Genomic DNA, 72,089 nt, shown 5'->3' on the forward strand with positions numbered 1-72,089 from the left:
CTCCGATATATGAAGATATGTAAAAGATAATGGCAATATTTAATGAATCCAAGATTTGATATGATTTATGGGTTGGTGTTAGAGTCCTACTTGGTCAAAGCTCTTACCCGAGTAGAGTCCTACTCTAACACACATTCTACTTCATCAAGGTAACTTACTCCTCCAGCCCTTATAAATATAGGTATGGTTCATGTTGTACACATTCATCTCTTCTATTCACTTCTTGGTCAAACACTCACGCACACATATTCTCTTTTTCTTACTTTTAGTCAAGATCTTTCACTTTCGAGCACTGACTTAGGCATCGGAGGGGTCACGCCAAAACACCTTCGGCGCCCCCTAATTTTATCTTATGTCTGTGCAGAGCTCTGTCGTGACCGAACCGACCCAGTTTTGTGAAGATTTGGAGATCCGCTCTACCAGACCGAACCCGGAGGAAAATTTTGACATCATCAAATTTAATTTTTTTTTGAAATAACAGGCCCAGTACATGTGGGAGCCGCAACACGCAAATGAAATTAGAGGCATTTGGAAAAACCTGAGTGCTGACACGTACCGCCGCACATTGCATCGCTAGAGGAAGTTTGGCAGCGTGCCTCGTACGATAGATCTTGCGATCTGGGCTACCTATCTTGCCCATTAGGAGTGAGGAAACGTGGAAGAAGATCGCGGCGGCGTACGGGAATAACAGGCGTAGAGAGTCTGCTGGTCTAGGGACTGGTCTCTCCAAACACATTGCCGGCTCGAGACCCTATGCGGTGCACGCTTCGAGTCTGGTAAGAAATATTTTGAGTGCATAATATAGAAAATTATTATGTAAGAAATATTATTTTCATATTCATTGTTCGTTAATTGTAATTATCTCTGTATGTACGTGCAATGAGCGTCAGGAGCTGAACAGAGATCCGAACAGTTACAAGCTTCATTTGAAGACGCATAGGCGGCCGAACGGGACCTTTGCCGATGGCAAGTCCCAGCATATCAACGTACGTCGAAATTAAATTATGTTTTATTTTTAAAGAAATTCTACATTTTGAGTCATATTTATACATATATATCTGCCATTTGGGAAAACAGGAGGACGCCGAGCGTCGCATCGACGAGAAGTTCCAACTGAGGCATATTGGAGATGCCTAGCACTATCCGACGCTTGAGGATGTGAATGCGATTTGTTTCGACGTCTTCGGTGGTGTAAGTCATCGACAGGTATATGGTATCGGATCTATTGCACATACCATATACCCGGATGAGATGACACCTCATCCTAGCGTGTCCAGCCAGATGAAGTCAACGATGGCGGCACAGAATGAGGCGATACAGGCTGTCAGAAATGAGGCGGAGGCTCCGAGACAGGAGACCCAGGCAGCCAGACTGGAGACGCAGTAGCTTCGAGCAGAGCACGAGCAGACAGACTCAGTCGCACCTGAGTAAGATGGAGCAGATGATGGCTAAGATCTTATCTGCGGTCAACAAGAAGAAGAAACAATCCGCAGAAGACACACGTGCTGCTTCTTAGGCGTCATATCCATCTTACTCGTTGCGTATTCAGGAGCCCACTCAGCATGACAGTGATGGCGGCGGCGATGACGACGACGATGATGGGGGCAGCGACGACGACGATGACGGGGGCAATAACGACGAGACACAGTAGGCGTCGGATTGGTCACAACTCATGTTTCCATAGACTACTGCTTTTATCAAAATTTGGATAATTTGTGTGCACTTTGGTTTAATATTTGAATTAGTTAAATTATTTGACAAATTTGTTATTTTATTAGTTATAATATTTTAGTAATATTAATAATTTAGAGGGTGTTTGGCTAAGCTTATTAAAAAGAGCTTATAAGCTCCTAGAGCTTAAAAGCTGTTTTACGAGCTTATAAGTTGTTAGAACTTATTTTAAAAACGAGTTGTTAAAGTGTTTGGATAAACTTATTTTAAATAACTTAAAGATGTTGATGTGTTTGATATTATAAGATCTTTTTATTGTCGAAATTACCAAAAAGGGTATAATTATATGAAAATAATTTTTCGAGTTATACATATATAAAAATAGTTTTAGAATAAACATATATTAAAAAATAAAATTGTTATAATATTTTATTTTAGAAAAAATTATGTGATTTGAAATTTTTTTTAAAAATAATATTTAATATTTAATGGATGGAGGATATGATAGAGATTTAGTAAAATATTTAAGGATATTTTAGAGAGATAAAATGTTAAAATAAGATCTTTTTGAAAAAAGTACCTCCCCCCTTACTTTTTTAAAAAAAGCTTATAAGCTGTCAAACATCTTATTTTGACAACTTATAAGCTGTTTCTAAAAAAAATTATCAAACAGATCCGGAGAGCTTTTAAGCTCTAAAATAGCTTAAAAGCTGTTTTTAAGAGCTTAAAAGCTCTCCCAAACACTCTCTTGGTATTGATTAATAAAATATATAAATTAACGTTTTTTATATAATACATTAAATTATTTGCAACGGTTTATGTTCAACCGTTGCAAAATGTGCGACGGTTAGAAACAACCATGGCAAATATTTGCCAATGTTTGCCATGGTTGAAGTAAAACTGTCGCATTTTTTGCAAGGTTAAATGTAACCGTGGAAAATTATTGCCACGGTTGTTGTTAAAGCGTCACAATATTTTTTCACGATTTTTTTTTAAACCGTTGCAAATTTTGCCACGTTTTTTTTAAACTTTCACAAAATTTACCATGGTTAACAAAAACCGTCGCAAACGAATGCGACGATGGGTTTTGCAACGGTAGAAAACAACCATTGCAAATTTAATTTTGCAACGGTTTGTGCGATGCTTTAACCGTCGCAAATCTCAGAATGTTTTAGTAGTATTGATCAATTTGTTTAACTTTTGATTTTTTCCGCTGTTAATTTCTGATTATGTTTTTATTAAAAATATTGCATGCTTAAGCTTTTGATTAGTAGGTGATCATGGTGCGGGTCACTACAGAAACACTCTGTGCTGCCGTGGCTTGTTGACAACATCTGTTTAGCATTTTTGTTGTTATATATGTTAGTAAAGTTTTATCTTGGTGTATTTGGTTTGCATTTAATATTTTGAAATGTAAGAACTAATTTCATTATCAGTCATATCCTAATTGCTGATTTTTTTAGTACCAGGTCTTTTGTTATTGTTTTTTTTTTATTATAGAATTTTTGTTATTGAATTTTTATTTGTTAACAATGTTGGTATAATTGGCTCTGGGGTGTGGTTCACTCAAACACAATTGAAGTTTAAAACCCACTTTCTGATCAACTCATAAATCCATGTCAATTTACAAACCCACTTTCTCAACTCATTTTTTTTCAATCGTCCCATATCTAATTTTTTCACTTTTGCTTTTTTACTTATAATTTTTCCAAATAATTCTTATCTCTTAACTCTCTTTCTCTCTTAAATATGCAATATGTAATTAAGTTTTTTTTTTAATATGAAAATCAATTTGACTTTCACTTTCACGTGTTTCTTTGTGCTCGGAGGCAATTGATTGAAATTATTGCACAGGTGGCTTAGTATAAATGGCTTGTAATAAAGTTATTGTTACCAATTAATGTTATCCAATTAATGTTATCCAGATACATGTTAATTTGCCAAACACCACAACTAAAAAACCGTGCACAAATAAAATAATTCAAAACAAATTAAAATACACCAAATCAAGTTCCCCAAACAAGATCAATCTCAATCTTGTGCTGCTAAAACATTCTAGCAATAGGATCCCAAATACATTCCAACTCCTTTCTTTTACTCTCAAATGTTTTTGCTTTCACAAATTGGTGTTCATCCAACCACTCCACAACAGACTTGATCTCATCTTCTATTTTCTCTAGAACAAGTTTTTTGGTCATATATAACAGTAGCTCTAGTGTTGTAAACATAATCTTCCAGAGAACTCTTTGCCTCGAATTTCCTTTTAAGTTCGTCGTCTTCTCCCCTAAATCTTTCTGCATCTTCCAGCATTCTCTCAATCTCATCCCTTGACAGCATCCCCTCAACATTGCTAATAGTCATGCTGTTTTTCTTATGGCTCGATTCGTCTTCAGCAAATACAGTTAAGATTCCATTGACGTCGATTTCAAAGTGTTGGGATTTATGCCCATAAACAAATATTTTGTTTTATGTGAGGAATATTTCAATATTATTTTTGCATGCATATTTTGATGTTTTAATAAATATCAAAAAAAAAAAAATTCCAAGATTATTGTTATGTGAATTTAAATATTTGTATATAAGTGTTATATACATGAGGATAATATTTAAATTATAATAACCTAAATATGTCCGCAATTAGAAATTAAAGTTGGGATCTTTAATTTAAATTGCTAGTGTGGTTCATTATATTATGAATAAAACAATCTTATCCGGATTGTTGATAATGAGATTATTGGAATGAAAACACTTTATATAATTTGATTATATAGGACTGGAACACGATTAATTTTGAATCTCTATAAATTTCCATATCATGATGAGAATTCAATATTAATCAATGATGGTCATATATGAGTCAATCTTAATTCTGAGTGATTAATAAACTCCTATTTATGATTTTGTATTTTTTGACATATCAAGTAATGACACAAATTACATAGTGTCAAAATTCTTGATACATTGGAAATACAATAAAATAAATAGCTGGGAATATTAATACCCAAGACGAAATCCATTCCTTCGTAAAGAAGTCAGATAAGTTGTTTTCTTAAGTATTGATTCAGGACTTGAATAATAAGAGCGCTCAAATTTATGATTAGATCATAAATATATTATTCATTAGAGAATCAATGGAACTTAAGGAAAAAAAGATATAATTGAAGAGGTTAAGTGGAAATTACCTAGCTTTAATTATGAACGATTTATGGAGGATTAATTTATTTATAGTGACTATATCAATGGACTATTCATTTTTTTGAATAATTTTATATCTATTTTTTCAAGAGTGCAATTCCAAGTTTATAGTGGAATAACTTTGGAATTAATAAAATTAATATATAAATTAAAGAGTTTAATTTATTATCAATTTTATTGGAGCTTGAACTTATAGGTTCATAGTTCCCCATGCCATCTCCGGATTTAAGAACACTTATGATATAAGTATTAAATTTGTTAACTTGAAATTATTGAATTTTAAGTTATTGAGCACTCTTATTTTTTTATGAATAAAATTACAAGGAAAAATGTTTTCTTTGTAATTTTAATTACAAAATTATATTTTATCTCAGTTAATTAATTTTGAATTAATAATGTTTATAATTTTCTCTATTTATTTATTAGATAAATATATATGAGAAATGGATTTTCATGCGTGTATATATATACATATATGTATATATATTTATGAATATAAGTAAATGATTATATAAAGATATAATCAAAAATTGAGTATAAGATATATAATCCCTATCCAACGTGTATCACTTCTATCTCATTTTAAATATTTAAACAAAATTATTTTGTTTAAAAGATAGTCTTGAGATCAGATTGTTGAGAATATATCTCAACCAATTGTGATAATATATATGAAAAGATATGTATTTTCTTTTGAAAAATTTCAAAAAGAAAATAGTAAAATATCTATATATATGTGGTGATAGGAGAAGGAACGATACAGACTTCGTACTCCACAGTGCATTTATAATACTAATATATATTAAGAAAAGTTGGTGACGCCCACACGTCAGTGTTCGGTTGATCTGGAGAATAGGCTTGGAAGGACTGCGGAATCAGCATTCAATTTTTATAAATTTCGTTCAACATAGGTATATTTTCTATCCTTAGTTGATTCTATGTTGAATTAATATAGATATTGATCGTTAAACATTTTTAACAAGAAAAATGTTTTTATTCGATTCGATCTATACCAAGCTTCCGCTACGAAATTTTTGAAATTCGGTTTATGAAACCAACAATTGGTATCAGAGCCAGGTTAATACTCTATATTGATTTATTATATTTTATTCAAGACTATTACAGTCATGTTCCAAATTTTATTTATAATGGTAAATATGTGGTTGGGGTATGAAGTACGGTTTTGAGATTGTCTTAATCTCCAGTAATTTCCCTAAAACTTTTGTACGTTGCCACTTGTTTTGTATATTCATGTCGATGAATGTTTATGTGTTTGTCTTGCTTAATGATTAAGTTTAAGAGTTTTAAACTTATATATATTTTTTTATTTTCATAATCTAATTATACACAATATCTTTTATGATTTAATTTTCTCATGTGAGATGATGAAATAAAAATCATATCAGTTATTAATTCGGATTTCAAATCGGATTTTGTTTCTTGTTATTCGGTTTAGACACTGAATTAGATTAGTTTGTATATTTATCAAGTTTTTTTTATTTTAGGATTTAATGAGATTAAATTGAGAAATTATAATATGTTTTTGCATTGGATTTGCAAAAAGGATCGGAGCTTTATGAATGTATTTAAATGTTAAATTTCATTCATTGCCATCATCGATTTATAATTTTAAACTGTTTAAAATTATAAAAACTTTGTGGTTTAAAATGTTTAAATCCAGGATTATAATCTAATGGTTATTTTATAATATTGGATTTTATAATAACATTGTTTTTGTCCAGTTATAATTCCATACTGCATTTCTAAAAGCTTTCTGTTCAATTATTTCGTGGTTCTAGTAACTCGTGTGCAGTATACTATATTTCATGATGATTGATTTATTATCAACATAGGCATGGTACATGTGTATTATTCTTTATTATTTTTTTTTTCAATGCTTGTCTTGTCGCTTGTATGTTGTTGCATTCCTGTATAAATTGTTTAAAATATTACGTGATTTGAAAATTTACAAAATAACAGTTATTTTGTTATAAGTGGTTTAAAATGTTTAAATTCACTGCATATTATAAAATAAAAGTTATTTTATAAATAAAATACATTTTTTTAAAAATAGTGAGTGGGAGTGGTTAATATGACAATATTAACTTTTGGTCTCCACCGTTTGAACAACATCGTGAGTTTTTAGTAGCGCCTTGAGATGCTTTGATTATGTCCTCCCTACGGAGGGTGTCTACTAATTACAATAGCAAGGTTGTTTTCTATGAGATAGGATTTTAAAATGTATTTTAGTATTGACCTACCCTACGGAGGCAATTACTAAATTAAGTTTTAAAATCTAATATGGTGGGTTACACTCATAAAGAAATAATTAAATTTGTTAATTATTTTCTTGACTAAATTTTGTAGGATATTAAGAAATGCTAGAAATATGAGATATTTTCGATAGCATTATTAATTGAGAAAGTCTCATTATAATTAACAATTTTTGACCTACCCTACGGCGGCATTTAATTGTGGTGATTATAATTCCTTAGACTACGAGTAAACATGTTTTGTGTATTATCATGTGCTCTTATGTATTATATTTACTCATGTCTTTAATGGTTAATGATATTTATGCATTCATATATATATTGAAAATATTTTTCATTTTTTTCCAGCAAGTATGACAAATCCTATCCTTCTACTTCTTTCATCTGAAATTTTGAGTGGTGAAAATTTTGTTAAATGGAAAAGCAATATGAATATCCTCTTGATCAATGAGAGTTACCACTTTGTCCTCAAGGAGGATTGTCCTCCAGCACCTCCAGCTAATGCTTCAAGGACTGTCTCACAAGCTTACAACAATTGGATTGTTGCAAACAATAAGGCACGTTGCTATCTGTTAGCAGCAATGAATGAAGTGCTTAGAGCTAAGCATGAAGCCTTAGAGACTGCTAAAGGGATTATGGAATCTCTACAGCAAATGTTTGGACGTCCATCTGAACAAGCACGTCATGAAGCTGTGAAAGCAGTTATGAACTGCAAGATGAAGAATGGTTCTTCAGTCCGTGATCATGTGTTGAAACTGATTAATCATTTCAATGATGCTGAAATCAATGGTGCGAACATTGATGAAAAGACTCAAGTTGGCATGATCTTGGAGACACTTTCTCCTGCTTTTCTCCAATTCAGGATGAACTATGTGATGAATCATAGGGTCTATAACATGACACAACTCTTGAATGAGCTACAAAGTTATGAATCTCTGATTGATGACAAAAATGGCAAGGCAAATGTTGTTGAAGCCAATGTGGCTGTGGGAAAGACTTCTTCTTCTAAGAATACAAAGAAGAAAAATGTGGGAAAGTTCAAGGGCAAGAAAAAGATCCAAAAGAAGAAAGGGAAGGGTGTTGAACCTAAACCAAAAGGAAAATGTTTCCATTGGAATGTGGATGACCATTGGAAAAGGAACTGTAAGAAGTACCTTGATGAGCTAAAACAAAAGAAGAAACAAGGTAAATTAGATTTACTAGTCATGGAAACATGCTTTGTTGAGAATGATTTCTCAAGATGGATAATTGATTCGGATGCATCTAACCATGTTTGTGTTTCTTTGCAGATGTTGGAGTCGTCCAAGGATCTTGAGGAGGGAGCTTTCATGATGAGAGTGGGCAGTGGGGAAAGATTGTCAGCAACGGCAGTTGGGACAGTGCGACTGTCATTCAAGAATAATAAATTTTTGCTTTTGAACAATGTTTACTTTATTCCTGGTTTCCAACGCAATTTGATTTCAGTTTCCAAGTTGCATGAACAATTTATTTCTGTTTCTTTTGAGATTGATTCTGTTTCAATTAATAAGAATGGTATGAATATTTGTTCTGGTTATGTTGAGAATGGTTTATTTTTTATTAAGCCAACTTCACATAATTTACTTCAAACTGAAATGTTCAAAGTCGCTGAACCAACCCCTAAAAGAAGAAAGATTTCTGATGAAAATAATGACACATTTTTGTGGCATTTAAGGCTTGGTCATATTAACGTAGAGAGGATAGAAAGACTAGTAAAGGATGGTCCTTTGAAGGAGCTAAAAGTTGGCTCTTTACCAGTCTGTGAATCCTGTCTTGAAGGAAAGATGACCAAAAGACAATTTTTGGCAAAAGGTGAAAGAGCTAAAGCACCTCTAGAAATTATACATTCTGATGTATGTGGACCTTTGAATGTCAAAGCAAGAGGAGGCTACGAATATTTCATCACTTTCATTGATGATTATTCTAGATATGGATATGCATTTCTAATGCAAAGAAAGTCCAAATCTTTTGAAAAGTTCAAACAATTCCGCGCTGAAGTAGAAAATCAACTAAGCAATTCAATCAAAATTCTTCGATCAGATCGAGGAGGAGAGTATATGGATTATGAATTCAAAAACCACTTGATTGAAAATGAAAAACTATCACAGCTCACGGCACCTGGGACACCACAACAAAATGGTGTGGCCGAAAGAAGAAATCGAACATTGCTTGACATGATGAGATCAATGTTGAGTTATTCTTCTTTGCCTAACTCATTTTGGGGTTATGCACTGCAAACAGCTGTATACATTTTGAATATTGTTCCATCTAAGTCAGTTCCTAAAACTCCTCTAGAGTTGTGGAATGGTCACAAACCTAGTTTGAGACACATCCGCATATGGGGGTGTCCAGCACATGTGCTAAAAGGAAAGACTGGAAAATTGGATCCTCGTTCAGAAGTGTGTATTTTTGTAGGCTATCCCAAGGGAACAAGAGGAGGTCTATTTTATAGTGCTGTCGAAAATAAAGTATTTGTATCGACAAATGCTACATTTCTTGAGCATAACAATATAAAAGACTTCAAACCCAGAAGTAAAGTAGTTCTGGAAGAGTTGCTGGCTGATGAGATTAGCCCCATTCCAACAAGAGTTGTTGAACAAGAAAGAGAGAAGAGCAATACTCAAGATCCAACACCACCACCTCCACCACGACGTAGTGAAAGGGAAATAAGATTGCCTATTCGCTATCGTGAAGAAGGAGAAGCACAAGTTGCAGTCACTGATGGAGGTGATGATGATCCATTGACATATAAGATGGCAATGATTGATGTTGATCAAGAAAAATGGCAAGAAGCCATGAAACTCGAAATGGAGTCTATGTACTCGAATTCAGTCTGGACACTTGTAGATCAACCTGAAGGTGTTAAGCCGATTGGTTGTAAATGGATCTACAAGAAAAAGAGAGGACCCGATGGGAAAGTTGAAACTTTCAAAGCTAGGTTAGTGGCAAAGGGTTTTACCCAAAAGGAAGGAGTAGACTATGAGGATACTTTCTCCCCAGATGTCATGCTGAAATCTATCCGGATTCTCTTATCCATTGCTGCTCATTATGATTATGAGATATGGCAGATGGATGTTAACACGGCATTCTTGAACGGCCATCTTGAGGAAACCATTTATATGGCACAACCAGAGGGTTTCATTGTCAAAGGCCAGGAGCAGAAAGTCTGCAAACTCCAAAGATCCATTTATGGACTTAAGCAGGCTTCTAGATCATGGAACATCAAATTTGATGAAGCTATAAAGTCTTATGGTTTTCATCAAAATGTGGGTGAACCTTGTGTATACAAGAAAATAAAAAATGATAAAGTGGTCTTCTTAGTTCTTTATGTAGATGGCATTCTTCTCATTGGGAATGATGTTGAATTTTTATCTAGCGTAAAGAATTGGCTAGCCAGCAAATTCCAAATGAAAGATTTGGGAGAAGCAAGCTACATTCTTGGGATCAAGATTTTTTGAGATCGCAAAAATAAGCTTCTGGCATTGTCTCAAGCATCCTACATTGACAAAGTGCTTGTCAGATTTTCGATGCAGAACTCCAAGAAAGGTAATTTACCTTCTAGACATGGAGTTCATCTCTCAAAAGAGCAGTGTCCTAAAACACCGCAAGAAGAAGAGACAATGAGACGAATTCCCTATGCATCAGCAGTTGGTAGTCTTATGTATGCAATGTTGTGTACAAGACCCGACATATGCTTTGAAGTGGGAGTGGTTAGTCGATATCAGTCAAATCCAGGATTAGATCATTGGGTAGCAGTGAAGCATATACTCAAATATCTGAGAAGAACTAGAAACTATATGCTAGTATATTCTGGTGGGGATTTGATTCCTATTGGATATACAGATTCTGATTTCCAATCAGATAGAGACTATAGAAAGTCTACTTCCGGTGCGGTGTTTACTTTTGGGAATGGAGCCATCATATGGAGGAGTGTCAAGCAAACTTGTGTTGCTGATTCAACTATGGAGGCTGAGTATGTGGCAGCTTGTGAAGCGTCAAAAGAGGCTGTTTGGCTTCGTGAGTTCTTGAAAGATTTGGAAGTTGTTCCAAACTTGAACGAACCAATCAAGCTCTATTGTGATAATAGTGGAGCGGTGGCAAATGCCAAAGAACCTAGAAACCACCGCAAAGGAAAACATATAGAGCGAAAGTTCCACTTGATAAGAGAAATTGTCAGTAGAGGAGATGTTTCAGTTCAAAAGATCGCTCCGGCGAATAATGTAGCTGATCCATTTACTAAGACATTACCTGCTCGAAGTTTTGAGCAACATCTCGAAGGGATGGGACTGAAAAACATGTCTTATTTGTTTTAAGGACAAGTGGGAAATTGTTGGGATTTATGCCCATAAACAAATATTTTGTTTTATGTGAGGAATATTTCAATATTATTTTTGCATGCATATTTTGATGTTTTAATAAATATCAAAAAAAAAAAAAATTTCCAAGATTATTGTTATGTGAATTTAAATATTTGTATATAAGTGTTATATACATGAGGATAATATTTAAATTATAATAATATAAATATGTTCGCAATTAGAAATTAAAGTTGGGATCTTTAATTTAAATTGCTAGTGTGGTTCATTATATTATGAATAAAACAATCTTATCCGGATTGTTGATAATGAGATTATTGGAATGAAAACACTTTATATAATTTGATTATATAGGACTGGAACACGATTAATTTTGAATCTCTATAAATTTCCATATCATGATGAGAATTCAATATTAATCAATGATGGTCATATATGAGTCAATCTTAATTCTGAGTGATTAATAAACTCCTATTTATGATTTTGTATTTTTTGACATATCAAGTAATGACACAAATTACATAGTGTCAAAATTCTTGATACATTGGAAATACAATAAAATAAATAGCTGGAAATATTAATACGCAAGACGAAATCCATTCCTTCGTAAAGAAGTCAGATAAGTTGTTCTCTTAAGTATTGATTCAGGACTTGAATAATAAGAGCGCTCAAATTTATGATTAGATCATAAATATATTATTCATTAGAGAATCAATGGAACTTAAGGAAAAAAAGATATAATTGAAGAGGTTAAGTGGAAATTACCTAGCTTTAATTATGAACGATTTATGGAGGATTAATTTATATGTAGTGACTATATCAATGGACTATTCATTTTGTTGAATAATTTTATATCTATTTTTTCAAGAGTGCAATTCCAAGTTTATAGTGGAATAACTTTGGAATTAATAAAATTAATATATAAATTAAAGAGTTTAATTTATTATCAATTTTATTGGAGCTTGAAATTATAGGTCCATAGTTCCCCATGCCATCTCCGGATTTAAGAACACTTATGATATAAGTATTAAATTTGTTAACTTGAAATTATTGAATTTTAAGTTATTGAGCACTCTTATTTTTTTATGAATAAAATTACAAGGAAAAATGTTTTCTTTGTAATTTTAATTACAAAATTATATTTTATCTCAGTTAATTAATTTTGAATTAATAATGTTTATAATTTTCTCTATTTATTTATTAGATAAATATATATGAGAAATGGATTTTCATGCGTGTATATATATACATATATGTATATATATTTATGAATATAAGTAAATGATTATATAAAGATATAATCAAAAATTGAGTATAAGATATATAATCCCTATCCAACGTGTATCACTTTTATCTCATTTTAAATATTTAAACAAAATTATTTTGTTTAAAAGATAGTCTTGAGATCAGATTGTTGAGAATATATCTCAACCAATTGTGATAATATATATGAAAAGATATGTATTTTCTTTTGAAAAATTTCAAAAAGAAAATAGTAAAATATCTATATATATGTGGTGATAGGAGAAGGAACGATACAGACGTCGTACTCCACAGTGCATTTATAATACTAATATATATTAAGAAAAGTTGGTGACGCCCACACGTCAGTGTTCGGTTGATCTGGAGAATAGGCTTGGAAGGACTGCGGAATCAGCATTCAAGTTTTATAAATTTCGTTCAACATAGGTATATTTTCTATACTTAGTTGATTCTATGTTGAATTAATATAGATATTGATCGTTAAACATTTTTAACAAGAAAAATGTTTTTATTCGATTCGATCTATACCAAGCTTCCGCTACGTGAAAGAGTGGGTGCCCGGTGAGCCAACTTGTGGCTAAGGGCTTTGATGACTCTTTTTATAAACAATCTTTTGTTTAATATAATTTACACTTTTATTAATGGCAATGACTTTATCTTTCTTCATATTGTTATATTGTGATATACTATTGTTGTTTTGATAAAGACCTTGAATATACTATAGTGTATGTAAGATGTGGTAGAACATGGGGATTTCTATCATGAAACACATCTTATAATCACTGTATATTCTAAACTGTTCCTAGTCGATTGAGCCGTCCGATAATAAGGATAAGGATCGCTCGGGTTTGAGACTAGCATTTGCGATGCAGAGTACCACGTTTCATTGGTAAGGAACATAGAGATGTTCGAAGCATGCAAATGGATATTCATACGATGAATGATCGAACTACCCTATTCGGACTTTCCAAGTGGTTATCACTTATCGAGTGGATAAAGTCTGCGGTTTTGGTTGTACACCATTAGTCCTTACTACTTGAAACATCATTGAGACTTTATATGCTAGTACTGTGCTTTGACTCGTTTAACGACTCTATTGGGGTCATCAGGTGTCGGATTGGGTACAGTTACAACACATATAGGAGTCGATGCTTTGTTGTCAAGAATTCACCACATACTTGCGAGTGTTGATATCCTATGCGATCTGAGGAGATATTAGTGTGACGAATCTCTGGCCAGAGTACATGATGTGTTTTAAGAAATGGTTTCTTAGTAGCACATGCGATGTCACTATTTGATCTTCAAGATGTATTTCATAGTTATCGAATCTCGAGCGACTCTCGATATACCAATGGTTGTTGATTCGATCGGGATATATGGATGAAGGGACCGTACTGTACGCTAACCAAAATCTATTGGTTCTTGCAGGCACTATCAGTGATACCTAGGGAATCATGGGGCGATGTTGCTAGGCGCTCTTACCATGATTCGATGGGCAAGTCGGAAATCATTGTTCCGAGTCACAAGGAGTTGTGAGCCCACGGCTAGCTGTATCCCTGAACCATTGAGGGTCACATAGAGTAATGGATTTTTAATCCCCGTTGAGATAGTTAAATTTAAAGAGTTAAATTTAATGAACAAAGAAGTTGGACTTCTTAATTATGAGTAGAGGAGTAAGATTTCCTAAAATGACATAGGGATGGACATTTTTGGAAACCACTGAATTCGGATTCAGGAAAATTTATCTTGACTTTAAAAGGTGCAGAAATGGTTTCTGTGCACATTGGTGAAATCGGTTTATCAATCGGAGTCACGATGAATTTTATATTAATTTCTGAACATGCGGGCTTTGCTTGTCGGGCTTGAACTTATGACTAATGGGCCCTAAGCTGTTAGTGGCCTACATTATAAATAAGTTATTGCAGTACAGAAATTAACACAACAAGGCCACAATTTACGAAAACCTAGCTGATTTTCTCTCTAAGTGGCCGTCCCCCTCCCCTCTGCTCTCGGAAAAATCCAGCCTGTGAATTTTGAATTTACAGTCTGGTTTAACGGATCAAATTCGTTAATCTCTTCGTAGAAACTTCTGATAGATTTTCTAGTGCAATCTATCAGAGAGATTAAATATCCGTTCATGGACCTGATTGAAGAACAGTTCGTCCATCAGTTCCAGGGATATACAACAAGAGGAAAAATCTGTTGGTGTCCAAAATCTCGATTCGAGATTGAAGGTAAAAATTTCATAATCGTTATTTAATTTTTACACACACAATTTAATCGTAAGGTTGATACCCATTATGGAATCGTTCCATATAAAAATTTTTAAACTTCCGCTGCACCGGGTATCAATCCTGATTGATCTGATCGCCGCGTTCTCCAACAGTGGTATCAGAGCCAGGTTGCTCAGATCAAGAGATTAAATTAATCGATTGTACAAAATTTTTTTTTAAGCCTCGGTTTTTGAAACAAAATAAATATTTAAAAATAAAATTTTTTTTATCCGGGCAAAACCCGGGCAGCGCACGGCGCTGCCCTGCGCAGGGCTAGGCGCTGCCCAGGGCGGCGCACGGCGCTGCCCAGGGCAGCGCACGGCGCTTCCCAGCGCTGCCCATGGCCGCGCTCGGCGCTGCCCATGGGCAGCGATGTGATCGCTGCCCGGCCCGACCCCATTGGGGCGCGGGCAGCCCGGGAATGTCCCGGGCGGCCCGCGGGAAAAATTAATTTTTTAATTTTTAAATTAAATTTTAATATGTTAAAATTCTATTTTTGGTCCGATCGAAAATTATTTTTGATTGGTCCACGAGGATCGGATCGAATTGTTCGAGTCCGAAAATTTTAAAATTGATTTTTGGATAAATTTGAATTTTTGGAAAATTTTAATATTTTATCCTTAAATTGAATTTTGAAATTAATTATTTTTGGTACAATTGATGATAAGATATGATCTTATGGATATATTGAATAAAATATGATTTTATGTATAAAATTGGATTTTATAGATAAAATATGATTTTATTTGATAAAAAGATAAAATATGATTTTGTATGTAAAATAAGATTTTATATATAAAATATGATTTTATCCTTTTAAATTTAAATTGCCATTGCATGTTATCCAATAAATTAATTTTAAATTAAATGTTATTGGATAAGGATGATCGATTGCCATGACCAATTTTGTAGGTGTATGTTAGGAATTTACATTTGTTTTTATTGTTGTTGGTTTTATTAATGGGCCTGGTTTATGGCCCAATATGAATTGTCATATGTAATAAAAGTGGGCTTGGTTTATGGCCCGTTCCCACCCCTTAAAAATGTATCCCCTACTTGTCATTGTTATTTATTGTAAATACATTAGATTTAGTGGGAGATCAAGATTTGAAGATGGAGGTGGGCCCAGCAGACAATAAAGACAGAAGAAATGTAAATTGGAAGCTCAATGTAATAGGATTGCATTGCATACAGCATATTACCTAGGATTGGACTAAGACTCGTGATTGGCAACCACGAGTCAATTAGAAATGGAATCGATCATCCTATATAATATGTGATATTATTGTTGTATGCATGTTTTAGACAAATTGTGTGAATCCGGCAAGCATACAAAATTTTAAAAATGATGAGACAAATTTTCATAATTAAAATCCCTCATTTTAAATATGATTTAAAATTGATATCAAGATAAATAAAGGAAATTTAAATTTGTTTAAATGTTCCTACCTTCCATCAACGATCAATGTATGAGATGCTACCCGCGGATACGGTCCGGCTCATATTATTGGGGGGGCCCGTTCGTCGGAAAGCTGTACATTGGATCGACACATGTTGTAAGTTGGGTGAAACTCCCATGGGATCGGCTCATATTATTGGGGGATCCACATGGCGACCGTCCATCACAACTTAATATTGATGGGTCATTTTGACATGTCACAATAAACGGCGTCATATTATTGGGCCCTTATTGGACATGAGGTAAAAAAGTGGAGGTTGCTTTGGAAGCAATTGGGCTCTACCTTTTGAAAAATTATGGTTGGCTGATATTATTCGGGACCATAGTCTGTCAATTGGACTCCATGTTCTCACTAAGGAAAAAGTTTTCCGTTTTCACTAGAGGATAGTGAAATCGTTAAAATAGTGGGAGTGAGATTCATAAAATAAATTTCGCCTATTTTATGTCTTAGTAAATTGCTTAAACAATCACTGATATTTGTCTGTTTCTTTTCAGTATTTCATAAGATGAATTCGCGTAATCCACTTTTCTCAATCCTCGAACAAAATAAGTTGACTGGCGCAAACTATACGGAATGGTTCCGTAAGTTGAAGATTGTCTTGACTTCGGAGAAGATACTCTATGTGTTAGAAAAATCTCCTCTGAAGGAAGCACCAGCTGACGTAAGTCCGGAAGAGTTGGCCAAACTTGATACATGGTGGGACCATGATATCAAGGCCAAATGCTATATGCAAGCCTCGATGTCTGATGAACTCCAGAGGCGATTTGAGGACACCGTGAATGCTGCTGACATTCACGTACAACTCAAGGAACTTTTTGGGGCTCAATCGAGGGCTGAAAGGCTACTGTAAAGGAGCTAATGACGTGTCGCATGCGTGAAGGGACTTCGGTCCGTGATCATGGGGTACGAGTGATTTGGCTCATACAGAAGTTGGTAACCCTTGATTTGGTGTTGGAGCATGAACTCAACGTGGACTTACTACTTCTGTCTCTTCCTTCTTCGTTTGACGGATTTGTGGTGAATTTCAATATGAACAAGATAGAGGCCTCCCTTGAAGAGATGGTCAATATGCTTGTGACATATGAATCCACATTAAAAAAGGATAAACCGGCTTTCTTGGTGGGCTCCTCTTCTTCTGCTAAGAAGGGGCCAAGTACAAAGGGTAAGAAACGTTCTGCCCCACCCAAGAAAATCGAACCCGAAAAGAAGTACAAGACAAAGGCTTCAAACATGGAAAAATCCAAGGATGTTTGCCATTACTGCAAGAAGCCCGGTCATTGGAAGCGAAACTGCAAGGAATATCTAGAGCAGTTGCGAACTGCGAAGGGTATGTTCTATATTGAAATAAACGTTTTAATACTACTTCTTGGGTATTGGATACCGGATGTGGATCTCACATTTGCAATGATTTGCAGGTGATGACAAGAAGTCGCAGGCTTAGAATGGGTGAGACCCAGCTGAGGCTCGGAAATGGTTCCAGAGTTGAAGCCAAAGCCGTGGGAGATGTTTATTTAATTTTGCAGAACGGTTTTAAGTTACTTTTAAGAGATGTTTTATTTGTTCCGAATTTGATTAAAAACATTATTTCTGTTTCTATGCTAGATAGAGATGGTTATTCTTGCAATTTTGTTAATGAGATTTTCAATATTTACAAGAATGAATGTTTGATTGGAAATGGACAACTTGAAAACGATCTATATAACTTAAAACTAAAAGACGTTCCAATAAATTATGTTGATAAACCGGCAACAACAAACAAAAGGAAAATCGATAGTCAAAACCCGGCAAACCTTTGGCACGCTAGGCTAGGTCATATTTCCTCAAGGAGGATGAACAAGCTAGTGGGAGAGGGCATGTTTGATATGTCTGATATTAACTCTCTACCTACTTGTGAATCCTGCCTAAAAGGGAAAATGACTAAATCTCCCTTTAAGGGGAAACCTGAGCGTAGTCAAAATCTGTTGGATTTGATCCATACAGATGTTTGTGGTCCATTTAGAGTTGGTACTCAATTTGGCCACACCTACTTCATTACCTTTACTGATGATTATTCATGGTATGGGTATTTATATTTAATGAAATATAAGTCTGAAGCATTTGAAAAGTTCAAAGAGTTCAAGGCTGAAGTAGAAAACAAGCTAGGTAAAAGTATTAAAGCACTTCGATCGGATCGAGGTGGAGAATACTTAAGTACCGAGTTTTTGGACTATCTAAAAGAGAATGTGATTCTCCCTCAGTGGACTCCTCCTATGACACCATAGCTGAATGGTGTATCGGAGCGTCGTAATCAAACTTTGTTGGACATGGTTCGATCCATGATGAGCTTCACTGAGCTTCCACCTTCGTTTTGGGGCTATGCGCTTGAAACGGCGGTATTGTTGTTGAACAACGTCCACACTAAAGCAGTGGACAAAACACCATACGAGTTATAGAATGGCAAAGCTCCTAAGTATTCGTACTTGAGGATTTGGGGATGTCCTGCTTACGTGAAGCGGACAGTGGGAGATAAGTTGGATAGTCGATCCAGCTTATGTTATTTTGTAGGGTATCCGAAGAATTCAATCGGATATTATTTCTATTATCCAGCTGAAACAAAGGTGTTTGTTTCAAGGAATGCCACCTTCTTGGAGAAGGAGTTCTTATTGGATAAGAAAGGCGAGATGATGGAACTCGAAGAAATTCGAGAAGAACCCGAAATACAAAATAACGATCCTACACCTCAGGAACCATTGATAGACACGCCTGTACCTAGAAGATCCGAGAGGACTTCTAGACCTCCTATTCGATATGGTCTTCTTCTTGAAGGGGATCAAGATGAACCCGATGTTGGATGTGATCAAAGAAACTTCAAGGAAGCAATTTCTGATGCGGATTCAAATTTATGGCTTGAAGCTATGCAGTCGGAAATAGATTCGATGCATACAAACCAAGTTTGGTCTTTAGTAGATCCTCCCGATGGAATTGTTCCAATAGGGTGTAAATGGATCTACAAGATAAAGCTTGGGCCTGATGGTAAGGTATTGACCTACAAGGCGCAATTGGTGGCGAAAGGTTATACTCAAAGACAAGGAGTTGACTATGATGAAACCTTTTCACCAGTTGCAATGTTCAAGTCCATAAGAATCCTTATTGCCATAGCTGCTTGGTATGACTATGAGATATGGCAAATGGATGTGAAGACTGCTTTTCTTAATGGAGACATTAAGGAAGAAATCTATATGAAGCAGCCTGAGGGGTACACATCCATGGGAAGCGAGCATAAGGTATGCAAGCTTCAGAGATCAATTTATGGTCTAAAACAAGCATCAAGAAGTAGAAACCAGAAATTTGATGAAACAATAAAGGATTTTTGTTTCATCAAGAACCCGGAGGAACCATGCGTGTACAAGAAAGTAGTTAAGGATGCTGTGACATTCTTAGTACTTTATGTTGATGACATCCTACTCATTGGGAATGACGTAGGGATGTTGCAGTCAACAAAGATATGGTTATCAGGTAGATTCTCGATGAAGGATTTGGGTGAGGCATCCTATATTCTAGGAATACAGATCTATAGAGATAGATCTAAGAGAATGATAGGACTCACTCAATCAACCTACATCGACACCATATTGAAACGGTTTTCAATGGATGGGTCCAAGAAAGGACATCTACCCATGTGTCATGGAGTTTCTCTATCCAAGTCTATGTGTCCCAAGACTGATGAAGAGATAGAGAAAATGACACATGTACCATATGCGTCAGCTATAGGTAGTATCATGTATGGGATGATATCTACCAGACCGGATGTAGCATTTGCTCTGAGTGTCACGAGCAGATATCAAGCTAATCCCGGTCAAATGCATTGGAAAGCCGTGAAGGACATTCTTAAGTACTTACGAAGGACTAAGAATATGTTCATGGTATATGGAGGAAGAGAACTAAAATTGGAAGGCTATACCGACTCTAGCTTCCAAAGTGACGTGGATGACTCGAAGTCAACCTCTGGATTTGTGTTCATGCTCAATGGCGGTGCTGTCTCTTGGAAGAGTTCCAAGCAGGACACCACAGCGGATTCCACCACTGAGGCAGAATACATTGCAGCATCAGCTGCTGCTAAAGAGGCCGTTTGGATGAGGAATTTCGTCCAAGAGTTGGGCGTCATTCCTAAAGTTGTTGGTCCAGTCCCGGTGTACTGTGACAACACGGGTGCCGTTGCTCAGGCAAAGGAACCAAGGTCTCATCAAAGATCCAAACACGTACTGAGGAAATACCACATCATCCGGGAGATTGTGGAAAGAGGAGACATCACTGTCGAAAGAGTGGCCTCTGCAGACAATATCGCTGATCCACTTACTAAGCCCTTGCCAGGACCATTATTTGACAAACATCGCGAAGCAATGGGTCTACGTAGTATGACTAGTTGGCTTTAGGGCAAGTGGGAGATTGAAAGAGTGGGTGCCCGGTGAGCCAACTTGTGGCTAAGGGCTTTGATGACTCTTTGTATAAACAATCTTTTGTTTAATATAATTTACACTTTTATTAATGGCAATGACTTTATCTTTCTTCATATTGTTATATTGTGATATACTATTGTGTTTTGATAAAGACCTTGAATATACTATAGTGTATGTAAGATGTGGTAGAACATGGAGATGTCTATCATGAAACACATCTTATAATCACTGTATATTCTAAACTGTTCCTAGTCGATTGAGCCGTCCGATAATAAGGATAAGGATCGCTCGAGTTTGAGACTAGCATTTGCGATGCAGAGTACCACGTTTCATTGGTAAGGTACATAGAGATGTTCGAAGCATGCAAATGGATATTCATACGATGAATGATTGAACTACCCTATACGGACTTTCCAAGTGGTTATCACTTATCGAGTGGATAAAGTCCGCGGTTTTGGTTGTACACCATTAGTCCTTACTACTTGAAACATCATTAAGACTTTATATGCTAGTACTGTGCTTTGACTCGTTTACCGACTCTATTGGGGTCATCAGGTGTCGCGATTGGGTACAGTTACAACACATATAGGAGTCGATGCTTTGTTGTCAAGGATTCACCACATACTTGCGAGTGTGGATATCCTATGCGATCTGAGGAGATATTAGTGTGACGAATCTCTGGCCAGAGTACATGATGTGTTTTAAGAAATGGTTTCTTAGTAGCACATGCGATGTCACTATTTGATCTTCAAGATGTATTGCATAGTTATCGAATCTCGAGCAACTCTCGATATACCAATGGTTGTTGATTCGATCGGGATATATGGATGAAGGGACCGTACTGTACGTAACCAAAATCTATTGGTTCTTGCAGGCACTATCAGTGATACCTAAGGAATCATGGGGCGATGTTGCTAGGCGCTCTTACCATGATTCGATGGGCAAGTCGGAAATCGTTGTTCCGAGTCACAAGGAGTTGTGAGCCCACGGCTAGCTGTATCCCTAAACCATTGAGGGTCACAGAGTAATGGATTTTTAATCCCCGTTGAGATAGTTAAATTTAAAGAGTTAAATTTAATGAACAAAGAAGTTGGACTTCTTAATTATGAGTAGAGGAGTAAGATTTTCTAAAATGACATAGGGATGGACATTTTTGGAAACCACTGAATTCGGATTCAGGAAAATTTATCTTGACTTTAAAAGGTGCAGAAATGGTTTCTGTGCACATTGGTGAAATCGGTTTATCAATCGGAGTCACGATGAATTTTATATTAATTTCTGAACATGCGGGCTTTGCTTGTCGGGCTTGAACTTATGACTAATGGGCCCTAAGCTGTTAGTGGCCTACATTATAAATAAGTTATTGCAGTACAAAAATTAACACAACAGAGCCACAATTTACGAAAACCTAGCTGATTTTCTCTCTAAGTGGCCATCCCCCTCCCCTCTGCTCTAGGAAAAATCCAGCCTGTGAATTTTGAATTTACAGTCTGGTTTAACGGATCAAATTTGTTAATCTCTTCGTAGAAACTTTTGATAGATTTTCTAGTGCAATCTATCAGAGGGATTAAATATCCGTTCGTGGACCTGATTGAAGAACAGTTCGTCCATCAGTTTCAGGGATATACAACAAGAGCAGAGAAATCTGTTGGTGTCCAAAATCTCGATTCGAGATTGAAGGAAAAAATTTCATAATCGTTATTTAATTTTTACACACACAATTTAATCGTAAGGTTGATACCCATTATGGAATCGTTCCATATAAAAATTTTTAAACTTCCTCTGCACCGGGTATCAATCCTGATTGATCTGATCGCCGCGTTCTCCAACAGTACGAAATTTTTGAAATTCGGTTTACGAAACCAACACAAAGCACACCTTTATCTTAGGGACACCCCTCGGAGCAGGAAGGATTCCACACAGAGCAAATGAGCATACAAAAATGTTGTCACTTGTTGTAGGCCTTTTGCCCATGTACACTTGGATCAACACGCTAGTTTGGTTATCACGATCAGTGGTTCTATGTGTTTCTTTCTTAGTAGGAACTTGGGTATTTCTGTGGACTATTTCACGCATCTCATCCTTGTTAACACGTATACCAAGAGACAGATGAGAGACAATATTCGGCCACCACACCTGGTCTCTGGCCTTTTCAATTTCACCACTTAAATTTGCTGCATGAATCGCAACACCGTAAGCTACAACTTCTACAGGCTGAATGTTCATCCACAACTCCTTACCGTCGAAGAACTCTCGAAGCATTTGTTGCAACTTGGGTATTCTAGTGGATCCACCAACAAGCACCACATCCCGAAAGCTTTTCTTGTCCATCCTGGTTTCTTTCAAACACCTTTCAACACAGTGAATGCATTTCTCGAACAAGTCCATGTTGAGCTCCTCGAATTTTGCCTTGGTTAGTTCATGTTTGAAATCAATTCCGTCATACAAACAATCAATTCCAGTAGTTGTCTTTTCTGAATAAGATAGACACTCCTTTGCTGTTTCACAATTTGACCTCAACCTTCTCAATGCTCGGGGGTTGTCTCTTAAGTCCTTTTTGTTCCGTCTTTTGAACTCTTGAACGAAATAGTCCACCATTCTATTGTCAAAATATTCTCCGCCAATGTTATCACTGGCGACAGCCTTCACCTGGAAGATACCATCCTCCATGGTGAGAAGAGTCACGTCCAAGCAGCCACCGCCAAGGTCGAAAACAACAACATTATTTCTGTATTTTTTGTCGACGCCATAGCCATAGGCAATGGCTGCAGCAATTGGTTCGGCTATTATGTGCAAGACATTGAGCCCAGACATGATTCCGGCATCCTCGGTCGCCTGCCTCTGGGAATTGTTGAAGTAGATAGGCACAGTAATAACTGCATCTTTGACTGTAGATCCAAGAAAAGCTTGTGCAATCTCCTTCATTTTGGTGAGTACCATTGAAGAAATTTCTTCCCCATTGAATTGTTTCTCCTCACCTTTGTGGGTGACCACAATCATAGGCTTATCATTTGCACCGCGAATCACCTTGAATGGCCAGAGTTCCTTGTTACTCTGGACTACTGAATTTCCGACCAATCAACTTTTTAGCATCTGAGATTGAGTTTAGCGGAAAAAAATAAAAATAAATAAATAACACAGAAACAACTTTGAAGAATTATTACCTTTTTTTAAAAAAATATATATATATAAAGAAATAGCATATATTAATCTAGCTGAAACTTATATGAATCATAATGTCTCACCAAAGATAGTGTTGTTGGGGTTACTGGGGGATAGATTCTTGGCCGCATGGCCAATGAGACATTTTTTTTTTAATGAAGAATTCATTAAAATGTAAATAGAACAAGTACAACTACGTCGGACATTCCAGGGATATTTACAATCGAAAATAAAGTGAAGCTCCAAAGGCTAAATATCAAAAACCAAATACATAAATCATACTTCGAAAACATACAACGCAAAATAAGAATCTTAATACGTCTAACCAATTCTTCAACACATGGTTCTTCATTCTCGAAGTGAGCTCGGTTACGTGCATTCCAAAGAAAATATACGCAAGCCGCCAACCCCATAACTCTCATGCAAGCCAACTTTCCGGCTCCTCTGTACACTCCCCGGAAAGCCTTCAGTATCATGGTTGGTGATCTCATGAGTTTCTTCAAACCTAGCCAATCCCGTATACCATCCCAAATCTCGCTCGAAATACGGCATTGGAAGAATAAGTGTTGGATCGATTCATCACCATCCTTACATAATCCACATCTCTTATCCTCCACAAAGCCAAGCCTATCTTTCATAAGCAACTTCCCATGAGCAAAGAGCCACAAGATAACTCTATGCTTAGGTAAGATACAAGATTTCCAAACAATAGGCTTCCACGGCCAAACACCTCTAGTATCCAAGAAGAATCCATTAGCTCTCTTCAAGTCACCACCACCCCTAAGCCAAACCTCCAACTTACGTCTCGCAAGCTCAATCGATCCAAGCCTCTCCACCAATAAGTCTCGTATACACATCAAATTTTTTATCAACGGTGACTCCTCCATATGCCATCTCCAAAGCCACACATCCCCAAATGATCGGTATTTATGATTCACCCATTTTATCCACAAGGCTTCCTTTCTCATGTGAATCTTCCAAAGAGTTTTAGCAAGCAATGCCTTGTTCCAAGCCGATAAATCTTTCAACCCCAATCCCCCATCTTCTATCGGTTTACAAACCTCCCTCCAAGCAATCGGTGGGTGTTTGGTATTCCAAATAAAGTTCCGGCAAATAGCATAAATTTTATCAATAATGTTGGATGGTAAAGGCAATATAGATAACCAAAAGCACTCCACCCCTTGTAGAACGGACCTCACCAATTCAATCTTTCCCGCATATGATAAAGAATGCTTTGGCCATCTCGACACCCTTTTTCCAATGGCATCTACAAGTAAGCTATAATCAGATGTGCGTAGTCTAGCCGAAGATATCGGAATACCAAGATATCTAAATGGTAGCACCCCTTCTTTGAATCCCAACAACTCCAAGATAGCACTTTTATCCTCCATACACACACCGGCCATGAACACATTCGACTTCAACAAGTTGATCTTGACACCGAACATATCACTAAACCGACTCAAACGCTCAAAAACCGCCTCAATGCTCATCACATCACCTCTAGAGAATAGAAACAAGTCGTCCGCAACCGCACACCTCGGGTAAAAATTGAAGTGTGAAGATCGGGGCATATCCTTCAATGCTCTCGTGAGAGGTTCAAGACAGAGAGTAAATAACAATGGTGAAAGCGGATCCCCTTGTCTCAAACCCCTCCTCCATTCAAAAAAACCATTCAATTCTCCATTAACGCACACCGAGTAAGATGTCGTCGAAACACACTCCATAATCCACTCAACAAAAATCCTAGGGAAGTTCAATGCAACAAGAGTCTCCCTAAGATAATTCCAATCCACGATGTCATAAGCCTTTTGTAAATCCACCTTCAAAGTACAACGTGCCGAAATATTTTTCCGAGCATATCTTCTCAAGAGCTCTTGTGCAAGATGAATATTATCGACAATAGATCTCCTCTTCAAAAATGCCGCTTGAGCATCATCAACCAAATCACCAATCACCTCCTTCAACCTCATGACCAAAATTTTGGATATAACTTTGTAGAACACCGTGCAACAAGATATGGGTCTATAATCGTTCACCGACATGGCTTGAGCACTCTTTGGAACAAGTGCTATGACGGAATGCTTCCATTGTCTCAACAACTTGCCATTAGTAAAGAATTCTTCCACCGCTCTAAACATATCCTCTCCTACCAAGTCCCAGGAGTGTTTGAAAAAGTAAGATCCAAATCCATCCGGCCCTGGTGCTTTATCATTCTCAATATCAAAAAGTGCATTCTTCATCTCCTGACGAGTGACTTTGGCCACCAATCCACTCCATTTATCCTCCGAAACCAACGGCCCCAGGAGGATCACATCCTTATCGAGCTCACTAGTATCCGATCGGTTGCCCAACAAGCTTTTAAAGTGACCAACAAACTCATCTCGAATCTCATCCATGTCATAAATAAGATCATCATGTATGTTTCGCACCACCTTAATACCACTCTTTGGTCGCGTTGAAAGCAACATAACAAGGTGTTGTGTGATAGCCATCATCAATGGGCATGATCTCCCATTGATAATCGGGTATGATCTCAATGCGATCGCACCGCTTCACGGCTACGCATGAATAATTGGTACCCAGATCAATTCCAATTACCGGTCCTTTGCTTTTTCCAGCCATTGAATAACAACACTTTCACCATATACATCGCAAGTTTATGTTATGAAATTATAATACATTGTAATCTGGCACTAGGACAAGTGCAAAGAAACCAGTTATTAAACAATAAATTTAGTCGAAGTCATATATAATTTATAACGTTAAGTTAGATCCTTTAGACTTGGTTAGTTCATGTATCTAGAGTGTTCCATCGTGAAGCCCTCGTAGTAGCACTGCATTGACATATATCCAACGGTTGACATTTATCAATAAATCTGGGATCCATTATTTTCTTGTGACCCCGCATAAATTGATAAATGATGACCTTTAGATCTATATAGAAGTAGTACCTGTAAAGATATATTGAAATAATCCATTTATGACTATGTTAATGGCATACATTGTTCGTACGTGTTTATAAGAACATGTGTGTCCAAGATTTGAAAACACGAGAAGTTAATAATCACGAGATGTTTTGAGCAATCTCAGAAGGTGGGAATTTATGTAATTAACCTTTTATATTATATATGCACATAAGTTATATATGTTAAATGTCAACTTGGAAATCCCTATCGATACACTATAGCATACCATTAAAATTAGAGTTATAGACTTGGAAATGTAATTTGTTTAAGTTATAGACTTGGTATTTAATTTGTCTTAATTCACGGTTCAAACAATTGAAAGATTTGCCAAATAAAAATATAGGTTCTGTATATTGAAAGTTGTTTAATTAAAACGAAAATGTTTTTGAATTTTTCTAAGTATAATTACATTTAAGTTTTATGAAAGAAATGACTTGTTTTTTTAAAAAAAAAAAAAATACTGCCATATATAATTGATTAATTTCCAATATATTCGTAGTTAAGAAAATATTTTTTGTAACCTTAAAAAAAGGAAAATAGTTTTTGTATGAAATGCGGAATCCTGTATTCAGGCTTAATAACTATAGTATTCTTTCTAAAAAATATTTGTTTTTAAATAATTTTTTAAGAATTCGAGAAATTATATATTTGAAATTTTAAAAATGTTTATTATAATATGAATGATATTATTATTTAATTTAAAAGTTAAAAAATATAGATAAAAAATAATATTTTTATTAAGATATGGTAGAGATAGAAAAGATGCAAATATTATTCTAAAATAAGTTTAATAAATGTTTTTATTAATAAATATTTTTTAATTTGAGAAAAAAGGTATTTGTGGTTTGTACACATTGAGTTACACCAACTTACAATTTCCTTACAATTCTCCTCATTAAATACCACTCATTATATTTAAAATTAACCATGATAAGAAATAAATATCTGTTGATTAAGAAAAGTTTTGTAATTAATAAGAAAAGAGGTAAACCAAGGTATACATTTAACATTAATTTTAAAACAAATTAACCAAGATACCAAAGTTAGTTATTGTCTTAAATTTGAGATATTATCTAGAAATATAGATATACTGATTCTTTAATTTCGGTATTTTCTTAAAAATATATTTTGCAGATTTGTAATCGCCACCTTTCCTTACACATTGAAAGCACCTTTGTCCAAGCCATTCAAACCTTGAAATTTCGAGATATATACAGGCCATGTAACCATATAAATTAATGAGTGAAAGTGGTCAAGAATTTCAAATTTTGGTAAGGATGAATTGTGAACAATCAAAGGCTGAATTTTAAAGGATTTGTAACCTCCGTTGTTATTGTCAATAATAAGCAATTAATTATGAGGTGGAGAAGATGTGATGTCCCGTATTTTAAATATTTAATAAAAAAGTTGTGAAAAAAAGGTGGGAAATTTTTTCAAAACTTTAAACAATGCAGGAATGCACCGCGCTAGTTCGATCAACAACTCATTATTTGAAACATGGATGCAACCCTACATTCAAGGCATCTAAAATACGGCACGTCAAAACCTACTAGTAACATCTAAAGAGAGGTAGATTTCAACCTAGCATATGAGTAATACCCCAATGATAGATCTAATGTCCAATAATTTGTCACGTCAACAATATATAATTAATTACGCCTATGTGTAAAAATACAAATCGTTGGATACATGGTTTGGGTATTACTCATATGCTAGGATCTCATCTACCCTAAAGAGGATAGGGGAATGTGATTTCCAATAAATAACTAAATACATAAAATATATTTGAAAATAATCGTGGAACCCACACAATGATATCAAATTGAAATAAACATTAAAAAGAGTAAAAACTTGAAATACTTAAAATTCATCTTAAAAGACCGACAATCAAAATAATAAAATCTTTGTTATAAATTTAGTGAAGAAAAGGGAGAAAGAGAATCAAAGACTAGAGAAATGCAATAGAGAAAAGATGAGTGAAATCAATTAGTTCTCATTTCAACTATACATCTCTATTTATAGAGTAGAGAAAATATATAGTACACAAAAAGAATATTACAATTAAATCAATAACTTAAATATCATCTATATATAACACTCCCCCTTAGATGATTATTTCTATCTGTCAAGATGGTTGCTTGAGAACTTCATGGAAACTCAAGTGTTGCCTCGTTAAAACTTTACTAGAGAAAACCCAATAGGTTAAAAATCCAGTGAAGGAAAAATAGTACGAAATCTTTTGCTTCTTGCTAATCAAAAACCTTGTTATGAAAAAATCATTTGGAAAAATCATAAACAAGTCATAATCCCCCTGTTGCAAGCATCAGTTGAAATCTTTAAGTCGTTGCCCGATATTACATTTTTTTTTTCAAAGTTTTATATCGGCAATGTTCATATGAAAAGATTGGTCACATTATCTTCGATTGATGCTTATATAAAGTACTTCAGGACTAAAGATCTTTTTATCATTTAAATGACCAAACATTCATTAATGGATATAATATATACATATAAATATATTTTAGTACTTTGTTGTGTATTATGTCTAATTAACAAATATTCCTTCTGGAAAATATCTAATCTATGGCTAAAAAAAAAAACTTCATATATTGAAAGTTTTCATCTAATTTTTATATTTCAAATACTTGATAGCTTTAGTAAACTCTTCTGAAATACTAAGCCGATTGTATCACATGTATCTGGATTATTATTATTTTTAATCCATTTATTGACTTATGTAGCTTTATCGAATATATAGTCATGGATGTTGAATCTAATTTGATTTTACACCTAAAATCTTTCAGAGATTTTCTGAATCATATAAATACGTAGTCAACACACCCATGACAATATAACTGTCTTCTCATAGTCAACTTCAAGTCTTTATGAAAAACTTTATGCTACAAGAGGAACTTACATTTTATGATATTAACATCCCTTTGTTGTACGAAAACCCATTGTTATCATACTGAGATTTCATAAGTATTCTTCAAGAATAACGTTATCTTTATTTTATTTGATCGATTCTTTTTCAAATAACTTTTTCTTGAGTTGTTTGATCCTTTTGTTTCATATATCTTTTTCTCTCAAGATACAATATCTTTGAACTAATTGGTCGACCATGCTTCTGACGTATTTCAGAGTTACTTGCAAGTGAGATGGTCCTACAAGGACATTCATATAATAATTTTCAAATACCTAAACCTCTTCTAGGGTTTTACTATTATTCATGTCATGATCTCTTCAAGACAATCAACCTCCTTAATTTTGACATTTTAGTTATTTTTTTCATTCTTTTGAGTAGGGATTATTGGTTTATATTTAAAACCAATTAGAAAACGAGAAAACAAAAATTGTTCAACTAGAACAATTACAATAGCTAGTATATCTCATCTATAAACACATTACATCAAACAATATATTTAAAAATTAACTTTGAACAGTAGGTTCATTTTATAGTTTAAAGACAATACATTCTCATTGATATAAATTTAACTTATACGTTTCCCCCTCAATGTTTAAAAACATTGTTTAACTTAAATAACAATTGAAAAACCGCGTCATAAAAATCTCATTGTTAATTGATTCGAAATACTAAATCATAAGAATCAAAGTATTTCCAACATGTCTTTAGTTTCTTCGAGAGATTTCTTGTATGCATTTAACGCACAATCAATAACTTTTAACCCATAAAACTTGGCTCAAAGACAAAAGTTAATAATAATTAGTTGGCATATTTACAATAATTGTTGCAGGCAACATATCACATCCCAAAATATGACGCATTATTTTCAAAATCTATGGTCTATTAATTGATTGGAGGCTTTTGATAATTAATCAACTAAATCATTTTTACTGATTGTATATTCTGGAAATTATTCTCAGTAAATATCTTCGCAAACATAGGGTAGCGAGTCGTGGATACACATTTATAATTATTTTTCATTCCAAAAAATATAGGGATTCAACCCAATTGAACTATTGATAGCTATACTAATAACACATAAGAATTCTTGAATTAATCTTAGAATCCTCTGGTTCTTTGGTTCAAGAATAATCTTATTTATCAATTCAAGAACGTCTGGTTAATGGATGATAATACCATTGTATATTATCAATAATTTATTATATGGGATGTCAAAACCAATCAAATATGCTAAACTATGAAGCATTTGTATCAATAAGTTTTACAGGTATCTAAACTTCTAGTTTGCGATACCAAATTTAAGTTTATGACATCAACAAATTTTTATTTACAATATTAATAAACTTCAGGTTTAAAATATCAGTAAATTACAATGCCAATAAACTCTTGGTTTATTGTGATATCTATTTTATCATATTGAAATTGATACAATACTATATTTTTGCGAAATTGAGTTTGTGTACGGGTCAATTTTATTTTTATATCTGCTGGATCAATTGTCTCGATATTATACTTATCTATGAGACACAAAAATAATATTCACTCTTAACAATAAAGTTATTGTTTTTTCTTCAAGAAAATTCATATTAACTCTTCCAAAGCAATTTTGTAATAACATACTATATTGAATGAATATTATCATCGGATTCCAAAAACCCAAATACTATCAAACACAACATTTTTCATTGATAACCAAATGATCTTCTGGATCTTTAATACAACGATGTCAAGTTACTTTGAAAATATAATTTGAGTAGTAATCAATTTCCTCCACAAATTATGTATCATGTTTGATAGAGATCATTTTAACGTATTTCATGTAAGATTTTAGTAACTTTTTATGCCACACATGTCGAATATAAATATCGACTCATTTAAGTCCTTATATCTTAATTCACTGCGGGTGAATTAGTATTTCTTTCAAATGACAAAATCCTAATTATCTTCTGAATCATTTAATAAATCCATATTAAGTTACAATGGAAATATTTTTTTGGGTATGTACCAATTGCCCCACAAATTTATTTCATTAAAACCTGTAAAATCTTTTAACGTACTTTAGGTACGTTATTTTGTAAATAGGGATATGAGAAATCAATGTACATGTAGTAAAATATTTGATTACGATATTTTTAATTATTAATCGTACTACAGGTATGAATATTTGTTTAGAATACTTGAAACCTATAGTTTCTAAATATTCATGTCAATATTTTGTAATCTTTATATATTCCACTTCTAGTGAAATAAATAAAAAAATCATATTCCTTGAAAATTTAATATAAACATGACACAACATATATAATATGTTCATTCACTTCAGGGAACGAATCACATCAATCAGGCAACTTTCATATTATTCGTTCTTTATTTACTACTATTCTGTTATTAATTATAGATCAATATTTTTCAGAAATATTGACAAAATTTTGATCTCAAATCAATATTCTTCAAAAAAATTGATAAATATATCGAGAGTACTAAGTTTAATATTCTTCGGGAATATTAACAAATTTTAAATCATTGATCAAATATTCTTCCAAGATACGGTCAAATCTTATATATTATATCAATATCATTCATGATATATATCAATAGACTTTGTATTTTAGTTCAATATTTTTCAAGAATATTGATAAAGTTTAAATCAATATTTTTGAGAATATTATGCATCTTCTATTTTGCATCAATATTCTTCAAGAAAATTGGTATATAAGAGATCTTGTATCAATATTCTGCAGAAATATTGCTAAATCTTTAGATTTTGGTTAATATTGTTCAAGAGATATTGAAAATTCTTTAGATTTTATATCAATATTCTACATGAATATATATAGATATATCTTTATCGATATTACTTGATAAACCTAATCAATAATTTTCAAAAATATTGATAGATTGTTTATCTTATGTCAATATTCTTCATGAATATTGATAGATCTTATATCGATATAAATCTTTTGAATTATACTTTTTCTGGAGAATAACATGAATATAATATTTATTACAACATGTGTTCTTCGAGAAAATAACATAAATATATATTTATAATTCAAAATAAATAAATTCTTCGAGAATGTAAGCAGATTTGTATGTTATTTTATTATTCTTCGAGAAAATTTACAAATCTTATGCACGATATCAATAAATTTATGAATATCGATAAATTTTTTTATCGTGCATCAATATCCTTCAGGAATATTTAAATTCAATATCTTCAAGATATTGACAATTTTTAGATGTTATATCATTTATCGATACAAATCTTAATCTATATTTTTCAGGATTGTTGCTAGATCTCTCTCTCTCTCTCTCTCTCTCTCTATATATATATACATTGATAGATCAGTATTAAATTATAGCTCTAATATTCTTCAGGAATATTAATATATATAAAATAAATATTTTTTAGAAATATTGATAGATCTTCGATATTTGATAAATATTCTTCACGAATACTAATAAATCTCATATCAATAATGTTTTGGAATATTGATTGACGAAAATATGATGTGCTTGATGTTGGAGAACTGCGATCAGATCAATCAGAATTGATACCCGGTGCAGCGGAAGTTTAAAAAGTTTTTATGGAACGATTCCATAATGGGTATCAAAACTTTACGATTATATTGTGTGTGTAAAAATTAAATAACAATTATAAATTTTTACCTCCAATCTCGAATTGAGATTATGGACACCAACAGATTACTCTGCTCTTGTTGTATATCCCTGGAACTGATGGACGAACTGTTCTTCAATCAGGTCCACGAACAGAGATTTAATCCCTCTGATAGATTGCACTAGAAAATCTATCAGAAGTTTCTATGAAGAAAATTAAATAATTTGATCTGTTAAACCAGACTGCAAATTCAAAATTCACAGGCTGGATTTTCCCGACAGAGAGAGGGAAGGGGGCGGCCACTTAGAGAAAACACGGCTAGGGTTTTCGAAAATATTTTGTGACCTCTGTTGTATAATTTCTGTACTACAATAACTTATTTATAATGTGGGCTGCTAACAGCTTAGGGCCCATTAGTCATAAGTTCAAGCCTGACAAGCAAAGCCCGCATGTTCAGAAATTAATATAAAATTCATCGTGACTCAGATTGATAAACCAATTTCACCAATGTTCACAGAAACCATTTCTGCATCTTTTAGAGTCAAGATAAATTTTCTGAATCCGAATTCAGTGATTTTCAAAAATGCCCATCCCTATGTCATTTTAGGAAATCTTACTCCTCTACTCTTAAATAAGAAGTCCCACTTCTTTGTTCATTAAATTTAACTCTTTAAATTTAACTATCTCAACGGGGATTAAAAATCCATTACTCTGTGTGACCCTCAATGGTACAGGGATACAGCTAGCCGTGGGCTCACAACTCCTTGTGACTCGGAACAACAATTTCCGACTTGCCCATCGAATCATGGTATGAGCGCCTAGCAACATCGCCCCATGATTCCCTAGGTATCACTGATAGTGCCTGCAAGAACCAATAGATTTTGGTTAGCGTACAGTACGGTCCCTTCATCCATATATCCCGATCGAATCAACAACCATTGGTAAATCGAGAGTCGTTCGAGATTCGATATCTATGCAATACATCTTGAAGATCAAATAGTGACATCGCATGTGCTACTAAGAAACCATTTCTTAAAACACATCATGTACTCTGGCCAGGGATTTGTCACACTAATATCTCCTCAGATTGCATAGGATATCCACACTCGCAAGTATGTGGTGAATCCTTGACAACAAAGCATCGACTCCTATATGTGTCGTAACTGTACCCAATCCCGACACCTGATGACCCCAATAGAGTCGGTAAACGAGTCAAAGTACAGTACTAGCATATAGAGTCTCAATGATGTTTCAAGTAGTAAGGACTAATGGTGTACTACCAAAACCGCGGACTTTATCCACTCGATAAGTGATAACCACTTGGAAAGTCCGAATAGGGTAGTTCGATCATTCATCATATGAATATCCATTTGCATGCTTCGAACATCTCTATGTTCCTTACCAATGAAACGTGGTACTCTGCATCGCAAATGCTAGTCTCAAACTCGAGCGATCCTTATCCTCATTAACGGACGGCTCAATCGACTAGGAACTGTTTAGAATATACAGTGACTATAAGATGTGTTTCATGATAGACATCCCCATGTTCTACCACATCTTACATACACTATAGTATATTCAAGGTCTTTATCAAAACAACAATATTATATCACAATATAACAATATGAAGAAAGATAAAGTCATTGTCATCAATAAAAGTGTAAATTATATTAAACAAAAGATTGTTTTTACAAAGAGTCATCAAAGCCCTTAGCCACAAGTTGGCTCACCGGGCACCCACTCTTTCACTTGATATTATTAAATCATAAGTTTGACTAGATTTTTAAAATCAAATCAATATTCTTCCGGAATATTTATGAATATTAATATATCATGCAATCAAGTCAATATTCTTCAGGAATATTGTCAGATCTTAAATCATTCGTGTATCAATATTTTTCGGGCATACTGATAGATTAAATTATTATATTGTATACTTAGATCTATCACGTATCAATATAAAAACATGTTGTGTTACATCAAAAACATCAACATAAAATTAAATGAAATGCTTCTTCAGGAGCATCAATAATTAACTAGAAGCATGAACACAAAAAAATAAAATTTATGCAATTTTGAGGAGCATCAATATAAGATCTAAATATTGTGCTTCTTCGAGATCATTCATACAATGTTGATAATTTTTTTTCCTACCTTGATGAGAGCATTCGTGCTGATAACATGTTATAAATTTAGTGAAGAAAAGGGAGGAAGAGAATCAAAGACTAGATAAATACAATAGAGAAAAGATGAGTGAAATCAATTAGTTCTCATTTCAACTATGCATATCTATTTATAGAGTAGAGAGAAATAATTTTGTAAATCTTTTGCTTTAAAAACATCAGAGCTTTTGAGCTATACTGCCATACAATGTCTTCGCCTCTTGAACTCTTCAATCGTGTTACTAAAGCTTTTACATCAAAACTAATAAACCATCTGCATCAGTCAAATATAGTGAATCTAAAAATTTAACAAGATTAAAAACATGCACATCGATAACGTAATAGCTTCAAAGTACTTTATACTTAAAATGACTTGAACATACATAACATGATACCTAAAAATTGAAAACTTAAACGTAAACATCACGATACTTTAAACTTAAAAATCTTAAACATGATCTTCAAAACTCTATGAAATGCAAAGAACTTAAATATAGACATCTTCATATTTAACTTTAAAAACTTGAAAATAATTTCATGCATATCATCAGACTTTACCATTCAACTCTAGATGAAATATATTTCATTAAAATCATATGCAAATCATGAAATATAAAATGACTTATTGACATAAACATAACATAAAAACTTATCATTTTGGTGACGAATTATGTGAAATTGTGGCAACCGTCTAATGGGCACATTCATCGTTCATGTTGATCAACAAGCATATGGCATTACGCCTCATAACATTCGTTCTTTTGGAAAGATCCTCTCTAGATCTCATCCCGGAGCACCAGTCCCGTGTTCATATCTGTCTCATGAGCAATGTTTGGAAAGGCCCTCTCTGGAGCCCAAACCGGAGCACCAATCCCGTGTTTGCCACCACAAAGACACATAAGACATCAAAAGTATTTTCATGCATTAACATTTCATTCATCATCATTTAATATCATCGCCGTTCATCATTCTTCATAACCATCTTCTTAACATCATAACTTATCATTTCATCATACCATTTCATTCATTCGATCATATTGTTCCATTCGTCATGAAGCATCATCATTTCATTAAAACTTCTTTCATAAACTTTCATTCATGATCATAAAACTTACTCGATAACATCATGCATGTTGTAGATGCTTAATAATCATACTTGCATATTGAACATAGGTTTCATGAATGAAACATATACATGTACATGCATACATAACATAATCAATTCACGTGAGTCGTTCTTGACGTAAAACTTGAAAATTTTTGCGCGAAAACTCTTAAACATACTTAAAACACCTTAAAAGATCATAAAAGTGCATTTTGAACTTCAAAAGAGGGAGCAAAATATGTTGGGGTAGACTACTAGTGTGCTAGGGCGATCAAAGGTTGCGTTAGGGCACAACCACTGCATGTGGAAATGCCATTTCCTGCGCCGGGGCATTTATTGTTCTATCTGAAACTTTAGTTTTCGTCCCGAATTAGGAACAATGCTAAAAATGAAAGTTGTATCTCTTTGTCTTGGCTTTACAATTCCGCTAGTTTCACCCCAATTAAAGTTTTCATTAAAATGTTATGCTCATTCTCCCGAGATGGGTCAGTGCAAGAAAGTACAAAACAACCGACACACTTCGAGGTGATTTTGGCCAAACTTTCAAAAGGATTTGGACAAAACTCATATATGAGCTAGATTTCAAATAAAATTGGCCTCATATAATTTGGGTTAGTACACTAGTTTTGATTCTAAAAATATCGTAACCGATGTCGCTAACCAGTTATAACTCAACACAACTTCAACACTTCAAATCTAACTTAAGCTTCTTTTATCAAAATCATAACTTATTTGCATAAAAATCTTAAAGAACACCACGAGATTTCAAAACATTCAAATTCACAATCATCACCAAAAATCTTGCCAAGAACGTTAAGAAACAACTCAAGTTTCACGAATACATACAAACATATAATATTCTTCAAAACTCTTAAAAATCATGCGCACATACCTCAACTTACATCATTTCATATCAAAATAGTTATACCTTGAATGGTGGTTTCAAAATCTTTAAAATACTTGTCTTGAACAAAGATGGAGTTGATCCGGAACCTCGGCAACAGACTAACCTTACTTGGATGAAAAATTACTTGAAGCTTTTGAGATCTTGAAGCTCAAAATTTAGCAATGGAATATGGGGAGAGGGAGGAGGGAATTGTGAGGTTGGGGAGAGGAGGGGACAAGAGAACACTGGGGTAAGGAAGAGTGGAGAAAGGAATAGAGAGGAAATTTGAAGCTTTTGAGATCTTGAAGCTCAAAATTTAGCAATGGAATATGGGGAGAGGGAGGAGGGAATTGTGAGGTTGGGGAGAGGAGGGGACAAGAGAACACTGGGGTAAGGAAGAGTGGAGAAAGGAATAGAGAGGAAACACGGTGGAAGGGAGAGGAAGGGGAAACATGTTCCTTAGGGAAATAATTGGGGGGAACAAAGACAAAAGGGGTGGGGTTTAGATAGAGATATTTGAATCCTAGGTAGGAAGACTACATCAATACATTTTTCAAGAAGATTATGCAAGGAATAAATGGTTTCACACAATATCAGATTCAGATGTTGTCACTAGATATTGGCAACATCTGACATAACATGCAGCGAAAATATTAAAAGTGTGAATAAAACAAACAATAAATAAATAAACACACTTGTATAATTAAGCACAAATACAAATTACGCGTGCCTTGCCTCAGAGTAAAAAGTTTCACTAGAAAATAATAAGGAGTTTTACAAAACCCTAAAACACTACAACAAATATGTTAATTAAACACACTAAAAAGACAACAATTTTATACACAAACTGTTGTTTTTTGGTCTTTAACAACGGTTTTCACAAAAATCTTTGTCGTTGGCTATATTTTAATGAAAAATGACAACATTTTTTAAAAAACCTTTCTCTTATATGTATAAAAAACAATGTTTTTAAAAAACCGTTGTCTATGAGAGGGTTTTTTATGGTCTACGACAACGGTTTTAATTATCGTTTGTTTGTGTGAAAGATGGTTTGTTTGTAGAGATTTGTATTATCAATAACGTGACAGAAAAATCCAATATTTATTATTTTATAAATTGTCGTATAATTTAGTTGTGTTTATTTTATAATTTGAACCTGATTCATTACTATAATTTGAGATTTAAGATAGTGTGGTTACCACAAAAAAGAGGTGTTTGGTCAAATCAGGGGGGAGCAAAAGCATTTGCATGGATGTTTTGTGCTTTGAGCATTCTTTATCATGATTTGACAGGCTATATTTTTGACAATTGTGTGTAAGGTAGAGTCGAGTTCTTTGCTGTCTAACTTGCTTCGAGAGGCATCAAATCAATCCGAGTTTTTGTTTGCCAAGCCCTGCAACTGTAGATTCGATCTGATGTTCATGGGTGGATCTGCAGCAGGTGACTTCCCTTTTTTGTTGATTACATTAGATATTTGGGAGAAATTGAGTGGAAAGAGATTAATATTTATTGGTAACTCACTGAATAGAGGGAAATGGATATCACTGTTGTGTTTGTAGCAGTATGTGATTCCAGCGGATAAGCGGTCCATCATGACTTACATAATATTGCAGGCTAAAGTTGATTTCATAGATAATACATATGAGGGGTGTAAAAACAAAATGTGGCGAAGACTTATTTGATTGCTAGGCTCAGCTTCAAGCTCCTTAAGATACCTTGGTGTAAGTTATTCTCAATTTCAATGTTATATTTATGGGTACTGATTCAGTGCAAGTTCCGAGCTTATTAGATTTTAGGTGCTCTTATAGATTCTGGAAAAAAATAACAATAAATGTTGATTTTTTTTCCAAGAAGCTATTTGTCTTTAGATGTTTGACGAATAGTTTCTGCTTTCAGGGTAGGCTACCAATGGATCACCAGACTAATTGCTCTTGCTCTTTATACCATATTTATTTTGTCTCATTTCTCCAAGGTGAGCATCAATTGTCGAACATTTATTTGCTTCTTTGAATTGTTCTATATATTGGGTGTGTGTACAGATTAATTGTAGCAAGTAATAAAACATCATTACAATTTGTTCTTTCGAATTTGCCTTTTATGTATCTACTTTGTGGAAATGCACTTGATATTTTTTCCATTCAAATTCTAATTGTGCCTAATTTGTTTATCTTTTGGGTGCATTCAAATTAGTTTGTGTTTTGGTTGCATTTGTCCTGATGATGTTGATGTGTGAACTTGTTAATATAATACCCTTTCCACAAATACACATGTTGAAACACCCCTCATTTACCCTCATTGATTATTTGCATCCAATTATTCCCCCATGTGGGCTGGCTTGTACACTGGTTTTTCCCCAAATAACAAGGTGAATTTTCTCTTCTACTATTATTTTTCAGCTCTAGATTTTGGGCTTCTGCATATCACTGGAGGTTACGTTCGATCTCTTTTTCTTTTTTATTTATGGTCTTTTTGGTTCATGAAAACATTAACTACATGCAATATATCAATGTTTTTTCTCCTTTATTCAACTCCCTAATCGAGCTAGAGAAACAATGGGAATCTCCTCCGCGTTAGTGCTTGCACACAAAATGGCTCGAGTGGAGGTCCCACCGGGCGTGCCAAAATTATGTTTGCACACAAAAATGGCTCGAGTGGGTTGGTTGCAGGCGTGTCAAGCACTCACGTAACAAAATGAAATAAAAATGAAAATAAAAATCTAACTTTTAAATCAAAAACGAAAATGAGTCTCGGTTTCACCGTCGGTGTCAGTTCTACCGGTTATATGCCAAGGAACAATAAGAAAATGGAAAAAGAATTATTAATAGCAATTGAATATCTCATCTTTGCTACTGAAAATTAACAAATGACAAGTTTTTGTCACAATAACATACAAAAATAATGCTGGAAAGTTTGAGGAAACTACAAAGTATAGACTAGAAAATATACTGGAATTTTTGGAAAACTACAAGAACAACAAAGAAATTTTGAAATTTGCAGAAAATAGGCTTGTAAAATTCAGAGAGCTTTTGGAGCTGTGTTGAATTGTTGGATTTTCCAGAGCCTTCAATGTTGTTGCTGGAATTCTTTTTGTTCTCCTTTTTCCAAGTAACTCTCACTCTTCCACTATTCAATATGGGCCACGTTTATTTCCTCCACATCTCCACTATTCAATTTTGACCAAGTCTTTAATTTTTGAATTGCTTTCTACTTCTCAATTTTTCGCTACTCCTTGTTGGGTTCAAACCTTTCATTCCTTTGATGGGCTGCGGATAATTGGGCTAGAAGATTTCAGGAACTAGGCCCCAACTTCTTTTTTGTTTTGGGCCTGAGAAATAATTTTATTTTCGGGTCAAACATAGCTAATTTTTTCTTGTGCAACGGTAACTAATGTACAAAAATTATTCTATATTTCATGTGAGCTAAGATTCTATGTTCTAAAAAAGGCAAACTTCTTAGTAGTTAAAAGGTTCTGAACGCAAATGGATGCTAACTTTAATATAGTGCCTTGCCATTATGGTGTTGGTACTCAGTTTAACAATTGCTTGGATTGAATTTGGAAATTTCAAATTTGTTTATTTTCTGCTTCTTCTTTTACTTTTCTTAATGTGAGACCTCGGTTTTGAACGACTAAACTCGGATTAAACAACAAATAATCGAACCAGAACCAAAGATTAAAAGCAATCAAAAGTTTTTTTTTTTAAGAAATGCCTCGCGCCCGCGCGAGATAGTTATCTCGCGCGCGCAGGCTTTACAACCCGAGCTCAACCGAGGGCTCGCGCCCGCGCGAGGTGCAATGCTCGCACGCGCGTGGGCCAACAACCCCAAGCCCCCCCAAAATGCCTCGCGCGCGCACGAAGTACCACCTCTCTCGCGCTCGGAAGGCCTGGGCAGAAAATGCTCAGGCTGAATAAAAAAAAATCCCGCGCTTGCTTCTGACGTGCATTCAATTACATACACTAAAACACAGTGTAGAGAATACACAAAATCAAACATGCTTTCATAAAGCCTAAGATCAACAAGAATCTAAATCGATAAAACACCAACATGCTTCGATTCTAGATTACAATCCGAATACAAAACAAATTCGAATAACAAACATAACAAGTTCGAGTTCTAACATGCTTCAATCTTAAACTAGATAAACATGCTGATTCGACTTCTAAACCGAGTCCCACTACTAACTCTCCCTCTTGATGTTAACCAGTTCGCTGACTCGATCCTGCCCCACCTGTTGCCAAGTACACATACAAAACAAAGCAACATCCGGATAAACCGATGAGAATGATAATCCCAGTAAAAGCAACATAACAAGTAATACAACAACAAACATGCTTTCAAGGTAACAACGTAACCAATATCAACGTAATGAAATGCATGTCTTTAACTCGGGATATCAATTCTGATAAGCGAGGGATTGCTGTTGTGCTTTTTGGGATCCTGAGGATGAGATCACATAACAACTCACCGACTCTCCCAATCGAGGTGGTGCCACGTATCCCACTCCCCTAGATTTTGGTGCAACTATAAGGAGTATGCTGACACTAGGTGAACCTCTACACCCAGGCCACTCACAGTATAGCCCCCAAAACATCTAAACAAAAAGGGTTGTTCTGCCCGCTGAAATCAAAGTTGGCTCAAGATGAATGCATAACAAAACATAAAACATAAGCCACATAACAAAAGCTCAATCAATAAATAAAATACAAGTTCCACATGCTAGAACAAGTATTGATGCAAGTATGTGATTTTAAGGGAAACTCGAGAACCAACTGTCCCGAGTATGCTATCTCGCTAACGATGACTGCTTTTACCTTTCAATGCAAGTAGTTCCAACTCTGGATAAACTACAACAAATGATTGTATCAACAACTATACAACCTAAACAACAATCAACGGCTCAAGGAAATCTCTTTACCATTCTTCGTCCAACTTTTGACGACCAAAAGCTGTCAACACAGGGCTCGAAAAACTCCAAACGAATCAGTACGAAGACAAGAGATGATCAACAACAACGATCACTCACAAGCCAAAGTTTCAACAACTCAAAAACGGTTCAAAATCTCGAAACTCAAACCGATGGCATAACGGCCATAACTAAACAAACCGGAAACGCAGACAATAGTTCAATATCGATAACAACTCGAATCAATGCTAATACAACACTAACAAGGCAATTCCAAAAAAATCTCAAAACCTCTTTTTCGAAAATGGCTTCCAAAAATCATAACAATTCTGAACGTCGCTCTATTTCAAAACCGACAGATAATAAACGATTAGAACTCTGCCAAGATGATGAAGCCGAGTTAGATGAGACTCTGAGCTATTTTGAATGATCGATTCAGATCCTTGATCGAAAGGTGAAGCAACTCAGAATCAAGTTGATTCCGTTGGTGAAAGTGCAGTGGAGCCGTCACGGGGTCGAGGAAGCAACTTGGGAGACAGAATCTGACATGAGACAGCGTTTTTCTGAGTTATTCGGATGACGCGAGTTCTTCTTACTGTCTTTAGTTCTTTATTCTATCTTATGAGTTATGATTCTTATTGATTTTGAGGACGAAATCTCTTCTTAGTGGGGGAGAATTGTAACGCCCTGTTTTTATCTTAAATGAGTTTATTTGAGTTATCGGAGATTACAGAGTTCAAGAGCCGACTTGATTTTGATCAGGGTCTATTTTGCAAAATTTGGATTTTTCAGGGACTAAAACGCAAATAGTGGATTTTATATATTATCTACACTTGTTATTAAGTTGAAAAGTCTTCTCCTCCTTCCCCATTTCGTTCCTCCTCCATTGAAGCCGGTTCATTGAGCTTCCAAGCTTCCAGTTTTCTATCCGAGCTCGATCCGGTCGTTGGAATTTAATTCTGAAGGCAGTTTAGCGATCACTGCAGCGAGAGATCCATTTTATCGTAAGTTTTTCTACGATCGGATACATTCTATTTTTCGAATGTTGTTAGAATTGTTTGAGATTCCAGATAAGGACGGAGGAAGTGCAAGCCTGTAGGCAAGATCGCCTATCTTCTCGAGAATCTCGTACGGTCCGATGAATCTCGGAGATAACTTCTCTCTCTTCCCAAATCTGACAGTACCTCTGAAAGGATAAATCTTAAAGAATACACGGTCTCCCTGCTCAAAACTCAGAGACATACGTCTGAAATTTGCATACTTCGCCTGTCTATCCTGAGCTGACTTCATTCTCAACTGAATGATCTTAACTTGCTCTGCCATAATATCTCTCAGCATATCCGGTCCCAAATCAGGTGACTCGGAAAAATCATCCCAAAACAAAGGAGATCGGCACTTCTTGCCGTACAAAGCCTCAAAAGGTACCATTCCAATACTCGCTTGGAAGCTGTTGTTGTAAGAAAATTCAACAAGAGGCAAGGAATCTTGCCAACTAGTGCCAAAGTCTATAACTGCCGCTCGTAGCATATCCTCTAATGTCTGGATAGTCCGCTCTAACTGTCCGTCGGTCTGAGGATGATAAGCTGCACTCAGATGCAATCGAGTACCCAGTGCCTCCTGTAGAATATGCCAAAAGTGCGAAGTGAATCTAGGGTCTCGGTCTGAAACGATCGACTTCGGCACCCCATGTAATCTCACAACATTGCTAACATACAACTCAGCCATCCGATCGTGACGATACGTCATCCTGTACGGAATAAAACAAGCAGACTTCATCAATCGATCGATCACTACCCAAATAGAATCGCATCCTCGAACAGATTGCGGTAGCTTCGTGATGAAATCCATAGAAATGTGATCCCATTTCCATTCGGGAACAGATAGACTGTGCAATAGACCACCCGGTCGCTTCCGCTCTGCTTTCACTTGCTGACAGTTCAAACACCGAGATACAAATCTCGCAACATCGCTCTTCATTCTCTTCCACCAAAACTGATTTTTCAGATCGTTATACATCTTACGGCCTCCTGGATGAACACTGAACCGACTGCAATGAGCCTCTCGGAGAATACGCTGTCTCAACTCCGAAATATTAGGCACAACAATACGGTTATTCACAAACAAAAAGTCATCTCTAACCTGGAATTCAGACTGATGCCCAGATCTGACTTTCTCTGTTGAAACCTGAATGCTCGGATCAGACTTCTTTGCTTCTTTGATCGCAATAAACAACTTCGGCTCGGCTTGAATAGCAAACACTCTGATAATCTTCCTATCTGTTTCAAACTCCAAACCAGAAGTGCAACATTCATCGATCAACTGAGAAACACCGATAGTAGAAAGAGATAAAGAACAAAGCTTTCGGCTCAAGGCATCTGCAACTGCATTCGACTTTCCGGGATAATACTTGATTTCGCAGTCGAAATCCTTCAACAGATCTACCATCTTCTCTGTCTCATATTCAGCTCTGCCTGTGAAAACAAGTACTTAAGGCTCTTATGGTCAGAAAAGATCTCGAAAGACTCACCATAAAGATAGTGACGCCAGATCTTCAGAGCAAATACAATCGCAGCTAGTTCAAGATCATGAACCGGATAACGAGTCTCATGCGGTTTCAGCTGCCTTGATGCATACGCTATCACATGCTTATGCTGCATAAGAACACATCCCAAGCCTCAGTTAGAAGCATCGTAATACACGGTAAAACCTCCAGTACCTTTCGAAATAGAAAGAATTGGAGCACTGGTCAGTCTCCTCTTCAAATCAACAAAGCTAGCCTCGCAATCTGCACTCCAGATAAAAGGCGCATTCTTCTATGTCAGCTGGGTAATCGGCTTGGTGATAGACGAGAAACCCTCGATGAATCGGCGATAATAACCAGCTAAACCCATAAAGCTTCTGATCTCAGGTACTGATGTCGGTCTAGGCCAATTCATAACCGCTTCAATCTTGCTGGGATCGACAGAAATCCCATCTTCAGAAATAATGTGACCGAGAAATACAACTCGATCTAACAAGAATTCACACTTAGATAGCTTGGAAAAAAAATGTTCAACCCGCAAAATCTGCAATACGATCCTCAAGTGCTCTGCATGGTCAGTACGGTTCTTCAAGTAGATAAGAATATCATCGATGAAGATAATAACAAACTCATCTAAATAACGTTAAAAAATACGGTTCATCAAACCCATAAAAACTGCTGGAGCGTTAGTCAAATCGAATGACATGACTATAAACTCGAAATGACCATACCTCGTTCTGAATGCGGTCTTAGGAACATCTTCCTCTCGCACTCTCAGCTGATGATAACCTGACCTCAGATCAATCTTCGCATAGACAGAAAAACCCTGCAGCTGATCAAAAAGGTCATCTATTCGGGGTAAAGGATACATGTTCTTGACTGTAGCCTGATTCAATTGATGGTAGTTGATACAGAGCCGCATAGAACCATCCTTCTTCCGAACAAACAGAACAGCAGCGCCCCAAGGCGATACACTAGGTCTGATGTATCCCTTGGCAATCAAATCTTCAAGCTTCTCCTTTAACTCTCTCAATTCAATCGGTGCCATACGATAAGGAGCTTTGGAAATAGGTTGAGTACCTAACACCAAATCAATGCTGAATTCGATCTCTCGAATAGGCGGCAATCCAGAAACATCTTCCGAAAACACATTTGCAAAATCTCTAACCATTGGTATTTCAACCAATTCAGGGCTAGATTTCAGTACATCAACTGCATAAACCAAAAATCCCTCTGTACCTCTCTGTAACAAACGAGTCATAGATAACACTGAATTCAAAGGAATTCTAGATCGAGAACCCTTACCAAAGAATTTCCACTCGCCTGCCATTTTAGGTCTGAACCTGACAACTTGGTTAAAGCATCTATACCAACAATACAGTCAAAATCTGACAGCCCAAGTACAATACAGTCGAACTCTAACAAATTCCCTTCAAAAAAGAGTTCACAGTTCCTGAATAATCTAACAGAAACAATTCCTCCACCCAAAGGTGAAGTAACAGCTACTACAATAGGCAACACCTCAGTAGGCAAAGCATGCAATAACACAAATTTCTGAGAGATAAAGGAATGGGAAGCACCTATATCTATCAAAACATGAGCAGAGTAACCGAAAATCGAACAGTTACCTGCTATAACATCGTTCGGTGCTGCCTGAGCCTGATCCTCTGTCAAATTAAAGACTCGAGCCTGCTATCTCGGAGGCTGGTTTGCACTAGGGTTACCTCCCTGTCTGTTCTGCTGCTGAGGCTGGAAGGAGTGAACTGCAGAAGACTGTCTCTTAGGCTGAGCTGTAGGTCTAGATGAACTCTCACTCTGAGCTCGATCTCTACTACACTGAGGGTACACTTTAGAAAATATCCCGGTTTCTGAAAAGTGTTGCAGTTACCAAAGACTCATACACACTGATCTGATGAGTGTCTACCTCCACATTTGTTGCAATACAAGGATGATGATCCAGAACTCTGTCCTGAACCGAATTGCTTGGAACCACTGGAACTAGAAGAACTGTTCCCTTGCCTCTTGAACTGTTTCCCTCTTTCTTTGTACTGATCCTTTCTGTTTCCCACATTGCTTCCACCTTCATACCTCTGCTGTTGGTTCTGATACTGAGGTGGCTGATTCTGATACTAAGACGGTTGGTTCTGAGACTGTATCTGCTGCTGAGGTACCATCTGATTTCCTCTCTGTCTCCACAAACCTACTTCAGCTCCCTTTGTGTGATTCATGGCATCCGCAAAGTTATCAGGCCTAGAAGTATTTACCAACGTGAAGATGTCGGGATTCAAGTCATTGATGAACTGGTCGGCTTTGGCTTCTTCACTGTCGGCAACGTGCGGTGCAAAACGCAACAAGCTATCAAACTTGACTACGTACTCCTCAATGTTCAGATTCCCTTGCCTCAGATTGGCAAACTCGGCTCCCTTGTCCTTTCGGTACGAAACAGGGAAAAACCGCTTATAAAACTCAGTTTTGAAAAGAGACCAAGTAACAACTCTACCTCTGTTCTCCATGGATCTCTTTGTCGTGATCCACCAGTTCTTAGCAACACCACGGAGCTGATGAATGACTAACCTGGTTCGGCGGTCATCTATATAATCAATGGAATCGAACAAATGATCAATGTCATCCAACCAACTCTTACAGTCAACTGGATTTTCTATACCCATCAACAACGGTGTATTAAATGACAGGAACCTCTTCAGCAAGGTTTCCATAGGCGTCGCTGTAGAATCCATTTGAATAGTTTCAGTACTAGCTTGCTCAGTCGTAGGAATAAATGGCGGTGGGTTTCTGTTAATCAATCGATGAGGACCCATCTGATAATCAAAGGTTAAGACACAAGATACCTCAATCGCTAAAATTCGGTTTCCTTACAACCGCTTGGAATACTGGAAACCCGACGATAACAAACACAGTTATATCTCAAGTAATCCATGCTTTATAAATTAAATCACAAATCATGTAATTCAATTAATTCTAAACTAATAAAGCATGCTCGCATGGAATTAAATAAACAATTAAATAACTCAAACACATGCAAGGAGCCAGTACATGCGGACTCAAACTACCCCGCTCACTCTAGTTCAACCAAGAATCTTAACTCTCTGATACCACTTAATGTGAGACCTCTGTTCAAAATGACTAAACTCGGATTAAACAACAAATAATCGAACCAGAACCCAAGATTAAAAGCAGTCCAAAGTTTTTTTTTTTTTAAGAAACGCCTCGCGCCCGCGCGAGATAGCACTCTCGCGCGCGCGGGGGCTTTACAACTCGAGAAATGTCGGTTTGAAATGTCAAGCCTCATAAATGAGGCGGTAGGTGGCAATGTGCTGGCAATATACACACACGGAAACATGCAAGCAAAAATTTGCTTTGTGGTTCAGACGGAGCAAACTTTTGCTATAAATAGGTGCCACAATTCTCATTTCAAAGCATCCCATTCTGAGTTCTCTTCCTTAAATAACATTCAATACATTTGAGTGTGTTTCTATATATATTTGTGAGATAGGTTTTCTCCTATATTAAGAGAGTGAGTGTCTCTTTGGAAACACGAGAGAGGTTGTAATTCTCTAAATATTATAGTGGAATCTTTTGGTCTGCCCGTGGTTTTTACCCTAATAATTTTTGGGGGTTTTCCACGTAAATCTTAGTGTCTATTTATTCTTCAATTTTCATAGTTTCTATCTCGTGATGCCGCACCTGGGACCAACACTTCAAACACTTCTCCACATGTCCAATGCATTTCTCAAACAAGTCCATGTTGAGCTCCTCAAATATATTTCGCGAGTTAGTTTGTATTCAAAATCGATTCCTTCGAACAAACAATCGATTCCAATAGTCGTTTGTGCCATGAAGGATAGATTCCTCTTTGCCCTCTCACAAGCTGTCCGTAACCTTCTCAATGCTCGGGATTGTCTCTTATGTCCTTTTTGTGCCTTCTCTCAAAATCTTGAACCAAATAATTAACCACTCTATTGTCAAAATCTTCTCCTCCAAATAATTAACATACATCTGAAACTTTTTATATATGTATTTGCATGCAACAGGTCGCTAGTATTACTGATGTGAAAAATCATGGTTAAATTAATTATTTCTATAAATTAATAAAATAATAAATATTTGAAAAACTCTTATATAAATCTATGGTCATCTCAATATCATAAATTAATAATTATATAATCTAAAATTACAAAAGCAACTATGATATATTAGTAAAATATAATTATATTTTTGTTAGGTTATTCTTGAATTGTAAATTTAGTAAATTTCATCTTTACTTTTCCTCATTGACCATATATGCAAGTAAATTTTATTCACATTATATAATAAAATTCATTCGATTGACCAATAAATTTTATTTGATTAGTTAATACAATAAATATTTTTAAATTATCAAAAAAAATTAATATCATTTATTTTTTTATAAATATATATGTAAAATGGATTTTATTTTTTATATTAATTAATTCAAGAAATAATGTATGGTATGGACAATAATGAAGCTCAATTATTTTTTATTTAATTAAATCTATGTTTGTTGAAAAAAGAAAAATACTCTTTAAAATAATAGTTTTTTATATGTACTTGTGGGATGTCTCAAGCAAAATAATCCCTAGAAAAAAATATGAGTTTACAAAACCAATAGCAGCGAATGTTCCAAAACAATTCCTAGCTACTATGCAATGCTCGAGTTAAAAGAGAAACCCGATTGGATCAGAGAAGAACCACGCAGTATTAACCATTGGTGTATCACTTATATCTAGCAATCTTGGCACATAATATCAAAAAAAAAAAAGAAAAAAAAAAAAAGGAGGAAGAGGAGTCCAAACCACGTGATCACTCAAAAACTAAATACACCATAACAATCTTTTAAGCTAAAAGTTTTTAAGAATGGGATCCCAAAAGCTCTTCAACTCCTTTGTTTTGTTCTCGAACACTTCTGACTCTCCATCTCTGTGTTCTTCCAACCACTTGATAGCTTTCTTGATCTCGTCTTCTAAGTTTCCGGCTTGTACTTTGGTCACAACAATATTTCTAGTGCCATACACATATTTTTCCAAAGCTTTCCTTGCATTGAATGACTTTTTATGCTCCGAATCTTCTAATTCGAATCTCTCTGCTTCCTCCAACATTCTCTCAATCTCATCCTTACTGGACAACATGCCTTTAACATTGCTGATTGTGATGCTGTTCGTCTTACCACTCGTTTTATCTTCAGCAGACACAGTTAAGATGCCATTGGCATCGATTTCGAAGCAAACATTAAATTTAAGGACGCCCCTAAGAGCAGATGGAATGCCAGACAATACAAATTCGCCCAACTGAATGTTGTCGCTTGCTCTGGGCCTTTCGCCTTCATACACCATGAAGGTGATCCCAGTTTTGTGATCAGGATTGGTGAACGCGGCGTCTTCTTTCTTAGTAGGGATTGTCGTATTTTTAGGGACTACTACCCTCATTTCATTTTCATTAACAGATATGCCGAGAGAGAGAGGGGTGACATCCCACCAGATTAAATCACGAATCTCGTGATTATCTTGGCCAGTCAAAATCGCAGCTTGAACTGCAGCACCGTAGGCAACGGCCTCATCAGGATGAATGCTTTTACACAACTGTTTACCATTGAAAAAATCTTGAAGCAACTGTTGAACCTTTGGAATTCTAGTGGATCCACCGACAAGAACCACATCATGGACGCTTTTCTTGTCCATCTTACCATCCTTCAAACACTTCTCCACATGGCCAATGCATTTCTCAAACAGTTCCAGGTTGAGCTCCTCAAATTTTTCGCGGGTTAGTTTGTATTCGAAATCAATTCCTTGGTACAAACAATCCATTCCAATATTTGTTTGTGCCATGAAGGATAAATTCCTCTTTGCCCTCTCCCAAGCTGTCCACAACCTTCTCAATGCTCGGGGGTTGTCTCTTATGTCCTTTTTGTGCCTTGTCTCGAACGCTTGAACCAAATAGTTAACCACTCTATTGTCAAAATCTTCTCCTCCAAGGTGGGTGTCACCCGCGGTTGACTTAACCTTAGAGGTGCTTTTCACCATCGTTAGAAGAGAAACATCAAAAGTTCCACCACCAAGGTCGAAAATAAGGACATTCTTTTCTTCCGAGCCACTAGACATTTTGTCAAGTCCATAGGCGATGGCCGCAGCGGTTGGTTCAGCAATGATACGCAAGACATTGAGCCCAGAAAGCGTTCCAGCATCCTTGGTTGCTCTTCTCTGGGAATCATTGAAGTAGGCGGGTACAGTAATAACTGCATTTTTAACATTACATCCAAGAAAGGCTTCTGCAATCTCCTTCATTTTGGCGAGAACCATTGAAGAAATCTGTTCGGCAGCAAATAGTTTCTCTTCCCCTTTGTAGTTAACCGAAATCATGGGCTTATCATTTGCGCCACAAATGACTTTAAATGGCCAGAGTTTCTTATCACTTTGGACCAAAGGGTCACTAAATCTACGACCGATCAATCTCTTAGTATCTGCAGAGTTTTATAAGTTGAGAGAGAATATTATCATCTCAAGGAATTACACATATATAGCCTCGTACAAGATGAAGAAACTCGAGATTCTCACCAAAAACGGTGTTAGCGGGGTTCAACGCGACAATATCCATGGCAGCATCGCCGACCAGACGTTCGGTTTCAGTGAATGATACATAAGATGACGTGATGCGGTTTCCCTGCTCATTGGGTATGATCACAGCACGATCCTTTTGCCACACGGCTACGCATGAATAAGTGGTGCCCAAGTCTATTCCGATCGCCGGTCCTTCGTTTTCTCCGGCCATTTTTGTGACAATACTACCACGGGGAGAGTGGTTAATAGGTCTAACAAATTGGATGGAATGCTGAAACGACTTTTTGCAATTATGATAAAACGAAATAACCGACGACTTTTCACAGATTGGTTGACTTGCTTTCTCAGTTGTATCGTCTCAAAAAAAAAAAAACAAACAAAAAAATGCCAACCTACCCAATATTCGTTGATGTATATTTTAAAATCAAAACTCCTCTTTATTATTATTATTTTTTTATAATAGCATTTGGCATTTTGTTCAATAATAATATTACTAGCGCTTGTACGGTTGTAATAAAATTATTAAACACCATAATTTTTTGTTATTTTTTTTATACAAAACTCTTGCGAGGCATCTCATGCGTCAATTTTGTGAAACGAGTTTTTTACTTGACCTAACTAATAAAAAAGTATTACTATTTATATCAAAAATATTATTTTTATTCACAAATATAAATTTATGGAACCGATATGATTGAACTTTAAAATGTAGATATAGATATGATTGCAAAATTTAAAAAGAAAGACTATTTTAAGGTGAAAAGGTTCATCAATAAAGTTATATCATAACATATTGTAACACCACTAAATAACGTGCTTGATTGAAAATTTTAAACTTAATTTTACCAGTATTATTCACCCCAAATATCAAAGAAAATAAAAAACAAATTTGAAGGCATGAGATTTAATGTTATAAGATTTAAAAATTATGAAATAAATAAATATTTTTAAATAAATGATGATCATTGCATTGATTGAATTTTTTTTAAAAAAAATTGTTTAACTTAATATTTTTTAAATTAGCAATTCTTATCCAATGAATAGTGTCGAACAAAGAAACGGACGACTTTGTTCAGGGAAAACGCGTTTGTTGACTTGCATCTTTAGTCGTCTTTAAAAATTCCAACCCCTATTCGTTGCTCTTTTAATTTCTTTTTTTGGAAATAACACAAGGGGAACTTGAGAAAAATTCCTACACACAAATACAATTTCAAGTTCAATACCTAAGTAAGAATTATTTGTTCTGCACTCCCTAATACATCTAAAATCTTTTTTCTTACTCCCTGTTTCATTTTTTTAGTAATTTCTCTATTTTAATTTATTTTATATCCATTAATGATAATATAATACTATTTTTCTTAAATATTATTTTACTTCCCCTTTGTTTCTCTTTCATCTCCCTTCTTCTTTCACGCTTTTTCTCCCCGTCTTTCACGGCTACAGACAGAAATCTCTACCCCAAATCATCCACCGGCCGACTTGGCCAATGACCAGCGAAGTTGGCTCCATTTGAATGTCTTTGCGTCGCTTCAAACTCAGGATAGCTTCGCCCCGTCTCTCCTCCTGCCTCCACTTCTCTCCGATCCCTAATATCCACCGTAGCTCGCCACTGCCGTCGTAGTCACTCGCCATTAATCTCTTTCAACTCGGTTTGCTCTATTTTTGAATTTTTATGTTGTTATGTGATTGTGTTCTTATTAATTTGTAAAGTAGGATTTTGGAGTGCCAGTTGGTGTAGAAAATGAGATATAGGGTTATGATATTGGTATTTGAGATATCGATTATTGAGACTAATCATTTTAGGGCGAGGGACATACTCTCACACTGTTCTATTTTTTTTTGAATGGTGTGCGATGTGGTAATGAGTGGGGATTGATTATTCAGTTGATTGTAGAACTTTTCCGGTGTCTTGAGAATTGGATTTTATTTAATGGTAGATAACGTAATATCTATATGCATTATATGCTTACGCAGCATGCTTAGGCTGTGGGGTTTTTTTTTTTAAAAATTGTAAATCTTTGTTGGCTCATTGCAATTTTTCAATAAAATTGCTAGGTTGGTTGTTAAGTGATGTGAAGTTTTGTTAACAGTTCAAACTTGATTTATCAATGATTTTTTTGGGGAAAATAAGGTATAGACTGTTCAAACTAAAAAATCTTTTCTTTGGTTTAATTGTATTTTTTCTGCTTTGTTACCGTGAAAATTGTTTATCATATTTATGGCATGCTGTTTTATTTTTGATTTAGAAATGATTCAAAAATGAGTAGGATAAGGAAGTAATGTAGATATGCATATATGTATTATTTCCTATTGGTGTGAGATCTCATTGGTCTCTATTTGTGTGGAGTAATAAAAATGGAAATTTGTGCTGAGAAACTCAATAAACAGTCCATATGACATGACAAGTGCGAGGAAGTTTTTAAGTATTGCATTATTTTACCTTCGTCATTATGTGATGCAATTAGTTTACTATTACAATAATTTGATTTGTGTCCAGATTGAATTTTTGTTAGGATACTTGAGGATTTTCAAGGATGTTGACTTTGCCAATTACAACATGGGATTCCCTACGTGTAGAAACCAAGGGACTAGTTCAGATTGTGGTGTGTTTACATGCTTATGGACGGAGTGCTTTGCTGGTGATGACCCTTTTACATGGAATTGTCAGACTGATTTCAACATAGATGGTACAAGGGCACACGTTGCTGCAACCATACTAAATGACGAATATGAGTTGATGAAAATTGATTCGGGAAAATGAGAATGGAGTAGAAAATTAGTTTGGTGTATTTTGTACTGTATTTTGATCGGATGGATAACTGTCTTGATAAAGTTTGTATTGTATTTTGGCAGAATGGATGCGTAATTTCCATTTATTGAATTGCTAATATGTGTCGGTTGTGGTTGTTATCCCTTATAAATTGATTGCGTCACACTTTTATACAAAATTTGACAAAAAAAAAATGATACTTCACATAACCAATGTTATACTACATTTACCTGTTAATGTACCACGAGTCAATAAAACTGGTACTAAGTTTCTGACCTAGCACCAAAATATTATACCAAGTTAAACCAATTTTATACTACACTTGTCTAATATTGTACTACAATTTAATACAGCTAGTACTATGTTTTTTAATACATACCAACACCACCATGGTAAAAAGTATGAAAGATGTACCAAATTTAACATAACATTATACAACAATAAGTCTCTATCATACTTTCTTTTTCATCTATTGTACTACTGGTCAATATAATCGGTACTGCGTTTCTGACCACGAACCATCACCACCATGGTAAACATGTATGGAAGATATACCAAATTTAACATAAACTCATACCGCAAATAGTCTCTATTATACTTCCTTTTCCATCTATTGTATTACTGATTAATATAAATAGTACTGTGTTTCTGACCACGAACAAACACCACCATGGTAAACATGTTGGAAGATGTACCAAATTTAAAAACATATAATACCGCAAATAGCCTTCATTATACCTAAGTTTTCATATATTGTACTACGGGACAATGTAACCACTACTGCATTTCTGACCGCGCACCAACACCACCATGATTAACATGTATAGAAGATGTATCAAATTTAACATAAACTCATACCGCAAATAGCCTCTATTATACTTCCTTTTCCATACTGTACTACTGATCAATATAACTAGTACTGCATTTCTTTCAACGAACCAACACTACCATGGTAAATATGTATGGAAGATGTAAAAAATTTAAAAATACATAATACCTCAAATAGCCTCTATTATACCTCATTTTCCATATATTGTACTAACGGACAATATAACAAGTACTGCGTTTTTGACCATGCACCAACACCACCATGGTAAAATATGTATGGAAGATGTACCAAATTTATTGGTTTCCAAAATGTACATGATATTTGAACAAATATTTTCTTATTAGTATAAAATTTATTAGATTGAATTTGGTTGTATTGGATTGGTGTAGATGAATTCATTAACCTGATTCTATATTTTCATTCTCTTTGCTGGGAAATACTTTCTTTCGAGGATACATGTAGGTCAGTTTTTGAATACCAAAGTTTCTGCATATTCATTTGCTTTCGGATTTGTATATGCTATTTCTTTTCATTTTTTTTTTTGTTTTTTTCGTTTGTCTTCATTTTGTTTATTGACGTACAGTCTTGGGGGGAAATGCTGCTGAAACCTTGTTTGCTTGACCTAACAATAAAAGTGCTCCATACAAATTGGATTGTTCATCACCAGTGATTGATTGGTGGACTTTGTTCGATTGATTTTTTGTTCGTGAAGAATTTCAAGTAGACTTTCTCTCGATCTCACACTCTTGCTCAAATCCCCGATGTATGATCATCTCGCCGTCCTCCCTCATGTTTAATTTTGCTTATGATTTCCTAATTCTAGGTGAATTTCTGATGCTTTTGGGTTGCTGGTTTGTGTTCATTATGTTTTTGCTTATGCATTTATTGTTAGTGTTCTGATGAATTTGAAGCTTCTGGTTTTAACATTTTCTTGACCAAAAATATTCCCCCGTGCAATTAGGTGAGTTGAAACATTTTCATCTTTGCTTAATCAAGTCCATTGAAAATGCTATATATACATTCATCTGATTTCCAAGCTTCTTTAGTTGCATTCGTAACAGAAAACAATATTCATTATTGAAAGGAATATTATTTCTTGAAATTTCGGCCCTTATATTAATTAATATTATTTGATTTTGCTTTTTAGACAAGTTACAATAATTGTCAAATATTATGTATATATCTCGAATATCTTAAGATATATAATTGTTATTTTTAAATCTTGTCTTGATAAGGTAGTTATTAGTTATAATATTATTCGATATTATCAAGATTTGATTTGCAAGATTTGATAGAGTTTTATTCCTACTAAAACATATTTCCTTATTTATGTATGACTCTATCTAAGGAAACCTTCAAGACTTGGATGTTAATATATAAAAGGGGTTTTCACGCACAAGCTAAAATAAGGACTTCAGACGTACAATTCTCTGGGCATAGACTGAAGAATTCCATTGAAGAATTTGAAGAATTCTAAAGCAAGGTTTGCAACCTTCGTTGTTGCATGTCCCCGTGTTGCCGTTTGTGTTGAAGATATCAGAGACAACACTGTGGGAACTGTGTTGTTGAAGATCTTTACTGTCTCTTCAAATTTAGGCTACGGGTGTTGCATCTGTTATATTTACTCTGATTTGTTTAGGATGCAAGTTTTATTTCTCAACGTGTTGAGAAATTTAGGATTTAATGACTTTTCGTAAAATCACTAGGATTACTTTGTAAGACTAATCTTATGTTTACTAGTGATATTTAGCCCTAAGGTACCCGCATGAGTTTTTATACTCGTGCAAAATTAATTACTTGTGTTTTATTTACACTTTAAATTTTCGCTGCACTGTGTTGTCTTTGGTGTTACAAAACAAAATACAACACTGTCTATTTTACATAACAAACCACGTACTTCGTTTCTTTCACGTGGCATCAGAGCCACCACTTGACTTTACTAAGTGAGTTTCTGGTTTGTGTTACAGGTTAGTTATGGATACTCCGTACACAAGTGAAATTCATCCACCTATTTTGGATGAGACAATTACGGCCCTTGGAAATTGAAGATGAGCATGTACATTCAATCCATTGAGTCCAGGGCTTGGAAACGTATTCTTGATGGTTGGACACCACCTATGAGAGATGATAATGTACCCGGACCAAAGCCAAGAGCACAATGGACATCCGATGAAATTACTGCTGCTATTTATAATGCAAAAGCTCTTAATGCTATGTTTACTTTTGTTGATATGAATATGTTTAATCTAATTGGTATTTGTACTTGTGCTAGGGATGCTTGGGAGAAACTTCAAACCCATTTTGAAGGTTCGGCAAGTGTCAAGAAGACAAGGATGTGTCTCCTAACTTCAAAATTTGAGAAATTAAGAATGGAGGAATCAGAGACCATCATGGAATATAATTGAAGATTGAAGAGCCTTGAAAACGAAGCATCTATTCTTGATTATCCTATTTTGAATGAGAGACTTGTGTCCAAAGTGCTTCGTTCTGTCCCTAAAAGATTTCACACCAAAGTTTGTGCTATAGATGAATTCAAAGATACATCTGTAATGGGTTTGGATGAGTTTATAAGTTCTCTTCGCACATATGAGATGAAGATGTAAGCCGAAGATGATACTAAAGGTAATTCTATTACCTTTCAAGTATATAATGATGTTTACAATGATTTTTCTGAAGTTCAACAGGAAGTGAAGGATTATGATATTCTTGAAGAAAATTATATTGCCTTGATTTCGAAGAAATTTACTGACTATCTCAAGGTAATGAAAGAAAAGGAAGATGTAAAAGGTGCACAACCTTCGAAATTTCCTAAATTGCCTACCTTAGAGAAACCTCAAAATCCAGCTAATACTCGAGAACCTCGTCAAAGGTATGAAGGTAAGAGTCAGTCCTCAAGTAAAAATTTTGATAATGTTCAATGAAGGGAGTGTAAGGGATATGGACACTATGCATATGAGTGTGCCAATCGCCTTCGAAAAGGTATGAATGTTTCTCTGAGCGATGATGATTCTGAAGGAGAACAGGAAATGGCTGAGCAGGCAGATCTTATATCTTTCACTGCCTAGATGGAAAGTAAGAAAAAATTTCAGATTAATCCTCTCGATGTTGGCTCCGGTGTTTCAACACCTGGACGCAACACAGTTCAAAAATTTGTTTGTTTTGCTGCTTCTAACCTTGATAATTCCAGTGATCATGAAGAACAGTAAGCTGATGCTTACACTCTGTAAGGAATACAAAAACTCTATGAGGATTTGTACTATGATTGGATCAAGAGAAATCAGTTGAACACAACTATCACCAAAGAAAATACTGAATTAAAAGTTGTTGTGGCTAGGCTGGAAGTTCTCATGAGTAAGAAAGATTTGGAATTAGGGTTGTTGAATTCGGAACTTGAAAGAGCAAAAACAATACTTGCTAAATTTAATTCCAGTTCAAGCAAACTTTATTCTCTATTGACTATGGGTAATGATGATAAGTTTGGTCTTGGTTTTAAAAAAAGTGTTTTTAAAACTGTTAAATCTTCCAAAATACCAGTGTTTGTGAAGGAAGGTAGTGATTCCATGAACCATCCTTCAACCGCTTCTAAAGGTACAAAACCCATAGTGGAGAAAATTGTTCCTGTTCCAAAGCCAAAACAATGGAAGCGTCCTTTTTTATGTCATTATTGTCTCAAACCTGGTCACATCAGACCTTTTTGTCGTAAGCTTAAAAATGACTATATTTTGTGGGAATCTAAGCAGGTGTTGCCTCCCGTGTTGCCCAACACCAAACGCAACACTGGCAGAAAAGACCCCACAGCGAAGAAAGTATGGACACAAAAATCTGATGTTAAAAGTTTTGTTATTTATACTTCCTTGAAAGCTAACACTACAGGTAATCGGTACTTTGATAGTGGAAGCTCTCGGCACATGGCATGTTTGAAAGATCACCTCACGGACTACATTGAACAAAATGGTGGTAGAGTGACTTATGAAGGTGGTGCAAAAGGAAGAATTGTTGGAAAAGGAACATCAATGTGGAAGGGTTTCCCAAGCTTCATAATGTGTTACACGTTGAAGGACTTAATGCAAACTTAATTTCAATTAGTCAACTGTGTGATGAAAACTTACATGTGAAGTTTGATAAAAATAATTGTGAAGTTTTTGATAATACTAATCATTGTGTTATGACAAGAACAAGATCAGTTGATAATTGCTACCAACTTGGTGAGAAATTGGCATGTAGACACTCAAAGGTTGATGAGTTTAGTCTATGGCACCAAGAGCTTGGACATGTGAATTTCAAGACTTTAAAGAATTTGAGTAAGTTTGAAGCTGTCAGAGGTCTTCCAAATCTAAACTCTGGTGTTCCATATGTTTGTGGTGCATGCCAAAAAGATAAGAAAACCCGTGTTTCGCACCCCGTGTTACAACACTATGGGACAACACGGTGCCTTGAACTTTTACATATGAATTTGATGGGTCCTATGGAAGTCAAAAGTTATGGAGATAAAAAGTACTCTTTGGTATGTGTTGATGATTTTTCTCGTTTTACATGGGTGAGATTTCTTAGAGAAAAATCAGACACTTTTGATGTTTTTAAGAAGTTGTTTACCAAGATTACTAACCTACATGCATTAACAGTAGCAAGGATTAGAACTGAACATGGAAAATAATTTGAGAACTCATCTTTTTCTTCTTTGTGTGATAAGAAGGGCATTTCACAAGAGTTCTTCGCTCCAAAAACTCCTCAACAGAATGGAATTGCCGAAAGGAAGAATAGGACGTTGCAGGAGATGGCTAGGGTGATGATGAGCTCAAAAAAATATCTCCAAGAGATTTTGGGCAGAAGCATTAAACACATCATGCCATATTTCCAATCGTGTTTATTTGAGAAGTGGTTCTTCGATGACTTCATATGAAATTCTCATAGGAAAGAGGCCAAATCTCAATTATTTTCATATTTTTGGCTGTGTATTATGTTTTAAATGATATGAATCACCTAGCAAAATTTGATTCCAAGAGTGATAAGTGTTTGTTCCTTGGTTATTCTACTAATAGTCATACATATAGGATGTATAACCTTAAGACCAGAACAATTATGGAATCTATTAATGTTGTTTTTGACGATGGTGCAGATCTCAAAGGAAAAACTTCTGAAGATGATATTGAATGCTTGCTGGAAATTTCTCTCGAAGAACACAGTGTTGTCCCAGATGTTACAACACCAAACACAACACTGGTTCCTCTAGAAACTGTTCATGAAGAAAAATCTCAAAATACTGAAGAAACTGAGGTATCTACTGAAAAGGACATTCCAAGCAAGATACAAAAGAATCATCCATCATCACAGATTATTGGAGATGTTCATGGAACAAGGCAAACCCGAGCTACTGACAAAGTTGACTACCGCAAGATGGTTGGGTTAGTATGCATGAGTTTCGTGTACTCACAGGTAATGCATTCTTGTTTTGTCTCCAATATTGAACCCAAGAATGTCAATGATGCTCTGAATGATGAATTTTGGGTAAATGCCATGCATGAGGAACTTGAGAAATTTGTTTGAAATGAGGTATGGTTTTTAGTTTCACCTCTTGATCATGGTAATGTCATTGGTACAAAATGGATTTTCAAAAATAAAACCGATGAATCAAGAAACATCATTATGAATAAAGCAAGGTTGGTTGCTCAAGGGTATACGCAGGTTGATGGGGTTGATTTTGATGATACCTTTGCTTCTGTTGCCCACATTGAGTCAGTCCGACTATTGCTAGCTATTGCTTATCATATGGGTATAAAACTTTACCAAATGGATGTGAAGAGTGCGTTTTTGAATGGTATTTTAAATGATAAAGTGTATGTGAAGCAACACAAAGGCTTTGAGGATCCACACCACTTGGATCATGTTTACAAGTTGAAGAAGACACTCTATGGCTTGAACAAGCTCCACGAGCTTGGTATGGTAGGCTGACCGAGTATTTGCTCAAAATTGGCTTCAAACGAGGTGAGGTTGATAAAACGTTTTTATTAAAAAATCCAAAGGTGAAATTCTTATTTGTCAAGTTTATGTGGATGATATTATCTTTGGTGCCTCATCTCAAAAGCATGTTGATAGTTTTGTTGAATGCATGTCTTCTACTTTTGAAATAAGTATCGTAGGAGAGTTAACTTACTTTCTTGGATTCCAAGTTAAGCAATCAAGTGATGGTATTTTTCTATGTCAAAGTAAGTATGCAAAGAATTTTGTGAAAAAGTTTTGCAAAGAGAATGTTAAGAACATGAAAACTCCAATGGGCTCGAGTGAAAATTGAGAAAAGACAGTGTTGCGGCTGGTGTTGACAACACCGTGTATCGCAGCATGATAGGGAGTCTTTTGTATTTGACTGATAGTCATCCTGATATCATGTTTAGTATGTGTTTATGTGCTAGGTATCAATCTGATCCAAAGGTAACCCATTTAAAAGCTATTATGAGAATTTTGAAATATGTTTCGGGTACATTGAATTTGGGATTGTGGTATACGAGGGAAACCAACACTAACCTTGTAGGTTTTAGTGATGCTGAATGGGCTGGTGATGTGAATGATAGAAAGAGCACTACGGGTGGATGTTTTTATCTTGGTAATAATTTGGTTTCATGGTATAGTCGTAAGCAAAATTGTGTGTCACTTTCGACTGCTGAATCTGAATATGTGGCAGCCGGAAGTTATTGTTCACAACTTTTTTGGATGAACCAAATGATTGAAGATTATGGTTTTAAGAGTGAACCCCCCATTGTTTATTGTGATAATTCGAGTGCTATTGATACATCAAAGAATCCAGTTCAACACTCACGCACAAAACACATTGACATTCGTCATCACTTTATTCGAGATTTGGTAGAAAAAGGTATGATTCGAATGGAGTTTGTTGGAACCAATAACCATTTGACAGACATTTTTACTAAAGCATTAGATCATGAGAGATTCTCAACCCTTCGGAGGTCTCTCAGCATGTGTGCATTATAATCCTTTGCATGTGTTTTCTTCGGTGTTACAACACCTCTGACAACACTATTGTTTTTCTTGTCATGCATATTTAGGAGTTTAGGCATTCTGCACTCATTCTGTTATGTGTAGTATTTAAATCTTTGTTACATTGACTCAATTGATGCCAAGTTTTTCTGCAAATCTTTTTTAAGCACACTGACCCTTTTGCTTTTCAACTCTGACTAAATCACCAAGTAGTTGAGGGATGTACATGTATTCCATGTTCTTGTCCTATGTGAAAGTTGGTTTCTCAAATTCAGTGTTAAGCTTTTTATTAAGTTTGTTGACCAATGTCATAAATACAAACCTTTTCAAATATCGGAAGAAAATGGAAAAAGCTACCTAATTGAGTCCAATGAAGATTGTTCTTTTAGTGTGTATGCTACCACTTCTGGATGTTTTTTTTTATCAAGGGTAATCAAGTGTGCAGGTTTCAAATACTTTTGAAAAACTTTGGTGTTGTTAATGATGTTGTCAACACGAGAAGAAACACTACACTTGTCAACATATCATTTGCTTGTGATTGTATTCTTATTTTATGTTACACTCTGTTTAGGCATAAAATAGGTCATGCATATGCATTTTTGCTAATAAGATTCTGTTTTTTGGGTAAGGTTCTAAATAGACAAATTTCGATGATTTACCCTATTTACTGAAAATTGAATTTTTGTAATGGATTTTTGTTTAAGTGGAGTTAGGCTGATGTGGAGTTAATTCAGAAATATTTGGGCTGAAATATATATCTCAGATTATTGCCTTATTTATGGGATTTTATCTCTTAAATCTTGCTTTTTAAAATTATGGCCGTTCGGGTTAAGTTACCGTTAGTAACTTGGAGAGATAAGGATTTAGGGTAATTATGAGGTTGTTAGGGAAAATGTTACCGTTTGAGATAGGATTCTTATATTTTTGTTTTCCTTTTTTATCGGGCTTTATCATCTTTTTGATTCTTCAATTACCCGATTGAGTTTTCTGCAAACCCTACTTCTCTCTCTCTCACTCTCAAAATTTTTATTTGCAATGGCAGGCTTTGATCCACAGGATATTCGAAGTGAGATGGGCCATATGAATCCCGATGTTGCCTCCAGTGTTGCAACGCCAGAAAACCCATCCACGGTGTCTCCCTGCCGATTGTTCCAGTACCCATGGAACCTGTTCCTCTTGCTGTTCTCATGCCTGGCGAACTACGGAACGCAATTGATTTGGAGAATCCTCCTGATTTCTCTATTTTGAACCGTGTTCATCCTCCTCCACCGATAGCTCGCCGATCGAAGAGGCAAGCTGGGTATAACCCTGATTTTACCCAGTCCAAGAGATTTTACAAGGGTTCTCGCATCTCCATGGCCGAAGAAGATCGTAGCTCCGGCGATAATTCGGATGATGCCAACTACAAGTTCGTTGCTCGTACGAAACCCTCTGGTTCCGCTGCTGCCTCTGCCTCCGCTCCGATTGTTGAATCTGCTTCTAAGAGCGATGATTCAAGATCCTCTAGTGATGTTCCTCCTAAGGATAATCTTGCAGACACTGTACGTCAAGAACCTATTGTTTCTGATAAAGATGCCACGTTGGCACAAATTTTGGAAAGCCTTAAGCAAGGAAAGGCTACTTTTTTTGTTCCTCCCTCTGCTCATGTCTATGATGATGAGCCTGATGCTGGGATGATGGAGGAGTTTGCTTCGAGCAAAGCACATCAAGATAATGATCCGTCTTCCTCTTCCTCTTCTGCCGATTCTGATGCTGACTCTTCTGATAAGAGTGCAGATATAGGTGATGAAGAAGACTCTGAAGATATTTCCAGCATGGATGCTGATGAAGAACCTCTGGACCAAGAAGATGTTTCTACTGCTGATGCCCGTGTTGCTGTTGGTGTTGTCAACACCACAGACAACACTGTTGATGAGGACTATGACATTGATGCAGCTCATTCCCTCATGTTTTATTCTGGCGATGCTGCTTCTTTTTGTCCTCTCTTCACTCATAGAGGTTTACTGGATGAGAGAAAAAAAGATGTAGGATCCTATGATAGGTACAATCTGATTGATTTTTTGAAACTTAGACAGCTCTATTCTACTGTTGTTGCTGTGATACCCTATTGTAAGAGGGTGATTCTGAAATTCTATGTCAACCTTACCTCAAGCATTGAAGATCCAGAATCTGCAAAGTATGGCTTGGTATATCTTCGGGGTAGGCTGTTTGAGTTTACTCCAGCTGTCATCAACTCTCTATACTCAACCCCCGATGTTGATGAAGGACCCTATCCAGATATTAATGAAGTTATCTATGTCCTTACTGGTGGGTTGGTCAAAAAGTTTTCTGACCATTTTTCTGCACCCAATCTGACTTCCTTTTATTCGGTCCTTCACAAGATTGCTGTGAGGAATTGGACGCCTTCCTCAAACTCTACAGTAATCACATGGCCACAGGAGTTCATTCTTTATGCCATAGGGACTGGGAGTCCTTTTAATTTCGGGAAGCTGGTATTCAAGACAGTGCTCCAATTTTCTGATGGAGGACTCAAGTCTGCTTCCCTTTCCCATCTTTGATATATGGCATTTTGGAATCTCAGGCATTCATCCGCAATATTACAGAATATCTCACTGATCAACCTGAGATTTTGAAGTTAGCAACTGGACTCCTTAAGGCAAATCGGATTCTGGATTTGCCCTGTACTGACTCTTCTACTCCTATTGCTGATGTTGCTGATGTTGCACTTGGTGTTGCCAACACGGGTGACAACATTGAAGAAACAGTGCCTACACCTACCCCTCTGGAATTCACCACTGCCACTATTCAGCTGTTGATGACTCGTGCTGAGGAAAAGATTGCTCAAGCACATGAAGATATTGCCTTCTACAGCACGGTCTTGGCTGATTATCGGAGACAACTTGGAATTTCTGGCCAAACAGGGGGAGATAGTGCACAAGCTACTGAAGCTGGTCCATCTGGGACTAAAGATGATGAGGATTAAGCTACTGATCAAGATGGATCTGATATTGATCAAATTTAGATTTTGCTTATTCTCTCATCTTTGCTTAGTTGTTTAGTTTTGATTTTAATATAACTGTTTTGTTTTGCTCTAGTTATGTGCCCTAATTGCACTGATATGTTTTAACTAGACTAACAATTTCTACCCCATTTATGCTTTATATATGAATTATAGAATCCCATGTGTTATTGTCCATGTTATCCATCGTGTTGCCAACACGAGGGACAACACTTCAGGGGGAGACATAAAATTCAGGGGGAGAAGATTTTTTAAACTCAGCGGGAGTTTATGTTTATATTTTCTTGTGCAATGTTTTGTCCTGAAAGCAAAAAATGGGAGATTGAAAGGAATATTATTTCTAGAAATTTTGGCCCTTATATTATTTAATATTATTTGATTTTGCTTTCTAGACAAGTTACAATAATTGACAAATATTATGTATATATCTCGAATATCTTAAGATATATAATTGCTATGTTTAAATCTTGTCTTGATAAGGTAGTTATTAGTTATAATATTATTCGATATTATCAAAATTTGATTTGCAAGATTTGATAGAGTTTTATTCCTACTAAAATATGTTTCCTTATTTATGTATGACTCTATCTAAGAAAACCTTCAAGACTTGGATGTTAATATATAAAAAGGGTTTTCACGCACAAGCTAAAATAAGGACTTCAGACGTACAATTCTCTGCGCATAGACTGAAGAATTCCATTGAATAATTTGAACAATTCTGAAGCAAGGTTTGCAACCTTCGCTGTTGCATGTCTACGTGTTGCCGTTCATATTGAAGATATTAGAGACAACACTGTGGGAACTTTGTTTGTTGAAGATCTTTACTGTCTCTTCAAATTTAGGCTACGGGTGTTGCATCTATTATATTTACTCTGATTTGTTTAGGATGCAAGTTTTATTTCTCAACGTGTTGAGAAATTTAGGATTTAATGACTTTTCGTAAAATCACTAGAATTACTTTGTAAGACTGATCTTACGTTTACTGGTGATATTTAGCTCTAAGGCACCCGCACGAGTTTTTATACTCGTGCAAAATTAATTACTTGTGTTTTATTTACACTTTAAATTTCCGCTGCACTGTGTTGTCTTTGGTGTTATAACACGAAGTACAACACTGTCTATTTTATATAACGAACCACGTACACCGTTTCTTTCAATTATATTCAATTTGAGTTATGTTGAATATCAATACTTTCTGTTCCTGCCTGGAAGATTGTTAAACATGTGTGTTTAACTTTAAAGAAATATATATATTTTGTCAAAGGGAACCATGCTTATAAGATGAAGATTATGCAATTTTTTTAAATCATTAAAAGAATCGTGCATGTAATTATGTTTTGCTCCGTATAAAATTGAATTGATTTACTTTTAATCACATGACATACATGATTCTATATATATAATTATAATTTAAGTGATGTGTCTCGTTGATCACGTATATTGAATGTCATATGATAATTTACGTGAATGTTAGATCACGATTATCTTGTCAAAAGATCAGAATCATTATCTAGAACAGAAATGGTGGTCATATTATCTCATTCATCTTGCTAGCTAGTTTTTAGTGGTTATTTCTGAATGTGGTGAATTTTACTTTGTACATTTTTGATGACATGAATTTATTAATTATATATATACATCTGAGTTACTACTACTTTATTTTGATACTTATACGATCATTTTGAATTTCTATTACAAGAATATTATGTGATGATTTCGGTTAATTTTTGTTTTGTCATCAATCACAAAACTTTTCTTTTCCCTGCTAAACAAATAAAATGTGAGGCATAAGTTGGCATACATGATACATCCAATGAATTGCGAAAGCGCGGCAGAGTACTGATTGCAATTGCGTACAAGTTGTCCTCATTTGATTTGAAAGTTTTAGCCAATTTATATGTTACCAAATATTATCAACTCTGACACATACATTTGGAAGTGGTCTAAACCCTGTATGCTTCCAAATATTCATATCTTTTAATTGGTCCAAATTTGATATTAGTGGGGTGAATTAGATTTTTACAAAATTAATTTGATGATCCATCTTATTAAAATGATGTATCTATTAATCATATATCCGACCAAAATTGATATATCTATTTTCTATTACTTATTACTTATTACTTATTACTTATTACTTACATTACTTGCATATGTGAGTTTAATTGTGAATTTACATGTCTATTTTTTTCTATTAATACTACATAATTAATGTGTTTTTTCAATTATTTATTTATATGTCTCTTCAACTAATTAACTAATTCATTTCAAAAGTATATCATGCACTTTTTAAAATTAAAAAAGTTAAAATTTTGTGCATCTACTATTTATTATTTGGTTTTTTTATTATTTTATTTAATTTCTCTATTATATATCTCTAATATCTAATCTAATACTATAATCTATACTATAACTATAAATATATGAGTTTCATTTGTAATCAATTTTACACTTATTTAATATAATACTATAATCTATATTACAACTATAAATATATTAGTTTGATTTGTAACCAATTTTACCCTATTATTTATTTTTGGTTCATAAGGTTGTTTATGTCATTTTTTGCACAAACTTAATAGAGTCATTAATACTATAAATAACTCCACCAAATTTCATAACCTTGTAGTTTCAATGTTTGGTGGAAAATGATATTTCTAGGAAAAAAACGAGCTAAATTTTTTTATTTGATGTAAAGTGGAAGGTTTATTTATTGATGCATGGTAACTGGATCCGTGTTTTCATTTAATTATTAGGTAATGTATGTTAATTATTATAACCTACTACCCACTTTAATTTTCGTGAAATTAATTTTTTTTCCCTTTTCATAAATATAAATAAATTTTGATTTCATCTTTGTGTCTTTGATTTTATTTCAATATGAAAGATATAAATGCGTCTACATTTTTTCGATTTGGTTTTCATATTTTAATTTTTTTAAAAAATTAATTTTACATGTAATTTTTTTGCTAATAGCCACAAGTAAAATAAAAAATGATAAAAAAATAGAAAATCAAAAAAAAATCCACAAGTGCCTTTAAATATGTCAGTAAATGTCATTTTTTTTAGTTTCTTTCCAATGAAACCGGGTATTGAAACAGGTAGATTATAAATGCGCTTTTGTAATTTGTCTAACATCTATTTGCACCAAAATTAGATTAGTTTGATTTATTTTTAATTTTAGTTATCTATTTTATTCTTCTATCTATAATTTATTTGTGGTTTATAAGGTTGTTATGTCATTTTCTGTACTAAATTAATTTAGTCATTAATAGTATACTTAATTGATCTATCAAATTTGATAACCTTGTAGTTTGTGCTTAGTAGAAAATGATATTACTAAAGAAAAAAAAATAAGATCTTACGTTTCTTATCAAAAAAAGAAAGAAAAAAAAGATCTAATTTTTGTTATTATATACTCTATTTGTTCAAATTATATAGGTCACGTTTTTTTTTGTCTCAATTTGTTAGTAATATTTATTACACTCCTTGACTAATATATCTTTATTAACTATATTTTGAAAATTGTGCAATCATTTTTTGAATATATTAAATTGGGATAGAATGAGGAGTTTGTACAGAATTTGTTTTCCAATAATTTTTTCTTAATCCGTGTGAAAAAAAAATAGGTCTATATAATCAAGACGAACAAAATATTTTTTTTTTACTTGAAGAGAGTTGTCCTTACATCAAAATCACACAAAATTATGGATTGAAAAGTGTCTTATTTGAATATGTGAATATATATGATTTATTGTAATGCACGATATTTTTTTTATCTAATGTGTTTTTTTTTAGATTTATAAATACTCCTAAAAATAGTATTCTACTCTCCAAGATATAGAAAAAAGCAAAACAACAAGAAAGAAGCGGTTTGTAACCATCTAAATTTTCAAATTAATTTGAGTTCTGCAGGAGTGTTTATATAGGTAGCGTCTTTGTCTGAATTATATTTTCCCCTAGATTTGTTTGAATCAAACATGTGATTCAATTGCTTTGTCCATGTATATCAGAGGTCGATGACAATCATAACAGAATGGCATTTCTGGATGGTGTTGCTATGCTGACACTAGCATTGTTTTTTTGTGAAATTACACTCCTAATCACTTGTCTCTGAAAGACGTCACGTACTTATGACACATCTTCATGGAATCCATAAATCCTTTTTTTTTTAAAGTTTCCTTATGCAAATATGTTAAATTTATTCTTTTTTTTAAAGTTTAATTACATATGCGACTATGTTCTAAAGGTTGAGCAGAGGTACATGCAATACCATCAGTGGATGCAAATTTAATTTCTTTGTTCAAATAAGCAGGTGGAATTGAATCTGCAAAGGTTTACATAGCCAGAGCGCTTCAAACAATCTCGAAGCAATTCCTGTGTCTAAAGGACTAAATCTTGGGCCAAATCAAATCTGCAAGCAAAAGTTTGGGTGAAGAAGAAAGCCTCGGGACATAGTGAAAGGTTCAAAACTCAAGTTGGTGGATAATCAGATTCGACAACAACGAACTTCCAAGTATATCGAGATTCATGAATAACTTTTATCTAGTGTTAATTGAGTTATAATTCGATTATTTTATTTTGTTTTGTCTCTTGGGTATTATAATGAAGAAACTCGTGTATTAACTCTACGAGTGGATTGGACTTGAAATTGTGCTTAGTTTGTTGTAAAGACTTGGTTCTTTTGTTTTCATGAATGAAATTGTAAGATTTTTTTAGTTATTCGTTTTCATTATTACTGTTAATTTATTAAAGTTTTTGTTACATTTGCATCATATGAGGCTATCTATGATCAAATAATGTTTTGTCGACATATTTTTTTACGGCGTGCGAACATGTGTTGTAAACTTTTGACAAGAACTTTTTCACGACGTGCATTGCGAGCTGTTGGTACCTCTTTCCGCAGAGTGCGTGCGCTGCGAATGGTACTTTCTGCAGCACGCAAATACAAGAAACAAATGTTATTTTTCGCATCGCGCACTGTCTCAATTACTTCTACTATCAACAGATTTGAGTTTTGCAGCATGCACTGCGTACTGCGGAAAGAAGTTTTTGTTTTAGTGTGTTTTATATGTCATCCCTTCTTCCAAAAATAAGGATACACTATAAGACTTTGATTATTACAACGTCATATAATACACCAACTCCAATGATAGGACTTACCCCTTGCCTAGATCAAAACTCCTCGTACATAACACAAGTTAAGACAAAATTTCTTAACAATGAAGTAACAAGTGAATTAAAATTTGTTTGAATGAATTTTAAGATCCAAATAGGTTATCAAATCCTATTCTCTAGTTTGGGTTGAGAAGTTGGGAGTTGTCTCTCCGCCTTCGTGATCCTTAAAGATCTGATATATATGTATCTTTGATATTTATATATATATATATATATATATATATATATATATATATATATAAGATCTTTAATGCAAGCCAACCATAGATGTTAATTCTTATGTACAACTTTTGATGAAGATGTTTGAATTACTACGGCTCTATCTGTAGATATTTGAGCAGTCGGATGATTGGACATTATGGAGCAGTTGTGCTCGAGCAGTCAACATTTTGAGCATTTGGCCTGAGCAGTCGATACTTGAGTAGTTTTCATAGAGCAGTCGATGCTTGAGCAATTTATTCTAAGAACAATCCTGATTAAACTTTAGAAATGGTTATATGAACATGTTTTTCAACTGGTTAAGATAAAGTGAAGGTATTTTGACTAGACTAGTTCTTTTATTCCTTGACTGGACTGCTTCATCTATTCTTTGACTATATTGCTTCTTATGACTCGCGTTTTAACAAGTTAAAATGAAATTTTAAAATAGTTTGTCAAACACCAAAACGTATTCTAACAAATTATTTTCAAGCATTCACAATCTTTCAAAAATACGACTAAATTATCAAAACATCAAAGTTCAAAGATATTAAAAGCACTTCAAGTTATTTTTTGAACAAGTTTCAAGGATCAATTGTGCAAGTATTTGAACACTCCATTCCATGAGGCAGGATTTAGGTTCGACAGATCGGGATGTATCAGTTGTTGAGTTGTAGCAGTGTTGGGATTGTTTTCGTACCAAGTTTTCATTTGTGGATTTTTAGTATTATCATTCGATCAGGTTGAATAAACAATTATCAATTGTAATACCTCGAAATCCATATATCCACTCACGAGTGTTAAAAGAATTTTAAATGAATTTTAAGTTATTTTATATTCATTTATGAATTAAAGGTTATTTTTAATTAAATGTCTTTATGTGATGTTTTAATTATTTAAAAGATAACATTTAATTAAATTATTTTAATGGGTTGTATTCATGATTTAAAAGATTGTGTTTAAAAGGTTTTTCATGCTATTTATTTTACGTGAGATTTTATGTTTCAAAGTTGAGATTTTAGGTTTTCAAATATATGTTTAATTTTTGTGTTAAATAACTTAATGTTATGTAATTTGTCTGATATTTAACGGTGACAAGTTAGGTTTTGATGTTTTTTTAGTCGAGATTAATTCTGGATTGAGGGAAACGAGACTATCCTACGAACGATATTTAAGCAGATAATTTTTATGTTTATTTTAAGTTTCAAGTTGGTTCAGTGTAATTGTCTCATTAGAAGAGAAATATTTTAAAAGTCAGTATTTACCACTAATGCGCCGACTTTCAAGCCCATTAGTTACAATTAGTAGGCGTCAAATTCTTTCTCAAAATTTTTCTTCCCTAGCTGCCGCTTAC

General features: G+C 34.8%; 1 protein-coding gene and 1 pseudogene across 1 annotated transcript; both read right to left on the reverse strand.

Annotated features, from left to right (window-relative positions):
- Positions 1-3,716: 3,716 nt before the first annotated feature.
- Positions 3,717-26,692, reverse strand: LOC140867540 (heat shock cognate 70 kDa protein-like; annotated as a pseudogene).
- Positions 26,693-49,868: 23,176 nt separating this feature from the next.
- On the reverse strand, positions 49,869-51,992 carry LOC140865561 (heat shock cognate 70 kDa protein-like). Its single transcript, XM_073270240.1, has 2 exons — positions 51,749-51,992; positions 49,869-51,654 (listed from the first exon to the last, which is right to left on the reverse strand). The coding sequence occupies exons 1-2, from the start codon at positions 51,960-51,962 to the stop codon at positions 50,039-50,041; spliced, it is 1,830 nt and encodes a 609-aa protein (XP_073126341.1). The 5' UTR covers positions 51,963-51,992; the 3' UTR covers positions 49,869-50,038.
- Positions 51,993-72,089: the final 20,097 nt, after the last annotated feature.

This window comes from Henckelia pumila, chromosome 4 (assembly GCF_033568475.1).
Source record: "Henckelia pumila isolate YLH828 chromosome 4, ASM3356847v2, whole genome shotgun sequence".
Classification (NCBI taxonomy): domain Eukaryota; kingdom Viridiplantae; phylum Streptophyta; class Magnoliopsida; order Lamiales; family Gesneriaceae; genus Henckelia; species Henckelia pumila.

What these genes read in the sequence shown, in the direction of transcription:
- LOC140865561 (XM_073270240.1), bottom strand. Translation starts at nt 51,962, where the DNA reads ATGGCCGGAGAAAACGAAGGACCGGCGATCGGAATAGACTTGGGCACC. An exon ending in CCCCGCTAACACCGTTTTTG is followed by an intron (nt 51,655 to 51,748) that starts GTGAGAATCTCG and finishes AAAACTCTGCAG; the next exon opens with ATACTAAGAGATTGATCGGT.